The sequence below is a fragment of the Silene latifolia genome, chromosome 11, assembly GCF_048544455.1.
Source record: "Silene latifolia isolate original U9 population chromosome 11, ASM4854445v1, whole genome shotgun sequence".
NCBI classification, from domain to species: domain Eukaryota; kingdom Viridiplantae; phylum Streptophyta; class Magnoliopsida; order Caryophyllales; family Caryophyllaceae; genus Silene; species Silene latifolia.
In genome coordinates this window covers 113,429,493-113,501,581 of record NC_133536.1, presented here as the reverse complement: position 1 = coordinate 113,501,581, position 72,089 = coordinate 113,429,493, and the positions used below count along the sequence as shown (strand labels likewise).

The following is a 72,089-nucleotide window of genomic DNA, read 5'->3' as shown; positions in this document are numbered from 1 at the left end:
TAGAAAATTACAATTCGATAAACAAATTACAAATTACAAGCAACGAAATAACGAAGAACAAAAGATATAAAAAAACGAAGCAAGAAAGACAAAGAAGACGGCCAAGCTCACGGCCCAAACCACGACCACCCTCACGGCCAAGACAAGACCATCCTAGTTCCTAGGTTAGGTTCATTAGTTAGATCGAATGATTGCGAAACGGATTAGAAAACGAGTTAGAAAAGAAGTTATAAAACAGGTTGATCGATTGAGAAGAAACGCGCGAGTGTGTATTCTACACGGCCTAAAGGGTCCAATTAGGTCACAATTGTTGGGAAATGTGTCCTCAACAATAGTGCGATCACATGATTTAAATATCATTATTAAATCTCATTTTAAGAATACAATTGGGAAGTAATATTGTTACTGTCAACTGGTCAACATATATCGGTAATGATTGGCTGACTAGAGTTTGACATTACTGTCGTGTGACGGTGGTGATCAGTTGACCCCCTAGGTCATACCTAAAGGGCAATACACTTAATTGATTATTTAATTAATCGTATAACGTTGCGAGTTGATTAAATTACTTGAAAATTGACGGACGATTTTGGAAGTAAAATTTACGTATCAAATTGAAATGTGATTAAATGAGATACGGTCTGAGTAATTAAATTGTATAATTACTCGGATGAAATAAATTGTTTATATGTAACAATTAAAATGAATGAATTATTATAAATTCAATCAGTTGAAATTTATAAATTGGTAAAATACTTTGGCACAAGTAATTATGAAATTACTAAGTCAATTTTTGTATGTGACGTATTTTTATTAATACGTTGATTTTTAATATGTTAAAAATACATAACAAATATATGTGACATGTAACATGTAACATATTGACAATTGACAAATATAATATGGGATCCATATTATGAAAAGTGCCGAATAAATTGGGGAGAATTAAGCTAGTTAATTGTTTTATTTAGTTGATAAAACACAATGATGAAAAATGCAAGTCTAGGCATGCAAGCCTATTGTTCTTGTGAAGAACAAATTTTTCATGCATTGGCTCCCCAATAGCCCTCCTCTTACACGGTTTTGGGGAAGACAATTGCTTTTGCTTTTCTCTATATTTTTACCAAATAATAGACTAAAAGCTAGTGTATCATATTCATTCCACTACACTCATCCAAAAGAGAAATTCTAGAGAAATAAAATCCTCTCTTTATCTCTCATCAAAACCGAAATAATTCAAGTGTTATACATTATTTTGGTTCAATTTTCTACTAAGATTAATATTATACTAGTTCTTATAATATTAATTAGATTAAGTGTTAAGCCTTGGGTATAAAGCTTGGGGAGAGATCTTATTCTTAGATCCTGTTCATCCATTGGAATAGCTCAAGAACAAGTAGAGAAAGGTGATCTCTCTTGTGCCCAATATTGCCGAAATATTGAATGTAAGGACATTATTTCTCTTCTTTTATATTAATGTTTGCATGCATAAAATCCGTTTTAATTTTATGACAAAATTATTTTGACATATATGAGTATGTTAAATATGTATATGAATCTACATTTCCTTCAATCGGTATCAGAGCCACGGTTGTTTGCATGCAAATTGGTTAAAAGTTTTTCCGAGTTATATGAATAACATAATAAAACTTGTAAAATTTGTGTTATTATGATATATCACGAAATAATTACATGCATGTTAATATTTCTGGTCCTAAAGTGTTTTAGGATTTTTTGGTTAATTTTTCGGATTTTTATTGTTCATATTCAATAATAATGACATTTAAATGTGATTTTATGAGTAAAAATGTCATTTTTGGTCGAAAATTAGCTATACTTCGAATTTTCAGTTGATCTTTGGATATGTTATCACATATATTATTTTGAGATAACCTGTAATTTTTCATAATTTTTGCACTTGTTATGCTCGAAAAATGAATTTTTCATTATTAAATTCGGATTTAAGAGAAAAATAGGTTAATATGAGTTTAATTTCGAATCTGGTCATAGAAAATTTATATGTTGTCACATGCAATTTTACAAGATGTGTGTAAAATAATTGGCTATAAAGAAGTCTTTTAGCATGATTTATGAATTTTTGAAGAAAAATGACATAAATAGTGACATTTTTAGTGAAAATTAATAAAACATAATCTATGACTTAGGAAAAACGTCTAATGTTGCATTTTATTATATTTTTCAGATCTAAAATTGAAAAGTTAATGAAAATAATTTTTTCCATGTTTTTATGATTATTTTATTAAATATCGATAAACCGCAACATTGTTTTTCCGGAAAAATTTCGAAATTTTTTAACCTAAGATTTTGAACATTATGAGTGTCATGGAATTTTTCCAGAATGTTCATGAATTTAAATTTCAAATTTTGAATTTATTTGAAATTTTGGATTTATTTGAAGTTTAATAGCTTATTTTTGTAATTTTGGTCCATTTATGAACAATTTTTGTAAATAAAAGTTAATTATGGTCAAATTACTAGTGAAGACTATATTTTGAGTCCTAAGTGGTTAGGGTAATTAACTAGTGCATAAATATGAGTTTATGCATATTTGTGATTATAAAATGTTGAAATCACGCAAATCCGTAAAAACCGAGTAATATACGATATTGGCTATTTAAAAGGCGATTTAGCATAAAAATTGAGCATGTTCATACATAATATAATGCTGCATTTTTCTTTATGATTGTCATAATTTTAATTTATGTAATTTCGAATTATGTAATTTTACTTAGTATGGCCTTAGATTTTAATTGGTATTTCCCGAAATGTATGGGAATATCGATTCGGTTGTAAATTTTTATTGTGATCTCGTATCACCGTTTTGTAATTAATAGATTTATTTTATTCTAGTTACAAATGTATAATAGGAAATTATGTAATTTATTATGTAATTTTATTCATTCCGGAGTTCCAAAAGACGGATTTCTTCAAGAATGGCGATACATAAAGACGGTGTTACCTCGAGATGTGTGCCACAACCGAAGTTCAAGGGACCAATGGAGTTGGTTTCCGAATATGTAATAGATTAATAGTTTTTCTATTTTAGGAAAGGCCATACTAGGATTTATTTATCTTTATGCTTGCATTTTATTTTATGTCACATGCATCGCTAAATCGCCATAACTAAACATGCATTGTTATTTTATCGAGTTTATCGACCGTGTCAATTCAATTATCGTAGTTCACCGCTTTAGTTCACTTAAAACGTGATAGATAATAAATTGACATGACCTCTCGCTAAAACAACTAATTGAGACATAGCCTTACCAAATAGTAGAAACCATGAAAACCTATTTCGCGAGGGAGTGCACTCGGCTACCCCGGGGTACAAACCTTGTTACGTAGGGGAAGTGGGTGATAAATGTCTAATCCACCGAATTCATGTTGATGAGGGTTTCATCGGCTACCCCGTGCCTAAATTAATATGGGTTTGGATAATGGACACATTTATTCGAAATTTGGATTGAACTCAACAAAAGTAATTGATAAGGGTTTCATCGGCTACCCCGTGCCCTTGTTGATGTGTTTTGGGCTATAGATAAATATTAGAGTAATTTTATCGACCAAGAGTTCTAAAAGTAGAATCGATTAAAAGGTTAATCCACCGAGTTATATTGATAAGGGTTTCATCGGCTACCCCGTGCCTAAGTTGATATGAATTTGGGTCTTGGAATCATTTATTATAGTTGGGTAGAGGTCACTATATAAATGTTCATATCTTGTTAAATTTGCAAGTATGATTTAAAAAGACAAATGTTAATATTTCCTTTCCTCCATATTTGTAGTGCATTACAATGAATCCAACAAATGCTACCACACCAATTACTATTGAGTCATATCACCATGTTCTTGACGACGTATGCTCCAACAATAATTTCGATACAACTAGAGAACTTCATTTCGGGATAGGTTCGGATGGAAACCTTAATTTCATCACCACTTCTAAACCACCCACTACTACTAGACCTCGTGTGAGTCCGTCTCAGGAAGACTACCTCATACGATCTATAGGGTCTTTGTCTCTGGAAGATAAAGATGCCAAAGCTAGTGGGAGCTCTAGCAATCAAGTTCTTGCTTCAAAGGGCAAGAGGTTCAAGAAGAAAGCAAAGAATGTCAAGAACTTCAAGCAAGTTAATGATGAGTGCCATTATTGCTATGGCATGGGACATTGGCTTAGGAATTGCCCTATGTATTTGCGAAATATAAGGGAAGGACTCATTACTCCAAAAGGTACAATTCCTAAAGAAATTTATGTTATTGATATAAATTATACTTCCACTACGACATGGGTACTAGATACCGGTTGTGGTTCTCACCTTTGTAATCATTTACAGGGTTTAAGAGATGTGGAGAAGCTTAGCAAGGGAGATGTGGATCTTCGACTTGGAAATGGAGCTCGGGTAGCGGCCGAATCCAAAGGAACTTATGTTCTAGCTTTGCCAAACGGTTTTGAGTTGTATTTGCATAATTGTTTTTATGTTCCTACGCTCTCTAAAAACATTATTTCAATCGCCATGCTAGACATGGACGGTTTTTGTTTTGTCATTAAGAACAATCGTTGCTCTATTTCTAGGAATGATTTGGTTATTGGCCAAGCTTCTTCCATTAATGGCATTTACATTTTAGAGACCTCAAATCCAACAAATGATATTTATAACATACAATCAAAGAAACTCAAAACAAGTGACCCAAGTGAAGCGTTCATTTGGCATTGTCGATTAGGTCATATAAACGAGAATCGCATCAAAAGATTAATTTCTACTAATGTGATTACACCATTTGATTATCAATCATTTGGTACATGCGAATATTGCCTACTTGGCAAAATGACTCGTAATCCTTTTAGCGGTAAAGGGACACGAGCTAGTGAACTATTGGGACTCATACACACCGATGTATGTGGACCAATGACTATCACCGCTCGTGGTAATTATGACTACTTCATAACCTTCACCGATGATTTAAGTAGATATGGGTATATCTATTTGATGAAACATAAGAGTGAAGCGTTTGAGAAATTCAAGGAGTTTCAAAACGAAGTAGAGAACCAATTGAACAAAAGGATTAAGGCACTACGATCCGATCGTGGTGGTGAATACCTTAGCCTTGAATTTGATTCACACTTGAAAGGTTGTGGTATCATATCACAACTTTCTCCACCTGGAACACAACAACTAAATGGCGTTGCCGAAAGGAGAAATCGAACCCTACTTGATATGGTTCGATCCATGATGAGTCAAACCGAGTTACCGAACTCGTTTTGGGGATTTGCAATCCAAACTGCAATTCTATCTTTGAATAATAGTCCCACTAAAGCCACCGAAAAGACTCCATTTGAGACATGGAAAGGAAGAGTTCCTAATCTATCCTATATGAAAATTTGGGGATGTGATGCTTACGTCAAGGCTAAACCCGACAATAAGCTTGCCCCAAGATCCGAAAAATGCATCTTTGTAGGTTATCCTTTAACCTCTCGAGGTTACTACTTCTACAAACCTCAAGAAAACAAAGTGTTTGTGTCTAGTGAGGCTGTCTTCTTAGAAAGTCAATTTATTTCTAAGAGACAGTGGGAGAAATTTTGAACTTGATGAAGTTCAAGAGCCACAAACCGAGATAGAGACGCAAGAAGATGTTCCTTCGTCGTCTAACGCGGTTGCACCTCCTCCACTAAGAAGGACGGGCCGAGTAATTCGCCATCCCGATCGATATGTGGGACTTATCGAGGAAGATGGAACACTCGATGTGTTGCTTATGGAAAGTGACGAGCCCGCCACCTACAAGGCCGCAATCTCTAGTCCTAATTCCACCTTATGGCTTGAAGCCATGAAATCCGAAATGGATTCTATGCTTGAAAACCAAGTTTGGGACTTGGTAGATTTGCCTAAAGGGGCAAGACCCCTCCAATGCAAATGGATATTCAAGGTCAAAAATGGCATAGAAGGACATGACGATGTCTACAAAGCTAGGCTAGTGGCAAAAGGATTTACCCAAGTCCAAGGTCTCCATTATGATGAGACCTTCGCCCCGTAGCCATGCTAAGATCCATACGGATTATGTTAGCGATCGCCGCATTTCATGACTATGAAATTTGGCAAATGGATGTCAAAACCGCTTTTCTAAATGGGCATTTAGAAGAGGAGGTGTACATGGTACAACCCGAAGGTTTTGTTGATTCTAAAAATCCTAACAAGGTGTGCAAGCTTAAGAGATCCATTTATGGTCTTAAGCAAGCATCTAGAAGTTGGAATCATCGATTCAATCATGTTATAAAAGAAAATGGTTTCACTCGAAATATTGAGGAACCATGTTTATACATGAAATTTAGTGGGAGCAATGTTGTATTCCTAATCTTGTATGTCGATGACATACTACTCATTGGAAATGATATTCCAATGTTGTCTTCAGTTAAGAAGTGGTTAGGCAACCACTTCCAAATGAAGGATTTAGGAGAGGCACAACGCATATTAGGTATCCGGATCTATAGAGATAGACCCAAGAGGATATTGGCACTTAGTCAAGAGTCTTATGTTGATAAGATTCTTCGACGATTCAGCATGGACAAATCCAAAAGGGTTTGGTACCAATGGTAACCGGAACAATATTGAGCCAGACTCAATGTCCCTCCGAACCCCATGATGTTGAACGCATGAAGTTGATCCCTTACGCTTCCGCTGTTGGATCAATCATGTATGCCATGATATGCACACGTTCTGATGTCTCGTATGCCTTGAGCATGACGAGTAGATATCAAGGAAATCCAGGTGAGAGTCACTGGATTGTTGTCAAGAACATCCTTAAGTACTTGAGAAGAACTAAGGACTCTATCCTTGTGTTTGGAGGAGACACTGAGTTGCGTGTTACGGGATACACGGACTCAAGTTTTCAAACAGATAGAGATGACATGAAATCACAAGCCGGTTTTGTTTTCATGCTCAATGGTGGTGCCGTAAGCTGGAGAAGCTTCAAGGAAGTCAGAATCGCGGATTCAACAACGGAGGCTGAGTACATTGCGGCATCGAGGGCGCCAAGGAAGCCATGTGGATCAAGCAATTCACGGAAGGTCTAAAAGTAGTACCTACCGCCGATGATCCCATCACTCTCTATTGTGATAATAGTGGGACGATCTTCCAAGCTAAGGAGCCAAAGTCTAGTAATAGATCTAGACATGTACTTAGAAAGTATCATGTAATAAGAGATTTTATTGAAAGAAAGGAAATTGCGATTTGTAAGGTTGGGACGGATGACAACATAGCCGATCCGCTCACCAAGCCTTTATCGCAGGCTAAGCATGATGGGCATGTTACGTCCATGGGACTTAAACGTGTACCAAATTTTTGTTAGATTTTGAAATGAAATAAAAGTGTTGTTTTTGTTCATGTTCATAATCACATTTGTCTTTTATCTTTAATTTATACTTTGTTACATCCAAACGGGTTGTGGAGACAATTGAACCCCGTTAAAGTGAACACGGATTAACATAGTATTTGCCCATAGTCACTTGTATGGGGTGACGTCTCGAAGTGACTAGAGTGTGAGGCGATTGATGGCAAGTTCAAGTGCCATAGAGTCATGTGAGATGACTAGTCGATCACATAGGCGGCTCGTTAAGAATTTTTTGTCGGGCCTAATGACCGCTTATAGAGTTCTCGCAAATTTATATAGCCTGGTCGTGGCGAGAGCTACTATAGTATTCAAATGAGTCGATTCTTTTGACTAAAGACTGTTCGCCTAAGATGGCACGGTTTCGGATTAACTTTGATTTGTGTTACTACGACCTTCGTAAATGGGGTCAAATGGGCATATTTTGGGTTATGATGGCTGTGGCTAGTCGAAGGGAATGAGTGCGATAGGAATTGTCCACCCCTAGTCGGGGTTATAACAATATCTCGGGGCCACTCGAGGAGTAATGAACTCGAAATGCGTGGCCACGCTCGGAAGGTATCCAGAGTGGATAAATCCGGTCAATCAGTTATTCTCCAGATCGAGGAAACCACTCTCGATATGATCACTTGCAAGTACGACCTGAAAGACACCTTGCATTGAGTGGGAGATAGTAATAGGACAAGAGAATTGGTGACGCACACTTGTCGAGGACAAGTGGGAGATTGTTGGGAAATGTGTCCTCAACAATAGTGCGATCACATGATTTAAATATCATTATTAAATCTCATTTTAAGAATACAATTGGGAAGTAATATTATTCTTGTCAACCGGGTCAACATATATCGGTAATGATTGGCTGACTAGAGTTTGACATTACTGTCGTGTGACGGTGGTGATCATTTGACCCCTAGGTCATACCTAAAGGGCAATACACTTAATTGATTATTTAATTAATCGTATAACGTTGCGAGTTGATTAAATTACTTGAAAATTGACGGACGATTTTGGAAGTAAAATTTACGTATCAAATTGAAATGTGATTAAATGAGATACGGTCTGAGTAATTAAATTGTATAATTACTCGGATGAAATAAATTGTTTATATGTAACAATTAAAATGAATGAATTATTATAAATTCAATCAGTTGAAATTTATAAATTGGTAAAATACTTTGGCACAAGTAATTATGAAATTACTAAGTCAATTTTTGTATGTGACGTATTTTTATTAATACGTTGATTTTTAATATGTTAAAAATACATAACAAATATATGTGACATGTAACATGTAACATATTGACAATTGACAAATATAATATGGGATCCATATTATGAAAAGTGCCGAATAAATTGGGGAGAATTAAGCTAGTTAATTGTTTTATTTAGTTGATAAAACACAATGATGAAAAATGCAAGTCTAGGCATGCAAGCCTATTGTTCTTGTGAAGAACAAATTTTTCATGCATTGGCTCCCCAATAGCCCTCCTCTTACACGGTTTTGGGGAAGACAATTGCTTTTGCTTTTCTCTATATTTTTACCAAATAATAGACTAAAAGCTAGTGTATCATATTCATTCCACTACACTCATCCAAAAGAGAAATTCTAGAGAAATAAAATCCTCTCTTTATCTCTCATCAAAACCGAAATAATTCAAGTGTTATACATTATTTTGGTTCAATTTTCTACTAAGATTAATATTATACTAGTTCTTATAATATTAATTAGATTAAGTGTTAAGCCTTGGGTATAAAGCTTGGGGAGAGATCTTATTCTTAGATCTTGTTCATCCATTGGAATAGCTCAAGAACAAGTAGAGAAAGGTGATCTCTCTTGTGCCCAATATTGCCGAAATATTGAATGTAAGGACATTATTTCTCTTCTTTTATATTAATGTTTGCATGCATAAAATCCGTTTTAATTTTATGACAAAATTATTTTGACATATATGAGTATGTTAAATATGTATATGAATCTACATTTCCTTCAACAATATCATAAGATTAATGCTTACTCGTCGAGTGTTAATAGGAAGGTGCTAATCACGCACTCCTATGCTAGCGAGAAATCAAGTGAAAAGAAAGATGTATTCAATTAGGTTATAGAATTGTTAATCGATTTTTAAAGCTACGTCGATGCCACCTAACATGTCTAATTAGGTTATTAAATTGATCGAATGTCGTCTAAATACGTCATATGTTAACAATCAGAGGTTAAACTAACATACAACGGATCCTAGGGTGTGTCGAATTGGCCGAAACAACAAAGGGGTCAAAAGCGAAGAGCGAAGTTAGAAATTCGTTTTATTTATGCCCTACCTTGAACACGAGGATATGTAAATGAGACGGAGGTGTACGACCGACTGATGTAGCGGTTTCTTTTCCCATCTCAAGTCAACGCGGGTGTTCATGGTGGTACTTTAACTCATACTCGGACTAAACTAGTTTCATAGTTAATTAAACAATCGATAAACAAAAACGATAAACGAATAAAACAAACTATAAAAGAACAAACATAAAAACGAAATAAAAAAGGAGAAAGAGGAGGATTTGATGCACCCTCAACCTACATGTATCGTTGAAACCGTCTTGGGTCGTAATCGATGGTAGATTTTATCTCGAGAGGCCGTCGTCGACGAAGAAACAAAGCAAACACGCGTTTTTGGCAAATCTGGACAGCAACTTTCAAACAATGATTTCTCCCTCGTTTCACGACGAAAATTCGATTTAAAAGATGTTTTGAAAACTAGAAAGAGAGGAGAACAGAGATCTTAAAGCAACCCCCGCTCGTTTTGAGTTATTGGGCACGAAAAACGAGCACAAACAGAACTGGACAGACAAGAACAAACCGCGAAAACAGAGTGTATAACACTCTGTTTTTCGAGGGATTTCGTGTACTCTCAAGGGCAATTTGGCTCGTAAATCTTTGTCTAATGTGTATATGGATGTTATGTGGTTAATTAGGAACAAGAAAATCGAGTTTTGATGGAGGTTTGAGGGAGGAACGAATTGTTTTTCGAGGAAGACACACAAACAGTTTCAGTTTGTATGTCGGTTTTATGGAGGGTTTTTGAGAGGCAATTAGGGTTTGTTTCTGAGGTTTCAAGCTTGTGAGTGATGGTAGGATGTATATAGAACTTAGAGGAATGAATGTATGGTGAAGGGGTGGTATTTATAAGGGATTAAAGTAGGGTAAAAGAGAGGGAGAGGCAGTCGGGCCTGCTCACGCATAGCTGCTGTCCAGCAGCTTTTGTGAGGGTTTGAGAGGGGTTTTCTTGGTGATTAAGCTAGGATAATATGGGTAGGATACTAGGGTATGGGTTAGGGTTAATGGGTACGGGTTTTGGTGGTGTTTGGAGCGGGTTTTGGGCTCGGGATTGAGCTGCCAAAACAGGGGGGCTGTTTGTATGCGCGGGCTGGTTGGGGGGTGTTTGGGGATGGAATTTGGGCCGTGGATAGGGGGTTCGAACAAGGTTGGATGGGTAGAGGCTTAGGTTGGTTAGTGTACTCGATATTCGTGCCAAGTCGTAAAGAAAACGGGCCCAAAAACCGAAATAAATCGAGCTCAAAAACATGCTTCTAAAACGAGTTTTCTTCGCTTTTAAAAACGATTTTTCAAATCAATTAACACATTAAAATAAATGATTTTTCAAATCAAATACATCCATAAAATGATTTTTCAAATCAATTATTTATTTTATTTTCAATAAAATAAACTTGGGAAAATAAATTCAAAATAAAATAAAATAAATTGAATTCACCTAAAAAACCATAATTTAAATATCATTTAAATTAATAAAATGAACTCACTAAAAAACATTAATTTAAATATCATTTAAAATAATAAAATACTTCATCGACGACGCCCATTCTACATCGTAAAACGAACCCAAATAATGACAATGACAACTAAAGAATACATGTGTCCTATCATCATCGGGTGTTTGTCGGGTTCTCTATAAATTCCAATATCGACGGATACGGGTATCTCTGAGCCCCCACTTTGACCGAGGCTTGGACAAGGCGAAAGTCAAAGTATACCCCAGTCCCTTTCGACCCGAGGATTCTTCGGTCGTTTATAGTCCATTAGACTTGCGTATATAAGCTCGCTTGACCATAAGAAGAGATCATACCTGAAACTTCGTTGGGGATTGACTCTTGCTTCCGTTGTGTCATAAATTGCATATATGGTGGATTGAGCCTTATCCTTAGGCGCCTACGTATCCGTTTCTGACGGAATCAAACCCGCGTCGTAGTTCGGCAACTGCTGACACATGCCCAAAGTTTATCATCTGCTGGCGTTTGTCCAAAATTCATCATCTGTTGGCACTTGCCCAAAGCTTATCATCTGCTGGCAGGTGCCCAAATGGGATGGGACTTTCCGAGGAGGTTGCCGCCGCTTTCATCATTTGCTTTCAGCTACGGAATTCTTCCATTTCATACTCTTGTATTGAATTTAATTCTTGGTGGATGTCATCCTTTACATCTTGATAATGGTCTCTGAAGCCAACGGCGCCTTAGCCCCGATTTAATGGCTCTAAAGTCGAAGACTTTAGAGCCCCCAGTTGAAGCATATCCTGCTATATTTGAAACACAAAAAACGTACTAGCAATAATCATCACATAAGCACATTTGGATCATCGATCTTGAAATTGGATCATTTGAAATACTGGGTCATCGACCCGAAAATTGAATTTGAAAATTTTGAATGATTGGGTCATCGACCCGAAAATTGAATTTGAAAATTTTGAATGATTGGGCCATCGACCCGAAAATGGAATTTGAAAATTTTGAATAATTGGGTCATCGACCCGAATTTTGAATTTTGACATCATTTAGAATATTGGGCCATCGACCCGAGGTTTGAATTTGAAAGACTGGGTCATCGACCCGAAATTTGAACATGTTGAAAATTTTGAATAATTGGGCTATCGACCCAAATTTTGAATTTGAAATGAATCACTTGGATGTTGGGTCGTCGACCCAAAATTTGATTTTGAACTTTGAGATTTGAACCTTGACTTGAAATGTACCACTACTTGGATCATCTATCCATAATTCGCAAAATGTTTTTGAAATTTCGGAATTCTGAAATCTTTGGCATTTTGAAATCGAACCTTGATGGGTGAGCATGAAATACGACTCAGACACTCCGTATGACCCGTAAACAACGTGGGCGTAGCCCGCTACCGTAAAACAAAAAGGAAAATAAAACCGTAAGTGTACACGGGTTTTAATTCAATTATTGACTTGTTGGGGGTAGAAATGTAAATTGGCCGTTCCGGCGCCAAAAGATGGCAAATGGGAATCACAAGGCCATCGGACTTGAGACAGAGATATCGTATGGCATGGGCGTGCTCCCAAGGGCACATGGGAATCAAGATCACTTGGCATTGACAAGGTGGATTAAACTCATGGAGCAACAACGGTTGCTTCGCCCAGACACTAAACACAGACTGATTTTATGAGAACAGTTGGACATCACACATCACTCTTGTTGGGAACATTCTGCCGCTCTTCTCCTCGCCTCCTTTCTTTTCAGCGAGTTTTCATCATTTCTTGCCACCGCCTTCTTTCTTTTCAGCGGGCTTTTAATATTTTTCTTCCACGCCTTCTTTCTTTTCAGCGGGTTTTTCATATTTTATGTTCCCAACACAAACCCACATCTATGTGACTCAGCATCTTTGCCTAAACCATTAGATAAAGCTCATTCTGAGACTCGATACTATTCATCCGAACCTATATCCTCATCCTAGCCTACATCGAGTGCTAAGACCGACTCAAACAAAGGTGGCTTCATTTGGACTTGGTTAAGACCCGTAAGAAGCCGACAAGATGACAACTTGGTTGATGAGTGGATTGAATCCCTTATTTTGAAGGACTGCCTACGTATTCGCGTGGAGCGAAATCAAATCCGACGTAGTTCGATCAAGGTGCATTAAACTGACATTTTAATTGTGTGTACACACTCGAAGGTTTCACCTATGGTATCATGTCATATCCCATTCTAGCCTGTAAGGTACTGTTAAATCCCGTGTCTAGGGTTGGTACAAAAGGCCGTGGTTCTTTGGGATGTGGAGCTTGGCAACAAAAGGCTTGAATAGTGGACCGTCATTCTGAAGGTTCATTTTGTGGTGCTAAGGCCAATGGGTATGGCTTATAACGTGGTTGGAAATGGTGTCTCAGGTTTGATGAAACCCGAGTACAAAATGGGTTGGGATACGATGTGGGTTCAAATTTCCATGTCTGGATCCTAAAGGCTTGGGTGTAATAACAGAACAAGCGGAATGATTCTCAAAATTCCTGACTATCCCCTTGTAACTGTCTCAGGAAGGACTTAGAGGGTAAAGAGGTCACTACTTACTCTTTTGGGCTTCGCCCATTGAACCTCAACTATGGGTACTTGAATTCTGGCTTCCGTAACTTCGACATTCAACCAAAAAGCATTCCGCAATAACTTCAACATCTTTTTTCCTTTTTTCTTTTTCTTTCATCTTTTTTTCATTTTTCTTTTTTTTTTTCATTTTTTTTCATTTTTCCAATTTTTCTCTTTTTCTCATTTTTCATTCTTTTTCACCTTCTTTTTTTCTCTCTTTGAAAATGATCTTCTATTCATTCTCTTAGTCATAAATGGATACACCTTGAAAACTGGGCTTCGCCAACTAATTTGGGTAGGAACTAACAATTCCTTGTTAGAACGGGTTGATATCTTTTCTCTTCGAGATGGAATGATTTTGTTGGGGAATGGGCTTACCTTCCGTCATCGATATGGGAAACGAAGAGCTAGTCCGGGTTCGTCATAGAATCATCTAAAAGCTTGTCATAAGCACTGGTTCTGATGGAGGTTTTCTACCGCCAGACATGGAATAGGTAAAGGAATCAAACACAGGATCCTAGTGTACCTTACATTTTGAAACAGGACATATTTCTACCCCAGGGATTCCTTTGAGTGTGTTGTGCATTTTATCATTTTTTGGAATGATTGAGGATTGGAAACAAGACATATTTGGAAACGAAACTGCAACTTTTATTGGAATGAAAAATGCTTAACAGACTCGACGGAACGATTCCTAGGACACACCCTAGGTCATCGCGGAACAAACGACTCAACTTCAAGAAAAGAAAGTCCTAGACTCGACTCGACTAAAATAAGAAAACAGATCCCGACTCATAATTTTTCAAATCTGGTCTTGAGCTTTCCCTTGTTCAGCTGTCAACTTAGATGCTCGGCTCTTGTCCTTGATCCCTGTGATGGTTTGCCTCTATCCCGAGGTAGTCCTCTCAGGATCTACGCTAGTGATGGAGGTTGGTGAATCGAATTGTCTTTTATTAACTTCGTTAACGAGAGGAGTACATTCTAGAGCAAGACTCCCGACTTGAATTTCATTCTTCGGGTTTGGCAAGAATTCAAAGCAATCCACAAATATTTTCCCGATAAACACTCCTTTCAAGTGACATGGGCGGATAAGATGAGAATAATCGACATTGTCTTCGACAGAAACAAAGTTGGCGTGATCGGCAAATGGATTGGTGATGTTATTGGGTTTAACAGTTGGGATTGGGAGTGTTCCATTCTCAATCATGTCTTGGATTTCGTGCTTCAGTCGATAGCACCTTTCAGTATCATGGCCTTTCCCTTGATGAAAGGCACAGTAGGCATTTGGTTTATACCATTTACCTTGTTGATCAGCGGGTGGGTCCGGAGTTGGACCGATATGTTTCAGCTTTCCTTGGGCTATGAGCCTTTGGAGAGCGTATGTATAAGTGCATCCGATATCGGTGAATGCCCTAGGTGTTTGGCGTTGCGGCTTCTTCGATTTCCCTTCTAAGAGATTGATGCTTTCATCTAAATGGGTCATTGCTGGGGCTTTGCCCTTAGACGATGAGGCCCCTTGGTACCCTTTCGGCCTTTCAACTTCTGCCATTCGGACGTCATCTTCTACCTTTATCCCGATTCTTATCAATTCTTTGAAAGAGCCAAAATTCTGGTATTTCAGAGCATTACGGTAAACAGGTCGTAAATTCTTCACGAACTTATCTACCATTTCAACTTCGTCAGGCTTCTTGGCTAATTTCACGCTTTCAGCGCGCCATCTTGTGAGGAATTCAGTAAAGCCCTCTTTTTCCTTCTGTGTCATTACTTCCAAAGTCCTTATGTTGGTTTGAATCTCAACATTGTCAGCATAGTGCTTACAGAACTCCACCGTAATATCTTCGAAAGTGGAGAAGTTCTTAAGGTCAAGATTATAGAACCACGCCTTCGGGTGTTCATCCAGAGATTGAGCAAAAATTTCAGAGAGCATGTCGGAGCACTCCCTTCAGTGCTAAGTACCCTTTATAGGCCTTAACGTGGTGGACTGGATCTTCGGTGCCCTTGAACTTTGGGATGTCAGTGAGTACCATGTTCGTGGGCAACTTATCCTGAACCGGGGCATAGGCCCTAGCATTTTCATAGTGGATGTTCTTCCCCTGGGAGAGTTTCAGACGGTCTTCAATGAACTTGAACCGTTTCTCCAGATCAATCAGAGGTGGGGTAGATAGAGGGGAATCTTCACCCAGCTTAGATTCGATTGCATCCATTCGGGTCATCATGAGGTTCACGGCCTCAGTGAGCTTGTTAACAGCATCTTCCATTGCTTGACGTCGGGTTTTTGGCGGCCTTTCTACAAGAAAACCCCGTACTGAGTCAATATTTAAAGTAAGAGCCCCTGCACACTTAAGGACACGACCCCAACTTGACTCAAACAAAGACTCGACTTGAGATTGACTAACCAGAGGTTCGACTCACGGTTGGATCTAGACCTTGGTTCATTTTAGACTCGACAAAACGACATGACTCAAACTGTCATAAATCAGTTATAAACCGGACTCGGTGTGGCCAAACCCGTGATTGGACTAACATAGCCCATAGGTTCGGGTGAAACGCCCTAAATGGCCTAGCTTGGGCGTTTTTGTGGACTATCCTAGACCAAAAGGTCGACCAACATGACTCAAGGCCCAAGAGGTGAGCTTGGGTGACCCAACAAGGTCGTGTTCTAGACTCTTAGAACGAAACACACCCGGCCTAACACGGCCATGACCTGGACATGACTTGACGCATTTCATGCGTGGTTGAGGTTCGAGAGGCATTTTGGATTGGTTTTGAAAAAAACGAAAGATTGATTCGAAAATGAGATTTGAAATGGGCAGCATGCCGGCTATAAAAGCTCATTTTGGGCCGAAAATTCTAGTCCTATTTGGGCAGCATTCCACGTTTTTTAAACCATGCTATTTTGAAAGTAAGTTGTTCAAAAGTTCGGTTTTGAAAAGGACATGGGAAATTTCGAAAAGACTCGGGAAAACAATTTGCACATTGTCATTCTCATGTTACAAGGATGTATGCTCCTAGACATCTCCAAGTCTCGGCAAGTCTTCTACAAGAAGGTCTATGCCCTCCATCCTTTTGCGGTCTTATAGAGCAAGGTGTCTTAAGGTAGAGTACCTAGAAGATCGTCCCCACCATCAAGAACCACGCGAGGTGAAGTGGAAGCGAGCAATGTGCAGCTTCCTAGCATAGTGGGACGTCGCCCCCCACGCATCACGAAGAAACGCTGGGACGGCCCGGGCAAGTCGTTAAGGGTTTATGCATGAATCGTAGCACTATGAGTAATGTTTTACTTTCCGACACTTTCTTTTCAAGTTTCACCTCGGAGGAAAAGATCCTAGAAACAAAGTGTAACTAGTCCTCTTTTCCCCAGTAGTCGCCAAATCGTGGACAAGGCCCTCGGGATCTGCGTCCGCGGGATCCACACTAGGCATAATCGACTCGAGGTTCTTTCGAATCGAATTAAGACAAATTAGAGTCGCCACCAAGTTTTTTGGGAACTTGGAACCGTTCAAGTCAACTTTAAACCTTTCATCGAAAAGCATAAAGCCAATCGACTACGAGTGATTAAAGATAAAGACTTGTACCCTATATCACTCGATTTGAATGACTCTCGTAATCCAATGGTATTTAGACGGATCCACAAACCATAGATCTTGAGTAAGGGGTGAGGGTATGTGTTGGGAAGCCCATAAGGACACCCAACCCCGCCCGTCGATAACGGCCTCTACTAAGTCAAGTGTCGGAGTTCAAACAAGGTCATAGCTACTACGATGTATGATATGCAAACGTTGTTTTAACCCTATCATGTGACAACAATTTCTATGTCGTTTTAGATGCAACTAAACTAACTTTGTCAAAGTTGTAATTTAGCATGTGGGTTGATTAATCTAACAACATACAAAACAAAGCAAACAAGGCTTAAGGGGGAATGGGGGAGCCGTTGGGATCTACCTATTACAAACCAGGCATTTCATGCCGACGCAACGATAAATTAAAGATACAACTCGATCTAAATACAACGCTATACACACGACGCAATACACGGCCATTCGGCCTAGAAAACCGTGCACAAAGGGGTGACTCACGGCCTACATGACACACGGCCTTGGGTCACTCCTCGTAATGCGTGCCTTCACTTAATCTTATCGAATTAAACATTGGGTCACGCACCAAAGCATGCATTAGCATAAATCGGGCCATGTTGCTTTAAACAACATGCGATTTACTACGCTCTCACTTGCATTGGGGCACAACCGTTTAACCAAACAAGACTAAGGTTTTTGAAAGAGGTTTTGGACTCGATAAAATAAAACTAATTAGAAAATTACAATTCGATAAACAAATTACAAATTACAAGCAACGAAATAACGAAGAACAAAAGATATAAAAAAACGAAGCAAGAAAGACAAAGAAGATGGCCAAGCTCACGGCCCAAACCACGACCACCCTCACGGCCAAGACAAGACCATCCTAGTTCCTAGGTTAGGTTCATTAGTTAGATCGAATGATTGCGAAACGGATTAGAAAACGAGTTAGAAAACAAGTTATAAAACAGGTTGATCGATTGAGAAGAAACGCGCGAGTGTGTATTCTACACGGCCTAAAGGGTCCAATTAGGTCACAATATCATAAGATTAATGCTTACTCGTCGAGTGTTAATAGGAAGGTGCTAATCACGCACTCCTATGCTAGCGAGAAATCAAGTGAAAAGAAAGATGTATTCAATTAGGTTATAGAATTGTTAATCGATTTTTAAAGCTACGTCGATGCCACCTAACATGTCTAATTAGGTTATTAAATTGATCGAATGTCGTCTAAATACGTCATATGTTAACAATCAGAGGTTAAACTAACATACAACGGATCCTAGGGTGTGTCGAATTGGCCGAAACAACAAAGGGGTCAAAAGCGAAGAGCGAAGTTAGAAATTCGTTTGATTTATGCCCTACCTTGAACACGAGGATATGTAAATGAGACGGGGGTGTACGACCGACTGATGTAGCGGTTTCTTTTCCCATCTCAAGTCAACGCGGGTGTGCATGGTGGTACTTTAACTCATACTCGGACTAAACTAGTTTCATAGTTAATTAAACAATCGATAAACAAAAACGATAAACGAATAAAACAAACTATAAAAGAACAAACATAAAAACGAAATAAAAAAGGAGAAAGAGGAGGATTTGATGCACCCTCAAGCTACATGTATCGTTGACACCGTCTTGGGTCGTAATCGATGGTAGATTTTATCTCGAGAGGCCGTCGTCGACGAAGAAACAAAGCAAACACGCGTTTTTGGCAAATCTGGACAGCAACTTTCAAACAATGATTTCTCCCTCGTTTCACGACGAAAATTCGATTTAAAAGATGTTTTGAAAACTAGAAAGAGAGGAGAACAGAGATCTTAAAGCAACCCCCGCTCGTTTTGAGTTATTGGGCACGAAAAACGAGCACAAATAGAACTGGACAGACAAGAACAAACCGCGAAAACAGAGTGTATAACACTCTGTTTTTCGAGGGATTTCGTGTACTCTCAAGGGCAATTTGGCTCGTAAATCTTTGTCTAATGTGTAGATGGATGTTATGTGGTTAATTAGGAACAAGAAAATCGAGTTTTGATGGAGGTTTGAGGGAGGAACGAATTGTTTTTCGAGGAAGACACACAAACAGTTTCAGTTTGTATGTCGGTTTTATGGAGGGTTTTTGAGAGGCAATTAGGGTTTGTTTCTGAGGTTTCAAGCTTGTGAGTGATGGTAGGATGTATATAGAACTTATAGGAATGAATGTATGGTGAAGGGGTGGTATTTATAAGGGATTAAAGTAGGGTAAAAGAGAGGGAGAGGCAGTCGGGCCTGCTCACGCATAGCTGCTGTCCAGCAGCTTTTGTGAGGGTTTGAGAGGGGTTTTCTTGGTGATTAAGCTAGGATAATATGGGTAGGATACTAGGGTATGGGTTAGGGTTAATGGGTACGGGTTTTGGTGGTGTTTGGAGCGGGTTTTGGGCTCGGGATTGAGCTGCCAAAACAGGGGGGGCTGTTTGTATGCGCGGGCTGGTTGGGGGGTGTTTGGGGATGGAATTTGGGCCGTGGATAGGGGGTTCGAACAAGGTTGGATGGGTAGAGGCTTAGGTTGGTTAGTGTACTCGATATTCGTGCCAAGTCGTAAAGAAAACGGGCCCAAAAACCGAGCTGAAATCGAGCTCAAAAACATGCTTCTAAAACGAGTTTTCTTCGCTTTTTAAAAACGATTTTTCAAATCAATTAACACATTAAAATAAATGATTTTTCAAATCAAATACATTCATAAAATGATTTTTCAAATCAATTATTTATTTTATTTTCAATAAAATAAACTTGGGAAAATAAATTCAAAATAAAATAAAATAAATTGAATTCACCTAAAAAACCATAATTTAAATATCATTTAAATTAATAAAATGAACTCACTAAAAAACATTAATTTAAATATCATTTAAAATAATAAAATACTTCATCGACGACGCCCATTCTACATCGTAAAACGAACCCAAATAATGACAATGACAACTAAAGAATACATGTGTCCTATCATCATCGGGTGTTTGTCGGGTTCTCTATAAATTCCAATATCGACGGATACGGGTATCTACAGATACACTCTCGGCAAAGTGAACATGAACACCTTTCTCATTACTTCTTTCGGGGACCATTTCGGCCTCCTTGATTAGCATCACTTCTTTGCAAGGTTCAAGCATGGATGATGGTGGAAGAGGTGCTAGAGTGATCTTCTTCTTGTCAAACTCAAAGGAATAAGTGTTATCCTTTCCATAATGCACCGCACTCTTATCAAACTCCCAAGGTCTACCAAGTAGGAGATGGCAAGCATCCATGGGTAGAACATCACAAAGAACCTTATCAACATAATTCTTGCCAATGGAAAAAGATACTAGGCATTGTTTGTCAACCTTCAATTCGGCTCTCTTGTCAAGCCACCTCAATTTGTAAGGACATGGATGGTTTTGGGTGGTTAAGGAAAGTTTCTCAACAAGGACACTAGAGGCCACATTAGTACAACTACCTCCATCAATGATTAGGTTGCAAACTTTCCCTCCAATGGTACACCTAGACCTAAAAAGTTGTTGTCTTTGATCCATTTCCAATGGTTGAGCACTCAACACTCTCCAAGTGACTAGACTCATCCCGGAATCCGGCAACACTACCTCCTCATCCTTAGTTTCCTCGGTTTCCTCATCCTCATCACACACAAGAATCTCATCCTCTCCCCAATGAACCACTTCAAAGCTACTAAGGGCTCTTTGAGTTGGACATTCTTTGGCAAAATGACCATAACCTTGACATTTGAAACATTTTTTTAGGGGTAAGGTCTTTCTTTGTGAGTAGTCAATGCCTTTTCCTTTGTCAAGTGTGGGGGTCACGGTTGGGGAGTGGATTTCTTTGGGTTTGGTCTCAGCATAGGTAGTCTTGGTGGTTGTTTTGGTCGGCAATTTTGAAGTGGACGGTTTCCCCTTGCCCCATTTTTCCACCCTTAAAGCCAAGTTCACGGCTTCATTGAAAGACCACAATGGTTGCATTCGGACCCTACTAGCAATTTTATCATCCAACCCTTCAACAAATCTAGCAATTTTTTGTTCCGGTTTCTCATTGATTTCACATTGCAAATGGAGTTGTTCGAAATCCCTAATGTAAGACTCAAGTGGTTGTTGATCTTGTTTTAGTTGAGTAAGTTTAATGAACATGTCTTGAGTATACTCTTTAGGAATAAACTTGTCACTAAGCTTCTTTTTCAATTTCGACCAAGATTTTATGGGCTCTTTACCATCCCTCTTCCTTTGACTCTTCATGTTTTCATACCAAAGAGATGCATAACCTTTGAATTTTAAAATAGCAACCTTGAAAGACTTAGCATCCGAGTATGATTTAAATTCAAAGACTCTTTCAATTGACCTAAACCAATCTAGTAAGTCATCGGGATTTAAACTACCATGGAAGTCCGGAATTTCTACCTTTAGGTCTTTAGGATGCTCTTCATGCTCGATCTCCATGAAAGAACCCTTTTCATCCGAGTGCACGTCCTCCTCTTCATGGTTGGCTTCGTGATCTCTTGCTCCAAACCCTCGGCCACGTCCTCTACCACGGTAAGGTGGATGTCTTCCTCGGCCCCTTGGTGGTGTTGGAATGTTAGCCATGATAGCATTGAAGGAATCTATCATTAGGTCGCATTTCTCGGAGAGTTGTGTTACTTGAGTCTCAATTCCAAGTAACCTTTCTTCACTCATGGTTGTTTTTGTGTTTTTGGATGTGGTTAAGGTTTAGTGAACTCACAAGAAGGATTACCAACCCAAGACTAACACAACAATGGAATTGTGTTAACCTAAATCTCTGATAACCAATTTGAAGTGAAACTCCAAGGACTCGAATTTGGACTGAAACTGACACGATTTGGACAGTAACAGGGACTGTTTAATCGTGATAAAAAAGAATAAAAACTCAACAGAAACTGTGAAGACTGCAATCGAACAGTCGACAGAACTGTTTAAAATCACGGTTCCAGAACTCTACAATCGAATAGAGTAAAGGATGCGATTGGGATATGAATTAACCCAAGCACACAGCCACTAGGTTAAGACTAAAGGATAATTTTCAAGCACACAGCAAAGAAAAATACCCAAGGACTATCTTCAAGCACACAGCAAAGAAGAATACCCGACTCTAAGCACTAAGCAAAAGAGGTTTAGTAGAAATCATGGTTTCTAACTTGTGTTTGTTCATTCATCAAAATCTGATTTTTACACTAAGGGTTATCTTGCTTTTATAGGCCAAGCAAAACAATCCTATCCATCCATCAACCTAGCAATCTAACGGTCCAAAGACCCCTAGGAAACCGGTTTCAAAAGTGGCCCTAAAGCCTTACACAAGTTCTTACACAAGTTAAAAATCTTAAAAGGAAAAACAAGAAAGTAAACTAATGAGGACAATGATAATTAGGACTCTTGGAAGCTTCAAAAGAGGTTCGGCCATCCTTGTGCAAGAGTAGTAGAGCAACAAAAGGAGCCTTGTGGATGTCTTGGTTAAATTAGGAAGGATGAAAGGGACTTCAAAGCGACCCTTGTACTTACCATTGCAAACCGTGTAGTCCTAGCCCCACCGGTTTTGTTCCTTGCTTTTCTCCTTGATTATCTCCTTCCCAAGGCACAAGCTCTTGGACAAAAATACTCTAGACTCTTCATGGAATACTTTCAAGCCGAAAAAGCTCCACATTCCTTAGACGGATTTCTTATTTGGACCCTATTTCGGTCAAGGGACCAAAACCGGGCAAAAACATGCCTAAGGTGATTTGTTTTGCTTCAACATGAGCTATTCATTTTAGCATAAGTGCTCATGACCTTTGGCTCAAGGGACTTAGACTTAGGACAAGCAATGTTTAAGCATGGCATGACAATTCCTTGGTCTAAACTCTCCTCTATCCCAACTGTTTTGGTTACTTCTAAACATTCCCTTTTAACTAAAACTGATGCGTATAGAGGGGGGTAAAAATTCCAATAAATTTCAGCGGGAATCCACAATAAAAATCCGTTTGTTCAAGACCCGAAACAAATAAAACGGGTAAATAAACTACGGGTTGATAATTAAAGACGAGTACGCAAAACGAGGAAACGGGGCTGAATTCCCACGGTGGGAGCCGTGTGAAAATGCAATGGCGAAAAAATTCAAGGACGCCTTATTTTCCTTGCTTTGTAATTTACGATGTCAACTCATTTTCTCCACAAAATTTAATTACTAGATTTTACTAGGAACTAGGTTGATTGTATTGATTATGGGTCAAGTTTGTGTTTCCCCATCCCCTCTATGAGTCGGTTTTGAGGCCTATATAAGGCTGATTTGTAGTTCATTTTAAACAATCTTGAAGAATTTAAAAATTGTTTTGAGAATTATTCTCTGAACCGTCAAAGCATTAGTGTGGTTTTACACTCGTGTAGAGACAAAAATTGAGATCGACGCGTTTCGATTCTCGACTTAGACAGCGGACGCGCTCCAAAGTTTAAGGGGAACTTCCTTGTCGCGTTACGAGGATTCCAACCATTGTTATCGTTATAGGTCTAACGGTAGCAAATATCTCCAAAGTTCACACAAAAAAAAAGAAAAAAAAAATCATTATTCACGCGGTACTGTTCACGGTACTATTCATCAAAAAAAAAAACAAAAAAAAATATATTCATCCGTCCAATTTTCCCGAAAATGGCGTTTAACCATGAGGAAGCCCAGATTTCGAACCAAGCCGCTTCCGCCAACCCACCCCATACGTTGCAAATGCTATCAGAGCTTCGGCTCTTGATTTCCTTAAACCAAGACGATCCTATGGGGAAGAACAAGGTGTTTGATCCTAATTTACCACCTGTTTTTGATGTGTACGATGATGAAGCTATCTCGCCCTTTCACAATGGCTTTACAAAGGAGGATAACCTTGTTGTCTATTTCGATTTGCCTCCTATATTCGATAACGCTGTCAATTGCAATGATGCAATGTCGAAAATGCAATGGCCAGCCCAGGAGAATCATAGAGTCAATTTTGAACTCGTGAGCCTAATCGGTCCAGAACATTACGTTGTATGTTCGACGATCGAAATGGATGATACCCTTAATCTACATGGCTATACTCGTGAGTATATAGAGCATGGAACGATTGGTTTTAATCCTTGTCACGATACCGTTCCAAATTCAGATCCGATGGTTGACCATCTTGGACAGAAAATAACTCGGGGCTGTGGTAATCTTGTGTTCAGCACCGCCACAATAAACGTAATGCAACTATGTGTTTGGAACCAGTAACAAATGTCCAAGGTATTTGATCCGGGCTCGTTATAAGTCGTTGCGGAAATTGGGCAGATAATAATGAACGCAAACCAGCATCTCCTCTCGACACTTGAAGGTACAAGAATCGGGACGATTCTTTTTGAAGAAAAGGAGTGTTGATGCGTATAGGGGGGGGGGTAAAAATTCCAATAAATTTCAGCGGGAATCCACAATAAAAATCCGTTTGTTCAAGACTCGAAACAAATAAAACGGGTAAATAAACTACGGGTTGATAATTAAAGACGAGTACGCAAAACGAGGAAACGGGGCTGAATTCCCACGGTGGGAGCCGTGTGAAAATACAATGGCGAAAAAATTCAAAGACGCCTTTGTTGGAATATGTGTCCTCCGACAATAATGCGATCACGACTGTTGATCATGATGATCACATGTTTAAATCTCATTATAAAGAATACAATTGGGAAGTAATATTTTTACTGTCAACTGGTCAACATATATCGGTAATGATTGGCTGACTAGAGTTTGACATTACTGTCGTGCGACGGTGGTGATCAGTTGACCCCCTAGGTCATACCTATAGGGCAACACTCTTAATTGATCATTTAATTAATCGTATAATGTTACGAGTTAATTAAATTACTTGAAAATTGACGGACGATTTTGGAAGTTATATTTACGTATTTAATTGAAATGTGATTAAATGAGATACGGTCTGAGTAATTGAATCGTTTCATTACTCGGATGAAATAATTGTTTAAGGTAACAATTGAAATTGAATGAATTATTATAAATACAATCTGTTGTGATTTATAAATGGTAAAATATTTTGGTACAAGTAATTATGAAATTACTAAGTCAATTTTTGTATGTGACGTATTTTTAATAATACGTTGATTTTTAATATGTTAAAAATACACAACAAATTTATGCGACATATGACATGTGACATTTTGACAATTGACAAAAATAATATGGATTCCATATTATCCATTTGGACCGAAAATAAGAGGAGGTTTAAGCTAATTGTGTTTGTTTAAATTAGTGGTAAACATAATGATTGTTTGCTTTAGTAGCCATGCAACCCTATTGTGCATTGTGAAGACAAATGAGTGCATGCATTGGCTCCCCTCCCACTCCCCTTGTCCGGTTTTTAGAGAAGGAAAAACCACTTGGAAAACCACTTGGTTTTTCCTCTCCTTTTACCATATACTTAATATTATTATTGATAATTCATTCATACTTTCAATCATCCAAAAATTAGAATTCTAGAGAGACAAAAGCTCTCTTCTTCTTCTTCTCTCCCAAAACCGAAATATTTAAGTGTTACATAATATTTTGGGTCAATTTTATATAAGATTAATATTGTACTAGTTCTTATAATATTAATTTTTATTAAGAGTAAGCCTTGGGTATAAAGCTTAGGGAGAGATCCTACACTTGGATCTTAGTTCTTCCATTAAAGGAAAGCACAAGAACAAGAGAGAAAGGTGATCTCTCTTGTGCCCTATTAACCGAAAATCACAATGTAAGAATAATGTTTCTTCCTTATTTTGTTTTAATGTTTGCATGCATAAGATACATCTTTAATTTTATGACAAATTAAATTAAAACATATATGAATATGTAAGTATATAGATCTACTTTTCCTTCAATCGGTATCATGAGCCATGGTTGTTTGCATGCAAATCGGTTAAAAGTTTTTCCGAGTTATAAAGATTAACATATAAAACTTGTAAATTTTGTGTTATTATGATATATCACGAAATTAATTCATGCATGTTAAAATTTCTGGTCCTAAAATGTTTTAGGATATTTTGGTTCAATTTACGGATTTTTATTGTTCATATTATACAATAATGGCATTTAAATATGATTTTATGAGTAAAAATGTCATTTTTGGTCTAAAATTAGCTATACTTCGAATTTTCCAGTGATTTTTGGATATGTTGTCACATATAATATTTTGAGATAACCTGTAAATTTTCATAATTTTTGGACTTGTTATGCTCGAAAAATGGATTTTTCATTATTAAATTCGGATTTAGGTGAAAAATAGGTTAATATGAGTTAAATTTCGAATTTGGTCATAGAAATTTAATATGTTGTCACATGCAATTTTACAAGATGTGTGTAAAATAATGGGCTATAGTGAAGTCTTTTTGCATGATTTATGGATTTTTGAAAAAAAATAGCATAAATAGTGACATTATTAGTGAAAAATTAATAAAACATAATCTATGATTAAGGAAAAACGTTATATGTTGCATTTTATTATCTTTTTCAGATCTAAAATTGAAAAGTTAATGAATATAATTTTTCCCATGTTTTTATGATTATTTTTTATTAAAACCGATGAACCGCAACATTGTTTTTCCGGAAAATTTCGAAATTTTTAACCTAAGTTTTTGAACATTATAAGTGTCATGGTATTTTTCCAGAATGTTCATGAGTTTAAATTTCAAATTTTGAATTTATTTGAAATTTTGTGATTTATTTGAAGATAATAGCTTATTTTTGTATTTTTAGTCCATTAATGAACAATTTTATAAATATGAGTTAATTATGGTCAAATTATTAGTGAAGACTAAATTTTGAGTCCTAAGAGGTTAGGGTAATTAACTTATGCATAAATATGAATTTATGTAATTTTTGTGATTGTAAAATGTTGAAATCACGCAAATCCGTAAAAACCAAGTAATATACGATATTGGCTAATTAAAGGCGATTTAGCATAAAATTGAGCATGTTCATACATATTAGAATGCTGCATTTTCTTTATGATTGTCATAATTTTAATTTATGTAATTTTTGAATTATGTAATTTTACTTAGTATGGCCTTATATTTTAATTGGTATTTCCCGAAATGTATGGGAATATCGATTCGGTTGTAATTTTATTGTGATCTCGTATCACCGTTTTGTAATTTAATATATTTATTTTATTTTAGTTACAAATGTATAATAGGAAATTATGTAATTTATTATGTAATTTTATTCATTCCGGAGTTCCCAAAGACGGATTTCTTCAAGAATGGCGATACATAAAGACGGTGTTACCTCGAGATGCGTGCCACAACCAAAGTTCAAGGGACCAATGGAGTTGGTTTCCGAATATGTAATAGTTAAATAGTTTTTCTATTTTAGGAAAGGCCATACTAGGATTTATTTATTTTTTTTATGCTTGCATTTTATTTTATGTCACATGCATCGCTAAATCGCCATAACTAAAACATGCATTTTCTTTCATCGAGTTATTCGACCGTGTCAATTCGAATTATCGTAGTTCACCGCTTTAGTTCACTTAAAACGTGATAGATAATAAATTGACATGACCTCTCGCTAAAACAATTAATTGAGACATAGCCTTACCAAATAGTAGAAACCATGAAAACCTATTTCGCGAGGGAGTGCACTCGGCTACCCCGGGGTACAAACCTTGTTACGTAGGGGAAGTGGGTGATAAATGTCTAATCCACCGAATTCATGTTGATAAGGGTTTCATGGGCTACCCCGTGCCTAAGTTAATGTGGGTTTGGATAATGGACACATTTATTCGAAATTTGGATTGAACTCAATAAAAGTAATTGATAAGGGTTTCATCGGCTACTCCGTGCCCTTGTTGATGTGTTTTGGGCTATAGATAAACATTAGAGTAATTTTATCGACCAAGAGTTCTAAAAGTAGAATCGATTAAAAAGTTAATCCACCGAGTTATATTGATAAAGGTTTCATCGGCTCCCCCGTGCCTAAGTTGATATGAATTTGGGTCTTGGAATCATTTATCTAGTTGGGTAGAGGTCACTAGAAAAATGCATAAAACTTGTTTAAATCATACATTTTTACGAGTATTATTAAAACGACATTTGTTTTATTCCTTATATTTTGTTTTGTAGACCACTTCTTTTTCTCATAACAAATGGCAACACCAACTCCAAACGCCACACCTCTCGCTAGTTCATCTTGGCTCCGATCCTTTATGGATCGATGTAAACTTGAAAAGAATGGGTCAAATTTCTCCGATTGGGATGCCCAACTCAAATTGGCCGCCCAAGGTGACGACAAGCTTCGTTACCTTATCGAGGCCTCTCCACCCGAACCTACTACTAGGTCGACCGCCGCCACTAGGGAAGCATATGAGGCTTACCAAAAGGAGTCCGCCGCAATGAAAAATGTCTTGATATTTGCGATGGAGGCGGACCAAGGAGAGCCTTTAAAATGGGCAATGCTAATGAGATTTACTCCAAGCTTGTGACAATGTTTTCACAAACTCCGCGGATCGTCCAATATGAGGCGGCCGCGGCATTCTTTGATCTCGACTTCAAAGAGGGCCAAAAGGTTAGCCCTCATGTGCTCAAACTTATGGAGCTTGTCGAGACATTGAAGATTCAAAAAGTTGAAATCCCCAAAGAACTCATTGTAGATAGGATTCTACACTCCTTGTCTAAAGTGAAAGCGTATGTTCAATTCCGGGTGAATTTTAACATGCAAGACAAGGATATGTCTCTTGAGGAGTTGCACAAGTTACTTGTGCAAGCCGAGAGGGACATGGGGTTAAATGTGAACCCACCCAAGGATGTGCTTAACATAAGCACTAAGAGTAAGGGGAAGTTCAAGAAGAATGGGAGGAAGGGCAAGAAGCAAGCTCCCACATTCACCAAAGCTAAGACTTGTGAAGCTAGCACTTCAAAAATCAAGAAGGGTCCTCTTGATAAATGCCATTATTGTAATCGTATGGGACATTGGAAAAGAAATTGTTCCAAATACCTTGGTGATATTAAGGCTGGAAAGATCACTCCAGTAGGTAAATGACTATCCTTCTTTTATGTTTCTAATTCAACTATGGTATTATGATGCAAAGTTGTGATAATGTATCTCCCTTTTTATTGTAAATAGGGCCTCCACCAAGCAAAGACAAGGGAAAGGAAAAGCAAGCATGAGAAGCCATCAAGAAGCTAGGGATAGCTTTCATGGAGCTTTGCTTTTCATTGTCTTATTTTAAATTATGTTTTGAATTTTAGAACCTTAAGTTTCCGTGTTCGACATGGAAAGGTATTTTGGATAGTGGTGACTTGGTTTGCAACCCAAGTCACCCGTTTTATCATTTATCCTTTTTGTTCTAAAATTCATCCTTAAATGCTTGCTCTTAGAAACATAAGATTATTCTTGATCTAATAGACAAATATAATGACGGGTTTCATTATATGTCCACATGCTTAAGGCTTGTGTATGATCATTTATAAAGTGGTGTTGAGTCTATGAACCCTCTTAAAGGAATGTCAATCACCAAGTACACATATGAAATCTATAACAATTAGTCAATCTATGTGATAGTTCTCCTATAACTTCAACATCATTATTTGTGTCTCATATGCTATCTTTGAATCTATAGTGTATTTATTCTAAAGATAGAGTGGGAGAAAAATGAGGACACAACACACAAGGCAAGATAAAATTGTGTACTTGTGTAAATGAAGATCTACGCAAGAGAGAATGATTTGAATGAAGGTATATCTATTTACATAGTATACCGAATAGATGAGATCTATGGTCTCAAGTTAGTTCTATATGACTAAAGAGACCAAGTGAAGTAATCATAAGAGTATATTCTCAAGATAACTACACGAGGAGACCAAAAGAAAGTTTTGGAAGAAAAATGACTAATGTAAAGTCTTAACAAGTTTTTGACTAAGTTTATGAGAATTTTGACCAATAGTTTCAACCTTGAGATTTACTTAAGAGCCTAAATGAATCATAGTAACATACTAGTTATGATCGAGTTGCAAAGATTGATATACCGATATCTTCAATGGCCAAGTTTTAACCACGCAAATGTCATTACTTAACCTCATTATGAAATGATTAAACCTCCTTCGGAAAGGGTATTTCGAAGGACGTGTTCTAGATATTATTTATATTCAAATAATGACATCGCTACACATCATTATGATATGTGAGAGTTAGAGATTAAAATCTTTTCATAAGGTTAAGATAAGACCACTTCAAAATAGGTATTTTGAAAGGATATGATGGGAACATATATGGTTTTATCTTAATAACTTGGCAATGCAATTTATATTTCAATTCTTGAAAAGTTTCGATTGAGATGTCAATTTCGAAATATGTGGAATTGAGTGGGAGTTAGGAAATTATCATGTGAAGACATGGAATTTAGTGGGAGCTATCATCCTTTGAATATTTACAACTCACCACTCATTAAAGAATGACGAGCTAACACCTTCCTTCATAGAGGAAGTTTTGAGTTTTCAATTCTGGATGAAAATGGACTATGATGAATCCAATTACATCAAGGGATGTTGGATTAGTATTAAGAGATACACATCGTATCAACATTCACATAGGTTATTCATGAAGATGAAAATGGAATTGCCATTAGCAGTCATGGTCGTTCATTGAACCTATGAACGGTTGATCTCATGATTATTAGTAACTGACGCGGATATGGACCCAATGGAAGAAGTTGTGCTCGACATAGAGCACCAAACAAAACCAAGCCCGAGTAATACATTTTTTATGCATGAAAATTGGATGGGTTTGCGTAAAAGAGAGGTATTATGCGCGATTGAAGCTCGAGACCCGCACACCCCTTGATGCCGTGTGGGAACAAAAGGAAAATCACATGGGAACAAGGGGAGAGGGCCGAAATGTGGCGGCACCAAGGGAGAAGAACCCAATTTTATATTTTTGCATTTTTCAACATAGTTTGAATAAGATTTGACAAAAGAGTCTAAGTTGTAAGTTCTATGCATCTAATCATCCTAGAACTTACAAACTAGCATTTAATGTTTACTTGGAGGCCAAGGCTTTTGTCCTATATAAGGACCTAGCCTCCTCATTTGTAGATCATCCAAGTTGAAGTAAAAACCTTTTAGAGAGAGAAACCTGTTGTTTCAATCTTTTTCAAAGAGTCGATGATTTCGAGTCTTGCCTTGAACTAAGGACGTGCTCCGCAGTTTAAGTTGAATTGCTTGACGCGTTTCGAGTAATTCCCCATTGTTATCACTATAGGTCTAGTGATACCAAATATCCCATTGTTTTCGGTCTCTTCACAAGGAATCGAAACAAATATCCTTTATCTTTTGCACAACATAAACCCAAAAACAAAACAATTAAGTCTTCCGCTTCGTATACGCATCAAATGGTATCAGAGCTTCGGCTCTTGATCACCCAAAAAAAATCAAGACGGTCCTAAGGAGGTCCCAATCAATTGATAGTTGAATATCCAACGCGCTTGGTATTCAAAGATTAAACTCGGCGAGGTAGTTGAGGTTTAATCGATTGGATCTTGAAGGCACGAATTGAACAAAAAAAAAAAAAAAACACAAAAATCACTGTTCACGGTACTGTTCATGGTACTGTTCACCTTCAAAAAAAAAAAGAGAGAAAGAGTTTCGAAATTTCAAAAAAAAAAAAAACATCAAAATGAATTTCGACGATCCCAATTTTCTCAAGAATCTTCAAAAGGCTTTGAGGAACCTACAAGAAAACGATCCCAAGTGGGTGCCGAGACGAGAACAAGCCATTGAAGAATTCAAGTTCAGTGAACTACCCGAGTTCACGGGGGGCACGGACCCCGAGGTCTATCTCGAGTGGGAAAGACAAATGGATCGGATGTTTGAATTTAAGGATCTCGATGATGAACAATGTTGCAGATACGCTGTTTTAAAGTTAAGGAATGGGGCTTCATTGTGGTACGACAGTTTTAAGACCAGGAGAGTTCGAGCCGGCAAAACAAAAATAACATCATGGCACGTGCTTAAACTAAAATTACAGAAGAGATATGTCCCCGCAACGCATAGGCTCACGACCTATCGTAAGATCACCGATCTTACCCAAGGAAGACTAAGTGTCCTAGATTACATCAACAAATTTGAAAATCTAGCCTTAATGGGAGACTTGGTGGAAGATGAGGACATAAGGATGGCGCGATTCCTACGAGGCTTAAACCGTAACATCGCCCATGTTGTCGAGTTACAGAATTACTCAGATTTCGATACCTTGTGTAGTATGTGTCTCAAGGTGGAGGCACAAGGAAAGACGAAGGTGGCAACCACCTATGGTGAAAATAGCCGGACTTGGAAGAATGAGAACAACTCGAGGACAAGCACAACGGGAAATACCACCGATCCCAAGACGACTCCTACCTCCAGTGCTGCTATCAAACCACCCGCCTCAAAGGAGAATAGCCACACACAGATTCGGTGTTTCAAATGTCAGGGGTTTGGACATTTCAAAAATGCGTGCCCGAATCAACGAACCATCACACTAAGAGAGGCCGTGGAATGTCGTGACGAGCTGTTCGAAGAACAAAGAAAGAACCGAGGGCATTTTTAATCTAGAAGGAGAAGAGGAAGAGGCACACGCCGAGAACGTCGATGATTACGTCGCTCCTAGTTATGACTGTGTTTTGGTTCTCCGAACCTTGCAAGTCCAAACTTCGCCCCTTGAAACGGAGCAGCGAAGTCAAATATTTCACACCAAGTGCCAAGTGAAAGACAAGTGGTGTAGCCTAATCATTGACGGAGGCAGTTGCACCAACGTCGCCTCAAAGGAAATGGTGGAGAAGTTAAAACTACCCACGACACCTCACCCAAAGCCTTACGCCCTGCATTGGCTGGATGACGGGAATAAGGTGAAAATCACTAAGCAAGGAAAGGTGGCACTAACCATAGGATCTTACAACGACGACATCCTATGTGATGTTGTACCGATGGATGCATGTCATGTTCTATTAGGACGACCTTGGCAGTATGACCGGGATGTGGTGCATCGCGGTAGAAGCAACGAATACGAGTTGGTAAGTAGAGGAAAAAGAATTACCCTAAAACCAATGGCGCCAGGTGAAGTGCGTTCCATGAGTGCCAAGCGTGGAAAGACCACTAGCATGGCCATGCTCGCTAGTGAGAAAGAAGTGGACGAGGCTATTGTCAATGGCAACCAGGTTTACCTAATGGTGGTCAATGAGACTCCTAGCAATGGAAGCAAGGATGGATGATTAACCTCGCTCTTGGAGGAGTTCAAGGATGTTTTCCCCGAGGAACTACCCGCTGGGTTACCACCTATTCGTGGGATCGAACACCAAATCGACCTCCTGCCCGGAGCTCCTTTGCCAAACAAAGCCGCCTATCGGTGCAATCCGATGGAGACTGATGCAGGAGCATGTTCGGAACAAGCAAATGAACTTCTTATTAGTCGAAATGTAACTCAACTAGTAAAAGGATTTGAGCTTGGATCGAGAAATGTGTTGATGCTAAAATGGGAAGGCATGGGAGCCGCATAACACGGCTCTGGGCTGCGTATCACGGCTCCTAGGATAATTAGGATACACGGTTTCCTAAATCGTGTAGGAATAATAAGTTAGTTAATTACTATTTCTAATAAAGTTAGGAAAGCTAGATTTTCCTAATCCTAGTCAAATTAGAATACCCTAAATCTGATTGTATTCTAGTTTTTAGTATTTTAATTACTTTCCTAGTTAGTTTAGGAAAGGGGAATAATTTTCCTAGTTAGTTTAGGAAAAGGAAAGATAGCTTAATTTCCAAGCTAGGGTTTAGGTCGACTTGTGACCTCGTTTAGGAGTATATTAGGCCGTGTATGATCAGAGAAAGATCATCGAATTTCCAGCAATAAAAATTGTTTACATTTGTGAGCATTATTCTGATTAGGTTTGCGAGCTTAATCTTTAGATCTTCCTTGCGAGGTCGATTGCGTGAATCTGCGTTTGACACCTTGCGAGGTTAGGACTAGGAATTCACCATACTATCCAGTTACATTCATAATCACGAAATAATCAGTCCAAACAACACAATTTCCGCTGCAAATTTACCAAGTATCACGACATATACAATCTCAGGAATAGCAAACTCGAACGAACAGTTCAACGATCTGTTCAATCTCGTTTTTCATACGGTTTTACATCAAATTGGTTACCGAGCTAAGTTCGATTTATTCCTTAATAGATCTGTCTTGGGACGTTGCTAATCATGGTTAAAGACGGTGAAGAAGGTCCGAAAACATGGGAAGATGGTCATAACAAGCTGAAATTGGAGATGGCTCAGATGGCTTATGTGTTGAAAAATATAGCAAGCATGTTGAAGGCTAAAGAGAAGAAAAAAGAATCGGACACTCCATCCGAATCTGAAGAAGAGGACGAGCAGCCAAAGAGGAAGTCAAAAAATAAGAACGATGATGATCGGGGTTTAAAACTCGATATTCCTGACTTTGATGGCGAGATGGATCCGGAAAAATTTCTGGATTGGATAAGACAAGCTGAAAGGGTTTTCGAGTATAAAGAATACGATGACAAGAAGCAATTTAAAGTTGCAATCTTGAAACTTACAAAGTATGCATCTTTATGGTACGAAAATCTGAAAAAACAAAGAAGAAAGGAAGGCAAAGACAAGATCGAATCTTGGATCAAACTAAAGAAGCACTTGATGAGGCGATTCCTGCCAAGGGATTATGAGCAAGATAACTACTTAAAGCTCCAATCTTTAGAGCAAGGAAGCATGTCCGTGACTGATTACATCAAAGAATTCGAAAAGATGTCAATCGTGTGCGATCTTGAGGAGAAAGAAGAGCTAAGAGTGGCGAGATTCATCAAGGGCCTAACACCCGCAATTGCAACGAAGGTAGAAATTCAGAATTTCGATGGATTTAGCGATGTCTGCAGATTGGCGTTAAAATTCGAAAAGCATGATAAGGCACGAAAACCTTATACTTATTCCAAGGGACAAAGTTCGGGAACAAGTTCGTATTCCAGGCCGGCTCTAGCAAGGCTAAAGAAACCCCGAAAGAAGAACCCAAGGACAAAGGAAAGGTTGTTGCCGAGCCAAAAGGGAATTCTTTGAGGCGTTGTTTCAAGTGTCAAGGCTATGGACATATAGCAAACGAATGTCCTCAGAAACGAGCCCTAACAGCTCAAGAATTATGTGATTTGATCCCCGTATTTGTCACGCCAGAGGAAGAAACAGTCCAAGGGAATGTTGAAACTGATGGTGAAGGAATAGTCTATGATTTGGATCCGTTGAGTGACGAGGAGTGCTTAGTGTTTGCGTAATTTGCATATGGAAACGGTTCACCGAGAATGAACAACGGGAGCAAATCTTCCATACTCGGTGCAAGGTAAACCGTAAAATTTGCAATCTTATTATTGATAGTGGATCGTGTGCTAATGTAGTAGCAAGGGACCTTGTTGATGAACTAAAATTGCAAACTAAAGACCGAGTTAAACCATATAAATTGCATTGGCTGAATGGGGAGAATGGGATTCAAGTTAAGAAACAAGCCTTAGTTTCGTTGAGTTTAGGACCCTATACTGATGAGGTGTGGTGCGATATAATTCCTATGAATGCATGCCACATTCTGTTGGGTAGGCCTTGGCAATTCGATAGAAAGGTTGAACATGACGGGAGAGCCAATGTGTATAGCGTGATGAAGGGTAATGTGAGATATAATCTGAAACCTATGTCACCTAACAAGATTAAAGAGTCTAAAACAAAGAAGGGGAGTATGTTTATGGAGGCTCGGGAGGTTGAGGAAGCTTTAGCTCGTGGAGAACGAACTTATGTGCTGATGGTTCGTGAATTAGGGTCCGTTGGTGTGTGTAATGACCGTGGGGTACAGGAGCTATTAGAAGAGTTCCGGGATGTGTTTCCGGATGAATTACCGGATGGGTTACCTCCTTCACGTGGTATTGAACACCAAATAGATCTGATTCCAGGGGCGGCATTGCCTAATAAGCCGGCCTATCGTTGTAATCCAGAGGAAGCAAAGGAGTTACAGAGACAAGTCCAAGAATTGATAGATAGAGGATATGTTCAAGAGAGTTTAAGTCCTTGTGCGGTGCCTGCGTTACTAGTGCCAAAGAAGGAAGGGACTTGGAGAATGTGCATTGATAGTAGAGCGGTGAATAACATTACAATCAAATATCGCTTTCCTATGCCAAGACTTGATGATATGCTTGACGAACTTTCTGGTTCGTGTGTCTTTTCTAAACTGGATTTGAGGAGTGGCTACCATCAAATGAGGATTCGAGAAGGGGATGAGTGGAAGACCGCGTTTAAAACGAAGCAAGGATTATATGAATGGCTTGTGATGCCGTTTGGATTGTGCAATGCTCCTAGTTCGTTTATGAGGTTGATGAATGAAGTGTTGAGGCCGTTCCTTAACAAATTTGTGGTGGTCTATCTTGACGACATCCTGATTTATAGCAAAGATGAAGAGTCGCACAAACGACATTTGCGAGCTGTGTTTGAAGTGTTGCGAGATCAGAAGCTTTATGGTAAGTTGGAAAAATGTACTTTTATGGTCTCAAGTGTTGTCTTTCTTGGTTATATTGTGGGAAAAGACGGAGTAAGTATGGACCCATCCAAGGTCGATGCTATTCAAGCCTGGCGATTCCGAAATCAACTACAGAGGTGCGAAGCTTTCATGGTTTAGCATCATTTTATAGACGGTTCATCCAGGGTTTTAGCTCGATTGTGGCTCCAATTACAGAGCTAACCAAGAAGGGAGAGTTCGTGTGGACTAACAGCGCCCAAAAGGCGTTTGAAGAAGTGAAACGCAAGCTATGTTCCGGACCTGTTTTAGCACTACCCGATTTTAATAAATTGTTTGAAGTCGAGTGTGATGCAAGTGGTGTTGGGATTGGTGCCGTGTTAATACAAGAAAAGAGGCCTATTGCATATTTCAAATGAGAAATTAAACGGTGCAAGGTTGAACTATTCAACCTATGACAAGGAGTTTTATGCAATCGTGAGAGCATTGGATCATTGGAGTCATTATCTGCGTCCGAAGCCGTTTATTTTACATTCTGATCACGAGGCTCTTAAACACATCCATGGACAGCAAAAGTTAAATCAAAGACATGCCAAATGGGTAGAATTCTTGCAATCATTCACGTTTTCTTCAAAATATAAGACGGGAAGTTCTAATATCGTGGCTGATGCATTATCACGAAGGCATTCATTGTTGATTGAGTTGGATGCAAGGATTCTTGGTTTCGAACATATCAAGGAACTGTACAAGTCTGATCCAGAATTTTCAAAAGAAATCATTGATCCGACAGTTTGTATACTTTTTGTTCGGATGGCTATCTCTTCAAGGGTAATCGGCTATGCATTCCGAATGGGTCGATTAGGGAGTTGTTGGTACGAGAAGCTCATGGCGGGGCTATTCTTTGGACACTTTGGAGTTAACAAGACGAGTGACATCCTAAGTGAACATTTCTATTGGCCGAGAATGAATAAGGACGTGCAAGAGATCGTGGCGAAATGTGTGGTATGTCAAAAGGCTAAGAGCACGTTCACCAAGGGCTTGTATACACCTCCGCCTGCACTGTACTGTACCCATGGAATGAGGTAAGCATGGATTTTATCCTTGGTTTGCCGAGAACTCAAAGGGGTAAGGACTCGATTATGGTGGTAGTTGATCGATTCTCGAAGATGGCGCATTTTATTCCGTGTCACAAGACTGATGATGCAACTTGCAGTGTAATGTCCAAGGGTTTAGACAAAACAACAATCAAACCAGCAGAAATAAAACAAGTTCTCAGGAATGCAATAAACTTGTGCTAATCAATAAAATTATGAGTTGACCTTCTAAAATCATGAAACTTGGCAGTTAATTACTTTGATATAAGAACTACTTCTGAGCAAAAGACCAGGATTTTTTAGAGGACTCAAGGTATTTTTAAGACTCAACTGAACTGACTGACAGACACAAAGGACTGTAATTGAGACAGTTCTGAGACAAAGCTTGAAAGGAGGGAACTTGGATATAATTATCAACTGGAAAACCCACAGAATACTCACAGGGAATTAAGCTAATAATTTGGGGTGTTAGAGTTAAGAAATTCCACAGATTAACACAGAAAATCTCAATCAAAACAAACAAAGAAAAGCTAAACTATCCACAGTCTCAAAGACGGAAGGTTTATGCTCTACTAACAAGTACTTAATCAATAACCACAGTCTAAGCACAAGTTATTATCAAGCCTGACTCTAATCTACAGACTAAGCACAAGATTAAGAGGTTTAAATTTGAGAGAAATCTCGGGTTTCATTCATAAATCACTGTGTTACAACAAATCTGAGCTAAGGTCCTTATATAGGCCCTTTTAGGTTACAATCTTGAAAGAAAAACTACATCCAAGGGTCAGGATCTCTCCTCACATGCTGATAAGAGTCCAAGTACAATATTACAACGGTTTAAAAGCTCTTAATTGTAAATGGAATGAAAACAAAAGAGAAATGCGGTGACAAAGACATGTTGTGGTCCTTTGCTGCATTGCTGGCTTTTCTGTTGAATGTAGGCACTTGAGGACGAAATGATTGAGTCCTTGGCATTAAAATTGGCTCTAGGTTGTATCTGGTATATGGGAAGACAAGCCAAAAGTTCCTTGCATGCTTTTTCCTCATGGTTTAGCCAGAAATGGAAAGATTGCTTTTGTTGTTTGTCAAATCTTTGCATTCTGTTCGACTTAGTTTTCTATGACTTGCATTGTGATTCTTCCTTGGACCCCTAGGACTTTTCTGAGCTTAGTTTAATGGCCAACCAGCTGGCCATGGTGGCAGCTGGTGGTTGGGCTTGTACTCGTACCTATTAGCCACTAAACCTAGCCCATTTTGGTTGCTTCCTGAAGTGGGTGTGGTGCTGTTTTGGCCTGCTTGTATTTGTGGAGTGTCCTGGTCAGTAGCTCCTGCTGCAACCTCCCCTGGTTGAACAGGGCTTGTCCTCAAGCCTGGTGACTCCTCCCCCTCAGCATCCTCATAATATGGACTTAGGTCACCTACATTAAAAGTGCCATGCACCTCATACTCTCCTGGTAGATCCACCTTGTAGGCATTTGGACCAATCCTCTCAATAATTTCAAAGGGGCCATCAGCTCTTGGCATTAACTTGTTCTTTCTTCTTGATGGAAACCTCTCTTTCCTTAAATGAACCCAGACTAAATCCCCTGGAACAAATTCTATCTTTTTCTGAGGTACCTTGGACTGTTTCCTGTACTTCTCATTGGTCTTCTCAATCTCTCTTTTCACAGTTTCATGGAGTTTCAACAGCTGTTCTGCCCTGGCCTTAGCATCATGATTCATCTCATTTCTTGGTACAGATGACAAGTCTATAGGCATTAGGGGGTTAATCCCATAGACAACCTCAAAAGGACTATGACCAGTAGCAGTTGATGGTGATCTGTTGAAGGCAAATTCTGCTGCTGCTAACTTGATATCCCAATCTTTTAGACTCTTGCTTACAATACATCTCAGAATCCTACCCAAGGTTTTGTTGGTGACCTCAGTTTGGCCATCTGTTTGGGGGTGGTGAGATGTACTGAACAACAGTTTGGTCTTGAGTAGCTTCCATAAAGTTTTCCAAAAGTAACTCATGAATTTTGTATCCCTATCTGATACAATTGTCTTTGGAATCCCATGAAGCCTTACAACTTCTTTCAGGTATAGCTCAGCAACACTAGCAGCATCCTCTGTCTTCTTGCAAGCTATGAAATGGGCCATTTTACTGAACCTGTCAACAACAACCATGACTGAATCCTTTCCTCTCTGTGTTCTTGGCAGTGCAACAATAAAATCCATGCTCACATCCTCCCATGGCCTGCATGGTACTGGTAATGGAATATATGGACCAGTCTGGAAGGAACTCTTAGCCAGTTGACATACTGAACATCTCCTGAGAACATTTTGGACATCCCCCATCATTTTTGGCCAATAGAATTGTTCTTGTAGTATGTCCAATGTCTTTTGAACACCAAAATGTCCTCCTAAGCCTCCTGAATGGACTTCCCTGATTAGGAGGTCCCTGTAGGAACCCCTTGGAACACAGAGCTTGTTCCCTTGGAATAGAAACCCATCTTGCAGCAAGTATTTGTTCCCTGGAACCCTATGCCCTTCAAACTGTGTGATCCACTCCTCAGAGAAGTCAGGGTCTTCCTTGTACATCTCTTTCATGAACTCAAAACCAAGGACCCTGGTTCCCATAGTTGACAGTAAGGAGTGCCTCCTTGATAGTGCATCTGCCACTACATTTTGTTTTCCTTCTTTATACTTGCTGGAAAAGGTGAATGATTGCAAGTACTCCACCCATTTAGCATGCCTGTGACTCAACTTGTGCTGGCCATTGATATATTTCAATGCTTCATGATCAGAGTGCAACACAAATGGCTTTGGTTTCAAATAGTGACTCCAATGCATGACTGCCCTGATAATTGCATAAAATTCCTTGTCATAGGTAGAATACTTTAACTTAGCTCCATTCAATTTTTCACTGAAGTAAGCTACAGGTTTCTGAGCTTGGATTAGGACTGCACCAATGCCTACCCCACTGGCATCACACTCTACTTCAAAGAGTTGATCAAAGTCTGGCAACTTCAAAATAGGAGTCTCACACATCAATTTCTTAATCCTCTCAAAGGATCTGCTGAGCACTCTCGATCCAGTGGAACTCCCCTTTCTTCATACACTCAGTGATTGGAGCAACAACTGAACTGAAGTTCTTGATAAATCTCCTATAAAAGGAGGCCAATCCATGGAATCCCCTCACCTCAGTGATTGTTTTAGGAGTAGGCCATGATTGAATGGCTACAATTTTGTCTTGATCAACTGTAATCCCTCTTCCAGAGACAATGTACCCTAGGAATGCCACTTCTTCAACCATAAAAGTGCATTTCTCTATCTTGCCAAAGAGTTTCTGTTCCTTGAGGATCCTGAACACAGCTTCAAGATGTTTCAAGTGCTCCCTCTCACTGCTGCTATAAACCAAGATGTCATCAAAATAGACCACTGCAAATTTGCCTAAACATGGCCTTAGCACCTCAGTCATCAGTCTCATAAAGGTGCTTGGTGCATTAGAAAGACCAAATGGCATCACAAGCCACTCATACAGTCCATGTTTAGTTTTGAAGGCAGTCTTCCACTCATCTCCTTCCCTTATCCTGACTTGATGGTACCCTTGCCTGAGATCAATTTTAGAAAATATCATGGCACCACTGAGCTCATCTAACATGTCATCCAACCTTGGTATTGGGAACCTGTACTTGACAGTGATGTTGTTAATGGCCCTGCTGTCAGTACACATCCTCCATGTTCCATCTTTCTTGGGAACAAGTAGAGCAGGGACTGCACAAGGACTGAGAGATTCCCTGACAAATCCTTTACTCATAAGTTCCTCAATCTGGTTTTGCAACTCTTTGGTAGCAGTTGGATCACTTCTATAAGCTGGCCTGTTGGGAAGCACTGAGCCTGGAACAAGGTCAATGTGGTGCTCAATGCCCCTCAATGGTGGCAACCCACTAGGCAGCTCTCTTGGAAATACCTCTTTATACCTCTGAATTAATGGTCTAACTTCAGCAGGTATCTCAGGGCTCCCTTCCTTGCTTACTTCTTTGGATAGTAACATCCAGACAGGTTGTTCTTGCTTCATTTCTTTGATCATGGCTGCTTCAGAAAGAAATAGCACACCATTGTTCTCCTCTGGCATACTTGGACCTCCATAGTTTCTCTGGTTGGGTGGTAATGGGGTCAGAGTAACTTTCTTGCCTTCATGCTTGAAACTATAGATGTTATCCTTCCCATGGTGAGTGGTATTCCTGTTATACTCCCATGGTCTTCCTAAGAGTAGGTGGCAGGCATCCATTGGAACAATATCACACAAGACTTCATCTTTATACACCTTCCCAATAGAAAATGGAACCAAGCATTGCTTGTCCACCCTTACTTCTGCTCCCTTGTTCAACCATCTCAACTTGTAAGGGTTTGGGTGCTCTTGAGTTGTCAGGTTGAGTTTACTAACCATGGCATTTGATGCCACATTTGTACAACTTCCCCCATCTATGATCAGGTTACAAACCCTCCCCTGGACTGTGCATCCGGTTCTGAATATCGTGATCTTTGATCGGCTTCCAGAGGTGAGTGTTGGGAATGCATGACCCTCCATAAGACTAAGTTGTGACCTGTATCGGGGGGGCCACAACGCATCTTGTTCTGGTTCTCCTTCGCCTCCACTTCCTCCATTATCAGGGTCTCATCTTCCTCATACTGAACCAAACCTTCCCTCTCCCACTGTTCTACTTCCATTGTTGTCAAGGTTCTCTTAGAAGGACAGTCCTTCCTAAAATGGCCATACCCTTGGCACTGGAAGCATTTAACTCTCCCATCGATTCTGATTGTGTTGGTTCTAGGGTTCACATGACTCTTCCCCTTGTCTGGTGTTGGTTGGGTTGCGCTTTTGGGACTTCTCCAATCCTAACCCCAGAAAAAGGTTTGAAAGTGGGTTTGGTAAGGGGTTTGGAAGCAGTGACCTTGGCTTTTCCCATCTTTTCAATCCTCAATGCCAGGTTGACTGCCTCATCAAAGGACCAAACTTGTTGCATTCTAACTCTCATAGCAATCTTAGGATCTAAGCCTTCAACAAACCTAGCAATTTTCTGTTCGGGCTTCTCGGTGATCTCACATTGCAGGGTAAGTTGTTCAAAGCTCCTAAGATAAGACTCAACAGATTGTTGGTCTTGTTTCACTTGGGTTAACTTGATAAACATATCCTGTGTGTAATCTTTAGCTATAAACTTATCCTTCAATTTCTTCTTAAGTTTTAGCCAAGATTTAATGGGTTCCTTGCCTTCTCTCATTCTCTGGCTTTTCAGGGTTTCATACCACAGTGAGGCATAACCTTTAAATTTAAGGATAGAAACTTTGAAAGCTTTCCTGTCAGTATATCCCTTAAATTCAAAGACTCTCTCAACAGTTCTAATCCAGTCTAACAAATCTTCAGGGTTTAAACTACCATGGAAATCAGGAATTTCTACCTTTATATCTTTGTCTCTTTCCATGTAGATGCCCTCTGCAATAGATTCATCAGTATCTGACAAGTCTTCTCCATGTTCCTGGTGGTATGGTTGTCCTCTTCCTGCTCCAGCAAAGCCTCTACCCCTGCCTCTGCCTCTGTAGGGTGGCCTGTTAGGAACTCCTTCTGCAAGAGTGTTGACAATATTTACCGTTCATTGATTCTTCCCCTTTCTCGATCCACCCCGGTCTCAATACCAGTAAATCTCTCTTCACTCATGGGTTATTTTTTGTAGTTTTGTTGTAGTTAGGGTAAAAATGAACTCACTTTCCTTCCCAAGACTAACACAAGATAGAATCGTGTTAAAACCTTGCTCTGATATACCAATTTGCAGTGTAATGTCCAAGGGTTTAGACAAAACAACAATCAAACCAGCAGAAATAAAACAAGTTCTCAGGAATGCAATAAACTTGTGCTAATCAATAAAATTATGAGTTGACCTTCTAAAATCATGAAACTTGGCAGTTAATTACTTTGATATAAGAACTACTTCTGAGCAAAAGACCAGGATTTTTTAGAGGACTCAAGGTATTTTTAAGACTCAACTGAACTGACTGACAGACACAAAGGACTGTAATTGAGACAGTTCTGAGACAAAGCTTGAAAGGAGGGAACTTGGATATAATTATCAACTGGAAAACCCACAGAATACTCACAGGGAATTAAGCTAATAATTTGGGGTGTTAGAGTTAAGAAATTCCACAGATTAACACAGGAAAATCTCAATCAAACAAACAAAGAAAGCTAAACTATCCACATCTCAAAGACAGAAGGTTTATGCTCTACTAACAGGTACTTAATCAATAACCACAGTCTAAGCACAGGTTATTATCAAGCCTGACTCTAATCTACAGACTAAGCACAAGATTAAGAGGTTTAAATTTGAGAGAAATCTCGGTTTCATTCATAAATCACCGTGTGTTACAACAATCGAGCTAAGGTCCTTATATAGGCCCTTTTAGGTTACAATCTTGAAAGAAAAACTACATCCAAGGGTCAGGATCTCTCCTCACATGCTGATAAGAGTCCAAGTACAATATTACAACGGTTTAAAAGCTCTTAATTGTAAATCGGAATGAAAACAAAAGAGAAATGCAGTGACAAAGTGACATGTTGTGGTCCTTTCTTTGCATTGCTTTGGCTTTTCTCTTGAATGTAGGCACTTGAGGACGAAATGATTGAGTCCTTGGCATTAAAATTGGCTCTAGGTTGTATCTGGTATATGGGAAGACAAGCCAAAAGTTCCTTGCATGCTTTTTCCTCATGGTTTAGCCGAAAATGGAAAGATTGCTTTTGTTGTTTGTCAAATACTGCAGCCTGTTCACTTAGTTTTCTATGACTTGCATTGTGATTCTTCCTTGGACCCCTAGGACTTTTCTGAGCTTAGTTTAATGGCCAACCAGCTGGCCATGGTGGCAGCTGGTGGTTGGGCTTGTACTCGTACCTATTAGCCACTAAACCTAGCCCATTTTGGTTGCTTCCTGAAGTGGGTGTGGTGCTGTTTTGGCCTGCTTGTATTTGTGGAGTGTCCTGGTCAGTAGCTCCTGCTGCACAACTAAAGTGGCTGATTTGTACTATAGAGAGATCGTTCGATTACATGGAATACCTCTTACTATTGTTTCAGATCGAGATGTGAAGTTTCTTAGCTACTTCTGGAAAACGTTATGGCGTTTGATGGGGACTAAGCTTCTTTTCAGTACATCACACCATCCACAAACAGATGGTCAGACCGAGGTAACCAACCGTACTCTAGGAAGTCTATTGCGAGGATTGGTTAGTAAAAGCACAAAGGATTGGGATATCAAATTGGCGCATGCTGAATTCGCTTATAATCGTACACCATCAATGACGACAGGACGAGCTCCATTCGAGATTGTCTATGGCGTGAATCCATACCTGCCAATCGATTTAGTACCCATTCCAAATAAAGATGTGTTGAGTTTTGAAGCCAAAGAAAGACAAGCTGCATTTCTCCGAGTATGTGAGCAAGTTCGAGCTCAAATTGAGAAGGCAAATGCTAAATACAAAGAGAAGGCTAATAAACATCGAAAGCAGCCTGTTTTCAAGGAGGGTGATCTTGTGTGGTTACATTTGAGGAAGGAACGATTTCCATCCAAAAGGAAGAATAAGTTGATGCCGCGAGCAGATGGTCCATTCAAGATCCTCGAATGTTATGGTTCTAACGCATACAAGCTGGAGTTGCCGAGTGAATATGGTGGGGTGAGCGCGACATTCAATGTAGGCGACCTATCACCGTATCTGGAAGACGAGGATTTGAGGGCAAATTCTCAAAAAGAAGGAGAGAATGATGCAGGAGCATGTTCGGAACAAGCAAATGAACTTCTTATTAGTCGAAATGTAACTCAACTAGTAAAAGGATTTGAGCTTGGATCGAGAAATGTGTTGATGCTAAAATGGGAAGGCATGGGAGCCGCATAACACGGCTCTGGGCTGCGTATCACGGCTCCTAGGATAATTAGGATACACGGTTTCCTAAATCGTGTAGGAATAATAAGTTAGTTAATTACTATTTCTAATAAAGTTAGGAAAGCTAGATTTTCCTAATCCTAGTCAAATTAGAATACCCTAAATCTGATTGTATTCTAGTTTTTAGTATTTTAATTACTTTCCTAGTTAGTTTAGGAAAGGGGAATAATTTTCCTAGTTAGTTTAGGAAAAGGAAAGATAGCTTAATTTCCAAGCTAGGGTTTAGGTCGACTTGTGACCTCGTTTAGGAGTATATTAGGCCGTGTATGATCAGAGAAAGATCATCGAATTTCCAGCAATAAAAATTGTTTACATTTGTGAGCATTATTCTGATTAGGTTTGCGAGCTTAATCTTTAGATCTTCCTTGCGAGGTCGATTGCGTGAATCTGCGTTTGACACCTTGCGAGGTTAGGACTAGGAATTCACCATACTATCCAGTTACATTCATAATCACGAAATAATCAGTCCAAACAACACAATTTCCGCTGCAAATTTACCAAGTATCACGACATATACAATCTCAGGAATAGCAAACTCGAACGAACAGTTCAACGATCTGTTCAATCTCGTTTTTTCATACGGTTTTACATCAGAGACTAAGGAGTTACATCGGCAAATCGAAGAACTAATGAAGCGAGGCTATGTGCGCGAAAGCATGAGCCCGTGTGCCGTCCCTACGCTACTTGTCCCAAAGAAGGATGGAACGTGGCGAATGTGCATCGATAGTCGAGCCGTGAACAACATCACTATCAAGTATCGGTTTCCAATTCCGAGGCTTGATGATATGCTCGATGAATTGCATGGGGCCGAGATCTTCTCCAAAGTTGATTTGAGGAGTGGTTATCACCAAATTCGGATGAGAGAAGGGGACGAGTGGAAAACTGCGTTTAAAACTAAGCATGGATTATACGAGTGGACGGTTATGCCATTCGGCTTGACAAACGCTCCAAGCACCTTTATGCGACTCATGAACGAAATACTCAAGCCTTTCCTAGGCAGATTTGTAGTCGTTTACTTGGACGACATCTTGATCTACAGTCGGAGCAAGGATGATCACTTCCAACATCTTTGTAAGGTGTTCAACACACTTCGGGAGCAACAACTCTATGGCAAGAAGGAGAAGTGCTCGTTCTTAGTCGAGAGCGTTATCTTTCTTGGATACAAGGTTTCTAAGGAAGGGGTTTTGCAGTGTAAACTATGGGAACAAGCACAAATGGGATAAATCCTGAAACAGGCAAAGGAGTAATTTTCAGGGAATGCAATAAACTTGGGAATTTTTATAAAAATAGTAAATGACCCTGAAAAATCATGAAACTTGGTGATAATTTAGTTAAGAGAGTAAACTAAAACTGTGCCAATTCTCAGGATTTTACGTGCACTCCAAGTATTTTTAATAAATAGAAAACCAGACTGAAATAAGAGAAATCTCAGACAGTTTCCTGGTAAGACTCCTGTGACTGTTTTTGTGATAATTTTGGTAAATGAAAATGGGATATAATTAACAAACTAATTCCCAAGCAAGCACAGGAAATCAATTTGATAATTTAGGAAGACTAAGATTGAATTTATTCAAGCAAGCACAGAACCAATTCAAGCTTAATCAGACAATGCACTTAAAATAGCTCAAGCAAGCACAGACCTATTCCAAGTAGCACCACAGATCCTTAATCACCTTCTAAGCAAGCACAAGAAGATATTAAGTCTGACTTATAACTAAGACTCAGCAAAGTTAAAAGATTTGCAAATTTTGAGAGAAATCTCAAGGTTTTTCATTAATCAAAGTCTGAGTACAACAGACTGAGAAAGGGTCCTTATATAGGCCTTTCGTGAGAAGTTCAAGACATGATAAACCCTAGACAACTCCATCTAAGGGCCAGGATTAAACTTAGGAAGCAAACAAGAGTAGTGGACTTATATTACAACGGATACAAAAGAAATTAAGGCAAATCGAACAAGAACAAAAGAGTCTGCAGGTTGATAGTGACATGTTGTCAGTTCTTTGAAAATCTTTAGCTGGTTGTTGTGGGTCAAGTGGCTTAGGTGCAGGCATTTTATATGGCTCAAGGCTCTATAAAATGAATGCTGAATAGGCCAGGTTCCTCTTTGTTGAGAGTTTTCTCTTGTTTGGCCAAAAATGGCAACTTTACTTTATCTGTTTTACCCCCCTGCAACTTATCTTTTCAGTCTGATTTTTGGTGCAATGCTTTAGGAATTTGGCCTGGCTCCCTAGGATTAATTTGTGACTAGTTGAATAAGGATTCAGCTGGCCAAGGTGGCTGATGGTGGCTAGCCTGGCTGCTGTTTTTGTGGACTGGTGAAGTTGGACTGGCAGTTGAGGTTGCCTGAATGGAATCACGGTTTGAATTGTGCTGTCATAAAAAAGGTGCTTGGCCTGGTTATCGCTCCCCGCCGCAACCCCCTGGTTGAACAGGGCTTGCCCTCAAGCCTGGATCCTCCTCTCCCTCAGAATCTTCATAGAATGGACTTAGATCACCCACATTGAATGTGCCATGAACCCCATACTCCCCTGGCAAGTCAATTTTATAAGCATTTGGACCAATTCTTTCCAAGACTTCAAATGGCCCATCTGCTCTAGGCATAAGCTTGTTCTTTCTTTTGGAGGGGAATCTTTCCTTCCTAAGGTGCAGCCAAACCATATCTCCTGCCTCAAACTCCTTCCTTTTCCTAGGCTTCTTGGATTGTTTTTTATACAGCTCATTGGACCTTTCAATTTGTTTTCTTACAGTTTCATGCAACTTCAGCAGTTGTTCAGCTGTTCTCTTGGCATCAGGATTGATCTCTTCCTTTGGGACAGAAGATAAGTCCAAGGGCATAAGTGGATTAACCCCATAGACTATCTCAAAAGGACTGTAACCAGTTGCAGTAGATGGTGCTCTGTTGAATGCAAATTCAGCTGCAGCTAGCTTTAAATCCCAATCCTTCAAGGTTTTGCTAACTAGGCACCTTAAAATTCTCCCCAAAGTTTTGTTAGTGACCTCAGTTTGGCCATCTGTTTGTGGGTGATGAGAGGTACTGAACAAAAGCTTTGTCTTTAGCAGCTTCCATAGGGTCTTCCAAAAGTAGCTCATAAATTTTGTATCCCTGTCGATATAATTGTCTTAGGAACCCCATGAAGTCTCACAATCTCTTTAAGGTATAGCTCAAAGAACACTAGCAAGATCCTCGTCTTCTTGCAGGCTATGAAGTGAGCCATCTTACTGAACCTGTCCACAACCACCATGATTGAATCTTTTCCTCTCTGTGTTCTTGGTAATGCCACAATGAAATCAAGGCTCACACCTTCCCAAGGCTTATCGGGGATAGGCAAAGGGGTGTAGGGTCCTGCTTGGAAGGAACTCTTGGCTTTCTGACATGTTGAACACCTTCTAAGGACTGCCTGAACATCACCCATCATCCTAGGCCAATAAAATTGGTCTTGTAAGATATCTAGGGTTTTTTGAACACCAAAATGTCCCCCTAACCCTCCCGAATGGACTTCCCGATCGCAAATCCCTATAGGATCCCCTTGGTACACACAACTTGTTACCATGAAACAAAAACCTTCCCGTAGCATATATTTCTTACTCGAGTTGAGCCTCCTTCTGTGAGAACAATCCACTCCTCGGAGAAGTCGTGGTCCTCCTTATACATCTCCTTCATGAATTCAAACCCAAGGACCTTGTTACTAATGACAACAACAAAGAATGCCTTCTAGATAGGGCATCAGCTACCACATTCTGCTTCCCCTCTTTATATTTGCTTGAAAAGTTAAAGGCTTGCAGGAATTCTACCCACTTAGCATGTCTATGGCTCAGCTTGTGTTGGCCATTGATGTATTTCAGGGCCTCATGATCAGAATGCAACACAAATGGCTTAGGTTTCAAGTAGTGACTCCAATGTGTAAGAGCCCTTATGATTGCATAGAACTCTTTGTCATAAGTTGAATATTTCAGCTTGGCTCCATTCAACTTCTCACTGAAATAGGCCACTGGTCTCTGGCCTTGGATTAGGACAGCTCCTATTCCAACCCCACTAGCATCACACTCCACCTCAAATAGTTGTTCAAAGTCAGGTAGCTTGAGAATGGGAGTCTCACACATTAATTTTTTGATCCTCTCAAAGGACTGCTGAGCAGTTTCAGTCCATTGGAAGTCTCCCTTCCTCATACACTCAGTAATTGGTGCAACAATTGAGCTGAAATTCTTAATGAACCTTCTGTAGAAAGATGCCAGGCCATGGAACCCCCTTACTTCTGTGATTGTTTGTGGGACTGGCCAAGTTTGCATAGCCTGAATCTTCTCCTGATCAACTGAAATCCCCCTTCCTGATATAATATATCCCAGAAATGCTACCTCATTGACCATGAAGGTACATTTCTCAAGCTTCCCATACAACTTCTGTTCCCTGAGTATTTTAAAAATCACTTCCAAGTGTAATACATGCTCAGATGGACTTCTGCTGTAAATGAGTATGTCATCAAAGTATACTACAGCAAACTTTCCAAGGCAGGGTCTTAGAACCTCAGTCATGAGCCTCATGAAGGTGCTTGGAGCATTAGACAATCCAAATGGCATGACAAGCCACTCATACAGGCCATGTTTGGTTTTGAAAGCTGTTTTCCACTCATCACCTTCTCTTATTCTCACCTGATGATACCCTTGCCTGAGATCGATTTTTGAAAAGATCTGAGCCCCACTGAGCTCATCCAACATGTCATCTAGTCTTGGAATAGGGAATCTGTACTTGACTGTGATGTTGTTTATAGCCCTGCTATCAGTACACATTCTCCAACTTCCATCTTTCTTAGGCACTAGTAAGGCAGGTACTGCACAGGGGCTCAATGACTCCCTTACAAACCCCTTAGTCATTAATTCTTCAATCTGATGTTGTAGCTCCTTAGTTGTTGTGGGATCACACCTGTAAGCTGGCCTGTTAGGAAGTACAGAACCAGGTACAAGGTCTATGTGATGCTCAATGCCTCTCAGGGGTGGCAATCCACTAGGCAACTCTGCTGGAAAAACCTCCTTGTACTTCTTAACTAAGGGTTGAACCTCTGCAGGTACATCTTTGTTCCATTCAGTGTTGGTTTCCCTTGATAGGAGGAACAACACAGGTTGTTCTTGCCTCAGCTCCTTGATCATAGCTGCCTCAGATAGAAATAGTACTCCATTAACCTCTTCAGGCATGTTAGGACTTCCATAACCCCTCTGGTTTGGTGGCAAGGGAGTCAGAGTGACTCTCTTTCCATTATGCTTGAAAACATAGACATTTTCCTTCCCCTGGTGAGTGGTATTCCTGTCAAATTCCCATGGTCTCCCTAGTAGTAGATGGCAGGCATCCATAGGGACCACATCACACAGCACTTCATCCTTGTACACCTTCCCAATTGAAAAGGGAACAATACATTGCTTGTCAACTTTAACTTCAGATCCTTTGCTTAACCATCTCAGCTTGTATGGGTTGGGGTGCTCCTGAGTAGGCAAGCTCAGCTTGCTAACCATGATAGTGGATGCTACATTGGTACAGCTACCTCCATCAATGATCAAATTACACACTCTCCCTTGGACAGTGCACCTACTCCTGAATATCATGGATCTCGATCGCTTCTAGAGGAGCTGGTTGAGAGTGCATAACCCTCCATAGGACCAAATTGTGCCCTGTGTCAGGGTGAGCCACAACTTGTCCTTGATCAGTTTCCCTCTCAGTTTCCATCCCTGTTGGAACCAGTGTCTCTTCTTCTTCATACTCAACTAGACCCTCTCTTTCCCATTCCTCAATCTCCATAGCTGTGAGAGCTCTGTTAGAAGGACAGTCCTTCTTAAAATGGCCAAAGCCCTGACATTGGAAGCACTTGATTTTATCCCTGGATAAAGGTGGGTTGGTTCTGGGGTACATGGGTGCCTTCCCCTTGTCTACTGTTGGTTGGGTAGCTGGTTTAGGTACCTCGTCATTTTGACACCAAATAGGGTTTGAAAGTTGTTCTGGTGGGAAATTTGGGTGTTGCAGGCTTCACCTTCCCTAGCTTCTCAATTCTTAAGGCTAGGTTAATTGCCTCATCAAATGACCAGACTTGTTGCATTCTCAATTTGCCAGCTATCTTAGGGTCTAAACCCTCAATGAACCTAGCAATCTTTTGCTCAGGTTTTTCAGTGACCTCACATTGTAGGGTTAGTTGTTCAAAGCTCCTAAGGTAGGCCTCAACAGTTAACTGCTCTTGTTTCAACTGAGTCAGCTTAATAAAAATATCCTGAGTATAGTCTTTAGCTATGAATTTCTCCTTCAACTTTTTTCTTAACTTAAGCCAAGACCTAACTGGTTCCTTACCATCTCTAATCCTTTGGTGTTTCATATTCTCATACCAAAGAGATGCATAGCCCTTGAGTTTTAAAATAGCAACCTTAAAAGCTTTTCTGTCATCATAATTTTTAAACTCAAAGACTCTCTCAACAGATCTAAGCCAGTCTAACAAGTCCTCAGGATTTAAACTACCATGGAAATCAGGGATTTCTACCTTAACATCCTTATCTCTAGCCAAGTAGTTACCTTCTTCCATCATGGATTCTTCTGAATCTGAGTTGAGTTCCTCTTCATTATGATGGTGTGGTTGGCCTCTTCCTGCTCCAAGGATACCTCTACCCCTGCCTCTTCCTCTGTAGGGTGGTGGCCTTCCTCTTTCTGGAGTGGGAATGTTTGCCATCACAGTGTTCACAGCTTCCAGGGTCACATTAACCAGGTTGGTTAATTGATCCATCTTTGCTTCCATTCCTGCTAACCTCTCCTCACTCATTGGGTTATTTTTTGTAGTTTTGATGTAGCTGGGAAAAGAACTGACCTCTCTCACACTCAGGACTAACACAAGGTAGGATTGTGTTATGAACCTAAGCTCTGATTACCAGAATTTGCAGTGTAAACTATGGGAACAAGCACAAATGGGATAAATCCTGAAACAGCAAAGGAGTAATTTTCGTGGGAATGCAATAAACTTGGGAATTTTTATAAAAATAGTAAATGACCCTGAAAAATCATGAAACTTGGTGATAATTTAGTTAAGAGAGTAAACTAAAACTGTGCCAATTCTCAGGATTTTACGTGCACTCCAAGTATTTTTAATAAATAGAAAACCAGACTGAAATAAGAGAAATCTCAGACAGTTTCCTGGTAAGACTCCTGTGACTGTTTTTGTGATAATTTTGGTAAATGAAAATGGGATATAATTAACAAACTAATTCCCAAGCAAGCACAGAAAATCAATTTGATAATTTAGGAAGACTAAGATTGAATTTATTCAAGCAAGCACAGAACCAATTCAAGCTTAATCAGACAATGCACTTAAAATAGCTCAAGCAAGCACAGACCTATTCCAAGTAGCACCACAGATCCTTAATCACCTTCTAAGCAAGCACAAGAAGATATTAAGTCTGACTTATAACTAAGACTCAGCAAAGTTAAAAGATTTGTAAATTTTGAGAGAAATCTCAAGGTTTTTCATTAATCAAAGTCTGAGTACAACAGACTGAGAAAGGGTCCTTATATAGGCCTTTCTGTGAGAAGTTCAGTACATGATAAACCCTAGACAACTCCATCTAAGGGCCAGGATTAAACTTAGGAAGCAAACAAGAGTAGTGGACTTATATTACAACGGATACAAAAGAAATTAAGGCAAATCGAACAAGAACAAAAGAGTCGCAGGTTGATAGTGACATGTTGTCAGTTCTTTGAAATCTTTAGCTGGTTGTTGTGGGTCAAGTGGCTTAGGTGCAGGCATTTTATATGGCTCAAGGCTCTATAAAATGAATGCTGAATAGGCCAGGTTCCTCTTTGTTGAGAGTTTTCTCTTGTTTGGCCAAAAATGGCAACTTTACTTTATCTGTTTTGCCCCCCTGCAACTTATCTTTTCATCGATTTTTGGTGCAATGCTTTAGGAATTTGGCCTGGCTCCCTAGGATTAATTTGTGACTAGTTGAATAAGGATTCAGCTGGCCAAGGTGGCTGATGGTGGCTAGCCTGGCTGCTGTTTTTGTGGACTGGTGAAGTTGGACTGTTCACTGACAAAAAAAAAAAAAAAACAAACTTCCTTTTTTTTTCGAAAACACAAAACCCCAATCACCAAATATGAACTTCGACGATCCAAACTTTCTCAGGGATCTTCAAAGAGCCTTAAAGAAATTGCAAGAACACGATCCCAAATGGCAGCCAAGACGTGAACGAGTCATTGACGAGTTCAAAATGAGTGAACTACCCGAGTTCACGGGAAGCACGGATCCCGAGTCTTACCTTGAATGGGAAAGACAAATAGATCGGATGTTTGATTTTAAGGGACTTGATGATGAACAGAGCTGCAAGTACGCCATTTTGAAATTAAGAAATGGGGCTTCATTATGGTATGAAAGCCTTAAGACCAGAAGAGTTCGAGCCGGAAAACCAAAGATAACGTCGTGGCACGTGCTTAAACTAAAGTTACGGAAAAGATATGTCCCCGCAACGCATAGGCTCACGACCTATCGTAAGATCACCGATCTTGCCCAAGGAAGGCTGAGTGTCCTAGAATACATCAACGAATTTGAGAATCTGGCCTTAATGGGAGACTTGGTGGAAGATGAGGACATAAGGATGGCACGATTCCTACGAGGTCTAAACCGCAACATCGCCCATGTTGTCGAGTTCTGAACTACTCGATTTCGATACCTTGTGTAGTATGTGTCTCAAGGTGGAGGCACAAGGAAAGACGAAGGTGACAACCACCTATGGCGAGAATAGCCGGACTTGGAAAAATGAGAACAACTCAAGGACAAGCACAACGGGGAACACCACCGATCCCAAGATGACTTCTACCCCCAGTGCTGTTAGCAAACCATCCGCCTCAAAGGAGAATAACTCCACGCAGATTCGGTGTTTTAAATGTCAAGGGTTTGGGCATTTCAAAAATGCGTGCCCGAGCAAATGAACCATCACACTAAGAGAGGCCGTGAAATGTCGTGATGAATTGTTCGAAGAAGAGGAAAGAACTAATGGTATTTTTAATTTAGAAGGAGATGAGGAAGAGGCACCCGCCGGAACGCCAAGATTACGTCGCTCCTAGCTATGATTGCAATTTGGTTCTCCGAGCCCTGCAAGCTCAAACATCGCCCATTGAAACGGAACAACGAAGTCAAATTTTCCACACCAAATGCCGAGTGAAGGACAAATGGTGTAGCCTAATCATTGATGGAGGCAGTTGCACCAACGTCGCCTCAAAGGAGATGGTGGAGAAATTGAAACTACCCACGACACCTCACCCAAAGCCTTACGCCCTGCATTGGCTGGATGACGAGAATAAAGTGAAAATCACTAAGCAAGTAAAGGTGACACTAACCATGGGATCTTACAACGACGACATCCTCTGCGATGTTGTGCCAATGGATGCATGTCATGTCCTATTAGGACGACCTTGGCAATATGACCGGGATGTGGTGCATCGCGGTCGAAGCAACGAGTACGAGTTGGTAAGTAAGGGAAAAAGAATTGTCTTAAAACCAATGGCGCCAGGTGAAGTACGTTCTATGAGTGCCAAGCGTGGGACGACCACTAGCCTGACCATGTTTGCTAGTGAGAAAGAAGTGGACGAGGCTATCGTCAATGGCAACCAGGTTTACCTAATGGTGGTCAATGAAACGCCTAGCAATGAAAGCAAGGATGGACGATTAATCTCGCTCTTGGATGAGTTCAAAGATGTTTTCCCGAGGAACGCCTTCATTTGGGTTACCACCTATTCGTGGGATCGAACACCAAATCGACCTCCCCGCCCGGAGCTCCTTTACCAAACAAAGCCGCCTATCGGTGCAATCCGATGGAGACCAAGGAGTTACAATGACAAATCGAAGAGTTAATGGAACGAGGCTATGTACGTGAGAGCATGAGTCCATGTGCCGTTCCTACACTACTTGTCCCAAAGAAGGATGGGACGTGGCGAATGTGCATCGATAGCCGAGCCGTAAACAACATCACTATCAAGTATCGGTTTCCAATTCCGAGGCTAGATGATATGCTCGACGAGTTACATGGAGCCGAGATCTTCTCTAAAGTTGATTTGAGGAGTGGATATCACCAAATTCGGATGAGAGAAGGGGACGAGTGGAAAACCGCGTTTAAAACTAAGCATGGCTTATACGAGTGGACGGTTATGCCATTCGGCTTGACGAACGCTCCAAGCACCTTTATGCGACTCATGAACGAAATACTCAAGCCTTTCCTAGGCAGATTTGTAGTCGTTTACTTGGACGACATCTTGATCTACAGTCGGAGCAAGGATGATCACTTCCAACATCTTCGAAAGGTGTTCAACACACTTCGGGAGCAGCAACTCTATGGTAAGAAAGAGAAGTGCTCGTTCTTAGTCGAGAGCGTTATATTTCTTGGATACAAGGTTTCTAAAGAAGGAGTTTCCGTCGATCAATCCAAGATTGAGGCGATCAAATCATGGCCTATTCCGAAAATCATCACGAAGTCCGATCCTTTCACGGACTTGCTTCATTCTATCGAAGGTTCATTCGGGATTTCAGCACCATCGCTAGCCCCATCACGGAATGTACAAAGAAAGGAACTTTCGTATGGACCCCGAGTGCTCAACGGGCATTCGAGACGATCATCCAAAAACTTTGTGAGGCACCATTGTTGGCACTACCAGATTTCACCCGCCCGTTCGAAGTCGAATGTGACGCAAGCGGTGTTGGAATTGGAGCCGTGTTAGTGCAAGGAAAGCGACCCATCGCTTACTTCTCTGAAGAAACTGAATGGGGCCAGGCTCAATTACTCGACTTACGACAAGGAATTCTATGCGATCGTAAGGGCCCTACAACATTGGAGTCACTATCTCCGACCAAGCCATTTTATCCTGCACTCGGACCACGAATCCTTGAAACATATCAATGGGCAACAAAAGTTGAACTCAAGGCATGCCAAGTGGGTGGAATTTTTGCAATCTTTCCATTTCTCATCCAAATACAAGACTGGCAAAAGTAACGTGGTGGCCGATGCTCTCTCGCGCCGATACTCATTATTAACGGTGCTCGATATTCGATTACTGGGATTCGAAGCACTAAAGGAATCCTACGAGAACGATCCCGACTTTGGGGAAATCTTCAAGACTTGCGAAAACGGGGCTCAGGAAGAATTCCTTACACAAGACGGTTTTCTTTTCAAAGGAAACAGACTTTGTGTCCCGAAACTCCCGATCCGAGAACTCCTTATTCGAGAAGCCCACGGAGGTGGACTTGGGGGACATTTTGGAGTAAACAAAACTGTGGATATCCTCAAGGAACATTTTTATTGGCCACAATTGCAAGGAGACGTGCAAGCGATAGTGCGAAAATGCATCACATGTCACATGGCCAAAAGCAAATTCCAACCCGGGGAGTATGTACCATTGCCTATCCCGTGTCGACCTTGGGAAGATATATCCATGGATTTCATCGTGGCATTACCGCGAACACAGAGAGGCAAAGATGCGATCATGGTAGTGGTCGATCGATTCTCAAAGATGGCCCATTTTATCGCCTGTCACAAAACTGATGACGCCAGCAATGTGGCGGACTTGTATTTTCGGGAAGTCTTACGACTCCACGGGATCCCAAGAACAATCGTTTCCGATCGAGATTCCAAATTCCTAAGCTACTTCTGGAAAACGTTATGGAAAAGGGTGGGAACCAAGCTTTTGTTCAGCACTTCTCATCACCCCCAGACGGACGGACAAACGGAGGTCACGAATCGCACTCTGGGAACAATGCTGCGAAGTCTGGTGAGTAAAACTCAGAAAGATTGGGATTTGAAACTCGCGCACGCTGAGTTCGCTTATAACCGCTCCCCAACCTACGCGACAAAGCACTCCCCATTTGAGGTCGTATATGGTATAAACCCGTATTTACCACTAGACCTCATTCCCTTACCCAAGGATGAAATCATACACAAGGATGCGGAAACCAAATTAAAATCAATGATCAAACTACATGATCAAGTCAGGGCAAGAATTGAGAAAATTAATGAAATGTACAAGCGCAAGGCAAATAAAAACCGCCCCAAGATCCTTCAAATAAGGAGACCTCGTGTGGTTGCACTTAAGGAAGGAGCGTTTTCCGAACAAACGCAAAAACAAACTCATGCCGCGAGCAGAAGGTCCCTACAAGGTAATATCAAAGGTAGGCGACAATGCATACAAGATCGAGTTGCCCGGAGAGTATGGGGTACACGCCACTTTCAACGTCGGGGATCTATCTCCTTACATTGACGATAATGGAATCAAGGAATTGAGGGCAATTCCTTTTCAAGAAGGAGGAGATGACGCGGATATGGACCCCATGGACGAAGTCGTGCTCGACATAGAGCACCAATCAAAACCAGGCCCAATGAACACATTTTTTATGCATGAAAATTGGATGGGTTTACGTAAAAGAGAGGTATTATGCGCGGTTGAAGCTCGAGGACCGCACACCCCTTGATGCCGTGTGGGAACAAAAGAAAATCAAATGGGAACAAAGGGAGGAAGGGCCGAATGTGGCGGCACCAAGGGAGAGGAATCCTAGCTTATATTTTTGCATTTTTCAACATAGTTTGAATAAAATTTGTCAAAGGGTCTAGGTTGTAAGTTCCATGCATCTAATCATCCTAGAACTTACAACTAGCATTTAAAGCTTTGCTTGGAGGCCAAGGACTTTTTCCTATAAAAGGACCTAGCCTCCCTCATTTGTAATCATCAAAAAGTTGAAGTATAAACATTTTAGAGAGAGAAACTTGGTGGTTTCAATCTTTTCCAAAGAGTCGAGGTTTTCGAATCTTGCCTTAAACTAAGGACGTGCTCCAGATTTGAGATTGAGTTGCTTGACGCGTTTCGAGTAATTCCCCCATTGTTATCACTATAGGTCTAGTGATACCAAATATCCCATTGTTTTCGATCTCTTCTCAAGGAATCGAAACAAATATCCTTTATCTTTTACACAACAAAAACCCAAAAACAAAACAATTAAGTCTTCCGCTACGTATACGCATCAGGTTTGAATTGTGCCTGTCATAAAAAAGGTGCTGGCCTGGTTATCAGCTCCTGCTGCAGGTTTCCGTCGATCAATCCAAGATTGAGGCAATCAAATCGTGGCCTATTCCCAAAACTGTCACGGAAGTCCGATCCTTTCACGGACTTGCTTCTATCTATCGGAGGTTCATTCGGGATTTTAGCACCATCGCTAGCCCTATCACTGAATGTACAAAGAAAGGAACTGTAACACCCCCGCACACCAGAACGCCTTACCAAGGACCATTCCAGTATATGACGGTGTCACCATCTCGGTTTCCCGAGGAGGTAGATCAAATTAGACAATACAAGAACAATATTATATCATTAGAATATCTGTTACAATACCATTCTATTCAAGGTCCCACAAATAAAGTTCAACTACAACACTTATGATTCTACATCACTAGACCAGTAGCGTGATGACTCGATCCCTCCAATCCCAGCAGCAGTAATCAACAATACCTGCTAAACCAACTGCTCACCATCCCCGAATGGATCACCGCAGATACCACAAAACAACACGGGGTCAGTACTGACTAATCAAATATAAGATAAGACAATAAAGTAAATAACTGATCATCCACTATCCCAAACTCACCACCTCGTACAATCACCGACTACACACGAAGTGTGTAGCCCCGCCAGTTACCCATCGCAACAGTAATCCTCGCCGCCGATGGGTGACCGCAGCCCATCCCCACCTAGTCCGGCTCATCAACGAGCGACTAACAATCCCTGTCCCTTAATGTGCACATCCCCTCCCGTGGCGGGTTCCACGGAGGGCGAACTAGGGTGTGAAGCCACTCCCGCAAGTGACTCCACCACAATTCCGATCACAGCACCGCAGCTGTCACACGACAACGCCATCATTACCACAACCACTATACTCCGATGATCAGCGGATAACCACGAATTACAATACAATCATAATCTCAAACCAATTAACAGTAGACTGAGTAGGAAACCCTACCTCATAGCAAAGCATGAAAGACTTCCATTTATAGCCACGCACGACTCCATTAAGCACCCTAACAATGATAACCATATCCTATTACACGACCATACTCAAAGAATCATTCAAAAGGACACAAGGCAGAAACTTACCTAACCTTGCACATCGGTGACCACATAAACAACCACCACCCACGTCATCCTTGCTCCGCGAATCCCGACATTCCCATGGTAGGGGTTTAGGCTAACTTCTTTAAGGTATGAAACTATGGAGTGATAGAGGAGGGAGATGGTTTAGGGTTAGAGAAAGAGAAACTGTCGAGGAAATGAGAAAATAGAAATGAATCTCGCGAACTCGCATTTATAATAACGCGTCGACAAAGAAATGCCCATACTCGGTCGAGTATAGTAATACTCGGCCGAGTAGACTCCACTCGGTCGAGTATTGGTGATACTCGGCCGAGTGGCCTCAGCTAGGTCGAGTAACAAACCCATACATCTCCTATTACAAGTCTGATCCCACACCCACTCATCCCAAAGGTCTGTTTGGTCAACAAGATCGGTCAACAACGTTCCTAAAGATCCTGGGTGTTACAATCTTCCCCCCTTAAAAGAACTTCGTCCCCGAAGTTCAGCCCGCACGACACTCCCCGCAAGATTACGTACCATGACCTTAACCACCTTCACAAAGGTACACAAATTCACACTATCCATACATTACCATCAGCCATCTTACTCATCAACAATCACTTATCACAGCTACCTTTCCAAACAATAACCCATTCTCAAAACAGTATTCGACCCTATACCTACACAAGTATGCAATTGCAACACTTTACACAATGTAAGAAAACCATACACAAATGTAACCTACCACGTTCCGTACGCTTATATTAAATATACAAATGCAAAGCGATACACCATTGTAAAGTACATAAGTACACAATCACCACATTCCGAACACGTATACCAATTATCATCAATTGAATCGAATCTTCATATTACTTGACACCCTTGCGCCATATAATTTTCATATTAATTGAATACAACATAGATGCGGCTTAAAGAAAACATAATTGTAATCCAGTAATTCCGAACGTGAGCACACCTAACATACATATGATTCCCAATATTTCATAAAATTAAATACTTACACATAAATAAAATACATATTTCATAAATAAAATACTTGTCATAAAAATTGAGCTGAGACAACCGTGTATAGTATAATCTTCATATTACCCGAATACAACATAGCCACCGCTTCAAGGAAACATGAACATAAATTCCGAATGTTAACTACATACATGTGATTCCAAAGTCATAGGTATAACTAAACACATATTTTACATAATTAAATACTTAATTCCGCGACATTACTCTTCCCCTCTTAAAGGAACTTCGTCCCCGAAGTTCACCACTAATCATTTTCCCAAACTGATACGAATTAGAGCAGCGGAATTAAGGACGTTTTGGACAGTGCAGAGGACTGTTCGTACTAGGTACGCGCAGACCTGAAATGGAACGATTTTGAGAACAAAAGAATAAAAATTAGCGGACTGTTTTTGGCGAACCGAACGTACTAGGTACGACCAGTTCTGGATTTTGTATATAAGGGATAGTGTTTTGAACAAGTAAGACCTATTACTTGATCAAAGTGAGTGAGACCAAGACCTATTGATCAACAACTCGAGAATTTCAATTAGAATCGCGTTCTAACTAAAATCAGTTTTGTTTCTACGCAAGAAACGATTTTGTAAACACAAGTTTTCTGAAAATTCTTAGATGATTTTTATTCAAGAACTTGAAGGCATTATATAGCCTCAAGTGAGCCGTGCAAGAGCTAGCAAAGTGAAGAGTTTATCATTTACTCTTCACTTAATTACAATCATTAAAACAACTAATACATTGAACTTAGACAAACAAAAATTTAAGCTAACATTTTATTGTAAAGATAATCTGAAAATGTAAAATAAAAGTGAAGCTTGGACCGTCCTCTCCTCTTGGTAAACGTGCCACAAATCAGCTCCCTTAGTCCATACTTAGCAAATTCGCAAAGGAAGGATAATTGAAGCTTAAAGGCTGAAAATTATGAGCCACAATCGATCGTCCCCGTGACTGTTCACAACCAGCTCATCCAGCCCGTTAACCAAATTCGAGTCATTAACTTGGTTCGCATCATCCCCTCCCCCTTGAAAAGGAATTGACCTCAATTCAGCTAGGTCATCGTCATCCAAGTAAGGAGAGAGATCACCAACGTTAAAAGTGGCGTGAACACCATAATCACCGGGAAGTTCAACCTTGTAAGCATTGTTGTTGACCCTATCCTTGATTTTGTAAGGACCCTCGATCCTAGGCATGAGCTTATTCTTGCGTTTGCTCGGGAATCTTTCTTTCCTAAACTGTACCCAAACCAAGTCTCCAATCCCGAACACCCTCCGCTTCTTTTTTTTGTTGGACTTGTGTTGATAGGCAGCATGCACGGTTTCAACTTTGGCCCGGTCTTGCTCATGGAGTTTCGACATTGCTTTCCACTTTGATGCGGTGTCTTTAGGTACCATTTCATCCTTTTGCTTTCGGAGTTCCTTTGTTTCTTCGGGATTACAATGATAGGCAGCCTTATTCGGGAGAGATGAGCCTTGAATAAGGTCAATTTGATGTTCAACGCCCCGAAGAGGAGGCAAACCAATCTGCAAATCATCGGGTAATACATCACTAAACTCCGTAAGGAGTTTATCAATTCGGCCATGCTCCTGCAAAACAATATTAGAACTCGAATTTTCTTTAGCAACAAGTAAGAAATCTCGCTCATCACCATCAATAGCACGTTCCACACCCCGTTCTCCAATCAACAACGACATACCAGCTTTGGGAATCGTGTTAGTAGCAGCAACACGGCTGTTTTGAGGTGATAGAGGCTTGAGCACAATTCGTTTCCCCTTATATCTCAATTCATACTCATTACACCTTCCCCGATGCAATACATCCCGATCAAATTGCCAAAGCCGACCCAACAAGATATGACAAGCATCCATGGGTATAACATCACACAAAATCTCATCAACATACGAACCCATAGTTAAGTTCACACGGGCCTGTTTCGTGACTTTGACACTACTACCGTTATCTAGCCAATGCAACTCATAAGGATGAGGATGTTTCGTGGTCTTAAGACCCAATTTAGACACCATTTCAGTAGAGGCAACATTAGTACAACTCCCTCCATCGATAATTAGACTTACCCATCTATCATTCACCTTACAATTAGTATGAAACAGTTGGTTTATTTGTCCCGACTCAATTAGTTTAGAATCAACTTTCAAAGTTCGCAAAACCAAACTAGTATTGACATTAGGTGCCTCATAACTCTCTACTTCTTCTTCCCCTTCCTCATTATCATTAGAAATCAGAAATTCATCCATTTGTTTCTCCTCGGCCAACAATTCATCCCGACACTCTAAGGCTTCTATTAAGGTCACAACTCGTTGATTAGGACACGCACTTTGGTAATGACCGAATCCTTGACACTTAAAGCATCGAACTTTAGCCAAACTAGTCTCTTTTCCCGGGGTTTTAGAGGACTGACCAGCGGTGTTTTTAGGACTACCAATCGAAGTATTAGACACGGCCTGGTTATTAGGAGTACCAACAAATTTAGACTCGGGTTTAGACCATGATTTTGGCTCACTCGATTCTGAATTCGACCCACTCCCATACTTAGTTTTCCCTTGGGATTCAAATTTCAAACAAAGACTACACAAGGTATCAAAATCAGAATATTGATATAGCTCAACCGCGCTAGCAATGTTATAATTTAAACCACGCAAAAATCGAGCAATTTTTTGTTCCTCTACTTCCTCCAATTCACCCATAATAGCAAGATTCTGAAATTCATCTAAGTACTCGCTAACACTCAATTTGCCTTGTCTAAAATCAGCGATTTTGCGATAAGTAGACAACCTATGAGTCGATGGTACATACCTTTTCCGTAGTTTGCGTTTTAGGGACACCCAAGAATCAATTTTCTCCTTGCCTTCTCGGACCCTCTTAGCCTTCATCGCCTCATACCATAGCGATGCTCCTTTGCTCAATTTCAGAATTGAAAACCTACACCTCTTGTCATCATCCAACTCTTTAAAATCGAATAAACGATCGATTTTCCGTTCCCACTCCAAATAGGCCTCGGGATCAGCCCCTCCAACGAATTCAGGAAGATCACTCGCTTTGAATGCATCAACAATTCGTTCTCCTCTTCTAGGTTGCCAACGCTCTTCAGTTTCACGAGCATGTTTCAAAGCTTCCCGTAATTGATGAATGAATTCTGGACTATTGAAATCCACCGACATAGTTAAACAAGGATCAAGAGCCGAAGCTCGATACCACAAATGATACGAATTAGAGCAAATGGAATTAAGGACGTTTTGGATAAAGTGCGGAGGACTGTTCGTACTAGGTACGCGCAGACCTGAAATGGAACGATTTTGAGAACAAAAGAATAAAAATTAGCGGATCGTTTTTTTGCGAACCGAACGTACTAGGTACGACGACCGTTCTGGATTTTGTATATAAGGGATAGTGTTTTGAACAAGTAAGACCTATTACTTGATCAAAGTGAGTGAGACCAAGACCTATTGATCAACAACTCGAGAATTTCAATTAGAATCGCGTTCTAACTAAAATCAGTTTTGTTTCTACGCAAGAAACGATTTTGTAAACACAAGTTTTCTGAAAATTCTTAGATGATTTTTATTCAAGAACTTGAAGGCATTATATAGCCTCAAGTGAGCCGTGCAAGAGCTAGCAAAGTGAAGAGTTTATCATTTACTCTTCACTTAATTACAATCATTAAAACAACTAATACATTGAACTTAGACAAACAAAAATTTAAGCTAACATTTTATTGTAAAGATAATCTGAAAATGTAAAATAAAAGTGAAGCTTGGACCGTCCTCTCCTCTTGGTAAACGTGCCACAAATCAGCTCCCTTAGTCCATACTTAGCAAATTCGCAAAGGAAGGATAATTGAAGCTTAAAGGCTGAAAATTATGAGCCACAATCAGACTGTCCCCGTGACTGTTCACAACCAGCTCATCCAGCCCGTTAACCAAATTCGAGTCATTAACTTGGTTCGCATCACAAACCCAACGCTAAAACGTACCACATGACGGTGACATTACTCATAAACTCATGTAGCTCAACTTGTTTTACGACATTACACTCTTGTGACTTATAAAAACCAAATACTTCAGCAACCAACATATATACTCTTATAGCGACAATTAACATATAGAATAATTGAAAAAGAACAGGTCTATACGTAACCTCATTGAAACAATTATCATTGTAACCAGACATATACATACGTATAAAACTTCTTACAGTGAGCACGTGATATGAGTAAAGTATTACCTTCATATAATTAAATGTCTAGGGTATTCCCCCCCTAAATAACTAACATGTTTTATACAACAAAACATTCATAAATTTATAGCCGATACCAACAATCACAAATCCATGATACCATAATGATCCATCTGTGGGACGTCATCTAGTATAACATAGTAAAACAAGTATCTAACAAGCTTTGTCATACAATTATCACGTAATTATGAAATTTTCATAACGAATTTCCAATGTCCCTCTGAAGTCGCAATAATCGGCCGAGTATGAAAGGCTACTCGGTCGAGTAAGTTCTACTCGGTCGAGTATAAGAATACTCGGCCGAGTAGACTCCGCTCGGTCGAGTAGTAATCTATACTCGGTCGAGTATACCTGCCAGAGAGTGTTTTGTCGATAAACCTAGCTATCACTAACAACCTGCATCCATTCTTCACCATAGATTAAGACATAACCAATTCCAACATTAAGTGACATTTAACACTTCTCCATACGATAACCAAGTAACGGCCTTATGGCCAAATACAGTCATCCAACCATAGATACCAAATACTGATAACAACATTCAAAGAAGAAACAATAAATCCGATCAACAAAGTAAATCCATCACAGCCAATTAAGTCCGACACCAAATAAATCAAAGTAAATAACCTAACAACATAAGATCAGCAACGAGGACCCTCCTCCATGTCATCACCACCACCTGCGCCAGAGGTACCTGCACCTGAACTCCCTGCACCTGGAAAACCTGCTGCTGCTGAGTAGTCCCCTCCTAGCTGACTACCGGAGTTGGCTCCCCACGGTCCTGCGAGGTAGCCAAACTCAGTCTCCTCTGGTGGTCTCCAGAAACTCGGGTCCACCCCATAACTGTGGAACACTCCCGTATCCACTCCCGGTCCTCTCCACCAGACAGGCTGTGCCAACTCAGTCCCGATGCCCTGATTAAGGGTCATCTCGTGTAGGTTGTGGAGCACCAAAGTAGAAGAGATCCGCTCAGCCAGCTCATGAGGCTGCATCCTAGGGTCATGCACCGTAGGGTACGGCGAGTACTGGTAAGGATGGTAAGGGTAGGAATCGGGGGCAGAGTAAGAGGGCTCAGATACAACCGGGTCTACCCTAGGCTGCCTAACTCTACGACGCTCCCTAGGTGGGGGAGGTGCCTGCTGCCCCCCTCATGTACGGTGACGAGTTCGGGTAAGTCCAGGGAGAATCCGTGGGTCAATCGAGTAAGACGGGGCTCGGTCTAGGAATGCCACAAGGCTCCCACTCGGCCAAATGATCAACAACGGGGAGATGAGTGGGTCCTAAGCACCATCCACATAGTCCCTCTCACCCTCCAAGCAAACGACCCATCATCCATCTTCCTCAACCATCGGTTCGACGCCAATATCAAGGCCCATGGTGGGTACAACCTCAACATACTCATTCCCCTCAGGAGGTGGGGCCTCAAAGTCGGTCAGTCGCTGAGCTAGGCGGGTCACTATGGCCCCGCAAGCAATGAATCGGGTCTCAGACTGTGCCATGCGCTCCAGACTAGAGCACACTATACCAGGAGCACTGTAGTAAAACGGTTTCCGGCGGTGGAGGTTAAGGTAAGACACAAGGAGCATGACTTCGTGAGAATTGAGCTTACTCACGTCCTCTCTCGAGTACAACAAACAGGTCATCATCCTTAGGAACATACGAAGGGACACGTGTTGAATGTCATTAATCAACATGGCACTGACGCTAGGGGCGGGTCTGCCAGTCAAATACGGAAGGTACTGAGGTGCGCCACTGTTCTTGGCCACGTCACTAAGGTAGTCATCATCCTCGGCCTCTAAACCCAAATGGTCAGCCAACTCATCAAGGGTAAGCTCATGATCCTCATTCATGAGACAAAAAGAGACGGTCTTGCCCTTCCTATCATAAACAAAAGAGCTCAAAAACTCTAAGGTCAAGTGGGGGTAGGATTTCTTTCTCAAGTGATACAACCCCTCCATGCCCAAAATCTTGAAAATGTGAACTATGTCCTCCTTAATTCCCAAAGTCTCAAGGATACTAGGGTTGACACAACGGGTGGGGCGAAAAGGACGGCGCATAAGAGCCACGAAAGCCTTACGATGATCGAAGTTAGCAAAAATTACCGATGGATGTGCCTCCACCGGCGGTACAACCGGTCCACTGCTACCTTGCCCAACCTCGAGTTGAACATCCGCGCGAGGTTTCTTGTTGGGTAAACCTCTAGTTTTCACCATACTGCAAGAAAATCATTTTTAACAAAGGATTGACACTTGAAAGGTCTTAGCACAACGGACGGACTGTTTTACTTGTATATCGATTTTAGAATGAGCTTTTTAAGACAACTATCAGAAAATCACCAACTACCTTACAAATCATATGGTTCCAAGTTTTCAAATTGCTTCAAATCAGAGAATACTCATCAACAATAAGAAGAATTTCGTTTTTGCTAACTCTAAAAATCCAGAAATTGGATTTTTACCTCATAAAATAATCAACCAAAAATGTACACAAGGTCTATATGAAGTCGAATTCGAAAATCAATAAGTGTAAGACTGAATTTCAATTGTTTTTAACAAGAAATCCAAGTATAGCATGCTAATACACAATGTCTTTGAAAACACTAAAGGAATTTGAGTTTAAATCTTACCTTAAACTGATTTAGGGCATATAAGGACAAGTGTGACACCAAGATTTTACCCAAAAGCTTGAGAAAGGAAGAGTATGGAGTTTTAGAGAGAAGGAAAGATGAAGATGGGAGGCGGAAATAAGAAAGAAAGGCACGGAATTAGGGTTTTGTATAACCCGCAAATGGCCTGTTACAGCAATACTCGGTCGAGTGTTGGGAGTACTCGGCCGAGTGTTCACTACTCGGTCGAGTGTTTAGGATACTCGGCCGAGTGGACACTGCTCGGTCGAGTACCTTTCTTACTCGATCGAGTTTTGAAGAACAGAAGCAATTATTACTTCCACATTACGGACACTCGATGTTGGGACTTGATACTCGGCCGAGTATGATCTACTCGGTCGAGTTTTCTGAAAACGAATAGAGGGTAGTAACTTTTCATTATTCCTGCAAGATTAAACAATATCGTTCGGAGTTCCGGACATCCGGCTCGTCACTATTAACGCTGATTTCTAACACATAATCACATATCACATCACACCCATCATCGGAACAACCATCATTCCTACCTTTATTCCACAATTATCTGATCCTATCCTTATAGCATACTCGTAACTAACTACAGTACTTTCAAGATTAAATTCTTATGTCACATCATCTTTAATTCCGCTCAACACCAAAAACACACCAAACCACATTTACAACGTAGCAATTCAGTACCCAACACATTCATCGTAAAGCCGTATGATTAATTTGTCACTGATCACACATTGCAATAGTTCCATATTCACTTCCACTGTTCGACACATACATTCAACACATACCACTCTAATAATAGATACACACATAATAAATGCACACAACATACATCACCAAGCAATCAACGACCTACACTAGCTACCCTTTTTCCCGTGTCTGGCTTAAGTCCGATGGGGCCATGATTTTGAAATGAGGGCGCCTACTCACCCAAAATCTAGCATCGGCTGGGGCTCCCAACGTACATACACCAGGTTCATTTTAATTGACACCCTATGTTCATTAATTTCGTTAGCTCAGGTTCCAAAATCGTCGGCTCTGATACCACTTTGTAACACCCCCGCACACCGAACGCCTTACCAAGGACCATTCCAAAGATATGACGGTGTCACCATCTCGGTTTCCCGAGGAGGTAGATCAAATTAGACAATACAAGAACAATATTATATCATTAGAATATCTGTTACAATACCATTCTATTCAAGGTCCCACAAATAAAGTTCAACTACAACACTTATGATTCTACATCACTAGACCAAAGCGTGATGACTCGATCCCTCCAATCCCAAAGCAGCAAATCAACAATACCTGCTAAACCAACTGCTCACCATCCCCGAATGGATCACCGCAGATACCACAAAACAACACGGGGTCAGTCCTGACTAATCAAATATAAGATAAGACAATAAAGTAAATAACTGATCATCCACTATCCCAAACTCACCACCTCGTACAATCACCGACTACACACGAAGTGTGTAGCCCTGCCAGATTACCCATCGCAACAGGTAATCCTCGCCGCCGATGGGTGACCGCAGCCCATCCCCACCTAGTCCAGGCTCCTCAACGAGCGACTAACAATCCCCGTCCCTTAATGTGCACATCCCCTCCCGTGGCGGGTTCCACGGAGGGCGAACTAGGGTGTGAAGCCACTCCCGCAAGTGACTCCACCACAATTCCGATCACAAAGACCGCAGTTGTCACGACAACGCCATCATTACCACAACCACTATACTCGATGATCGGCGGATAACCACGAATTACAATACAATCATAATCTCAAACCAATTAACGATGGACGAGTAGGAAACCCTACCTCATAGCAAAGCATGAAAGACTTCCATTTATAGCCACGCACGACTCCATTAAGCACCCTAACAATGATAACCATATCCTATTACACGACTATACTCAAAGAATCATTCAAAAGGACACAAGGCAGAAACTTACCTAACCTTGCACATCGGTGACCACATAAACAACCACCACCCACGTCATCCTTGCTCCGCGAATCCCGACATTCCCATGGTAGGGGTTTAGGCTAACTTCTTTAAGGTATGAAACTATGGAGTGATAGAGGAGGGAGATGGTTTAGGGTTAGAGAAAGAGAAACTGTCGAGGAAATGAGAAAATAGAAATGAATCTCGCGAACTCGCATTTATAATAACGCGTCGACAGCAGCCATACTCGGTCGAGTATAGTAATACTCGGCCGAGTAGACTCCACTCGGTCGAGTATTGGTGATACTCGGCCGAGTGGCCTCAGCTAGGTCGAGTAACAAACCCATACATCTCCTATTACAAGTCTGATCCCACACCCACTCATCCCTAAGGTCTGTTTGGTCAACAAGATCGATCAACAACGTTCCTAAAGATCCTGGGTGTTACAGGAACTTTCGTATGGACTCCAGCTGCTCAAAAGGCGTTCGAAACGATTATCCAAAAACTTTGTGAGGCACCATTGTTGGCACTCCCGGATTTCACCCGCCCGTTCGACGTCGAATGTGACGCAAGCGGTGTTGGAATTGGAGCCGTGCTAGTGCAAGGAAAGCGACCCATCGCTTACTTCTCTGAGAAACTGAACGGGGCCAGGCTCAATTACTCGACTTACGACAAGGAATTCTATGCGATCGTAAGGGCCCTACAACATTGGAGTCACTATCTCCGACCAAGTCATTTCATCCTGCATTCGGACCACGAATCGTTAAAACATATCAATGGGCAACAAAAGTTGAACTCAAGGCATGCCAAGTGGGTGGAATTTTTACAATCCTTCCATTTCTCCTCAAAATACAAGACTGGCAAAAGTAATGTGGTGGCCGATGCTCTCTCACGGCGATACTCATTATTGACGGTACTCGATATCCGATTACTGGGATTCGAGGCATTAAAGGAATCCTACGAGCACGACCCCGACTTTGGGGAAGTCTTCAAGATTTGCAAGAACGGGACTCATGAGGAATTCATTACTCAAGATGGTTTCCTTTTCAAAGGTAACAGACTTTGTGTCCCAAAACTCCCGATCCGAGAACTCCTTGTTCGAGAAGCCCACAGAGGTGGACTTGGGGGACATTTTGGAGTAAACAAAACTGTGGATATCCTCAAGGAACATTTCTATTGGCCACAATTACAAGGAGACGTGCAAGCGATAGTACGGAAATGCGTCACATGTCACATGGCCAAAAACAAATTCCAACCTGGGGAGTATGTACCTTTGCCTATCCCGTGCCGACCTTGGGAAGATATATCCATGGATTTCATTGTGGCGTTACCCCGAACACAGAGAGGCAAAGATGCGATCATGGTAGTAGTTGACCGATTCTCGAAGATGGCCCATTTTATCGCATGTCACAAGACCGACGACGCCAGCAATGTGGCAGACTTGTATTTTCAGGAAGTCTTGCGACTCCACGGGATCCCAAGAACAATCGTCTCCGATCGAGATTCAAAGTTCCTAAGCTACTTCTGGAAAACGTTGTGGAGAAGGGTGGGGACCAAGCTTTTATTCAGCACTTCTCATCATCCTCAGACGGACGGACAAACGGAGGTCACAAATCGCACTCTGGGAACAATGCTGCGAAGTCTGGTGAGCAAAACTCAGAAAGATTGGGATTTGAAACTCGATCACGCTGAGTTCGCATACAACCGCTCCCCAACTTATGCAACAAAGCACTCCCCATTCGAGGTCGTGTATAGTATAAACCCATATTTGCCACTAGACCTCATTCCCCTACCCAAGGATGAACTCATGCACAAGGATGCGGAGTCCAAATTGAAGTCAATGATCAAGCTGCATGATCAAGTCAGGGCAAGAATTGAGAAAATTAATGAAGTATACAAGCGCAAAGCTAACAAAACCCGCCGGCCAAGATCTTTCAGCGAAGGAGACCTCGTGTGGCTACACCTAAGGAAGGAGCGTTTTCCAAACAAACGCAAAAACAAACTCATGCCGCGGGCGGAAGGGCCTTACAAGGTAATATCAAAGGTAGGCGACAACGCATACAAAATCGAGTTGCCCGGAGAATATGGAGTGCACGCCACTTTCAACGTCGGGGACCTATCTCCTTACATCGACGACGATGGAATCAAGGAATTGAGGGCAATTCC

The 72,089-nt window shown here is 40.5% G+C and overlaps 3 protein-coding genes across 3 annotated transcripts; all 3 read left to right on the top strand.

Annotated features, from left to right (window-relative positions):
* Positions 1–32,016: 32,016 nt before the first annotated feature.
* LOC141613824 (uncharacterized) lies at positions 32,017–32,928 on the top strand. Its single transcript, XM_074432569.1, has one exon. It carries the CDS (start codon positions 32,017–32,019, stop codon positions 32,926–32,928), a length of 912 nt encoding a protein of 303 aa, XP_074288670.1.
* Positions 32,929–34,577: 1,649 nt separating this feature from the next.
* On the top strand, positions 34,578–37,292 carry LOC141613823 (uncharacterized). Its single transcript, XM_074432568.1, has 6 exons — positions 34,578–34,879; positions 34,976–35,258; positions 35,357–35,649; positions 35,754–36,482; positions 36,807–36,948; positions 37,062–37,292. Exons 1-6 carry the CDS (start codon positions 34,578–34,580, stop codon positions 37,290–37,292), a joined length of 1,980 nt encoding a protein of 659 aa, XP_074288669.1.
* A 16,754-nt stretch (positions 37,293–54,046) lies between these two features.
* On the top strand, positions 54,047–54,601 carry LOC141613821 (uncharacterized). The gene has a single exon (XM_074432567.1). It carries the CDS (start codon positions 54,047–54,049, stop codon positions 54,599–54,601), a length of 555 nt encoding a protein of 184 aa, XP_074288668.1.
* Positions 54,602–72,089: the final 17,488 nt, after the last annotated feature.

Bases quoted from the DNA above. Each gene is read 5' to 3' on its own strand.
- LOC141613824 (XM_074432569.1), top strand. From the start codon at position 32,017: ATGAATTTCGACGATCCCAATTTTCTCAAGAATCTTCAAAAGGCTTTG.
- LOC141613823 (XM_074432568.1), top strand. From the start codon at position 34,578: ATGGTTAAAGACGGTGAAGAAGGTCCGAAAACATGGGAAGATGGTCAT. The intron at 35,650-35,753 runs GTAATTTGCATA...TATTATTGATAG, and splicing joins GAGGAGTGCTTAGTGTTTGC to TGGATCGTGTGCTAATGTAG. The intron at 36,483-36,806 runs GTGCATTGATAG...CCTGATTTATAG, and splicing joins AAGGAAGGGACTTGGAGAAT to CAAAGATGAAGAGTCGCACA.
- LOC141613821 (XM_074432567.1), top strand. From the start codon at position 54,047: ATGAACTTCGACGATCCAAACTTTCTCAGGGATCTTCAAAGAGCCTTA.